The sequence below is a fragment of the Erythranthe guttata genome, chromosome 13 (assembly GCF_056151865.1).
Source record: "Erythranthe guttata isolate IM_541 chromosome 13, IM_541, whole genome shotgun sequence".
Lineage (NCBI taxonomy): Eukaryota > Viridiplantae > Streptophyta > Magnoliopsida > Lamiales > Phrymaceae > Erythranthe > Erythranthe guttata.
In genome coordinates, this window is record NC_142545.1 from 10,302,987 (window position 1) to 10,375,075 (window position 72,089).

The 72,089-nt window shown below is 36.2% G+C and overlaps 3 protein-coding genes across 3 annotated transcripts in view; all 3 read right to left on the reverse strand.

Moving 5' to 3' along the window:
* LOC148765855 (uncharacterized) overlaps positions 1 to 98 on the reverse strand; it is a 480-nt gene extending 382 nt beyond the window's left edge. The window contains exon 1 of the mRNA XM_088812384.1: positions 1 to 98. This exon is cut by the window's left edge and continues 382 nt beyond it. Coding sequence (XP_088668510.1) covers positions 1 to 98 — 98 coding nt within the window.
* An 8,656-nt stretch (positions 99 to 8,754) lies between these two features.
* On the reverse strand, positions 8,755 to 9,201 carry LOC148765856 (uncharacterized). The gene has a single exon (XM_088812385.1). The coding sequence runs from the start codon at positions 9,199 to 9,201 to the stop codon at positions 8,755 to 8,757; it is 447 nt and encodes a 148-aa protein (XP_088668511.1).
* Positions 9,202 to 39,120: 29,919 nt separating this feature from the next.
* Positions 39,121 to 42,452, reverse strand: LOC105961786 (ATP-dependent caseinolytic (Clp) protease/crotonase family protein). Its single transcript, XM_088811663.1, has 16 exons — positions 42,265 to 42,452; positions 41,847 to 41,929; positions 41,631 to 41,714; positions 41,446 to 41,514; positions 41,293 to 41,356; positions 41,125 to 41,198; positions 40,952 to 41,035; positions 40,778 to 40,862; positions 40,584 to 40,669; positions 40,296 to 40,417; positions 40,145 to 40,205; positions 39,962 to 40,060; positions 39,722 to 39,823; positions 39,590 to 39,631; positions 39,395 to 39,501; positions 39,121 to 39,311 (listed from the first exon to the last, which is right to left on the reverse strand). The coding sequence occupies exons 2-16, from the start codon at positions 41,877 to 41,879 to the stop codon at positions 39,266 to 39,268; spliced, it is 1,158 nt and encodes a 385-aa protein (XP_088667789.1). The 5' UTR covers positions 41,880 to 41,929; positions 42,265 to 42,452; the 3' UTR covers positions 39,121 to 39,265.
* Positions 42,453 to 72,089: the final 29,637 nt, after the last annotated feature.

Sequence of the window (72,089 nt, forward strand, 5' to 3'; positions counted from 1 at the left end):
TCCATCCCTATTTCGGTGGGGATGACGGCCTCTGTCCCATAGGTTAAGATAAACGACGTTTCTCCACTGGCTTCTTTGCCGAAATTCGGTAAGACCATAAAAAAGAGGGCAACTCGTGCACCCAACTTCCTCTTAGCTCGTCTAGCCTTTTCTTAAGCTTGTGACTTCAAGTTGCCCATTGTCTTGAAGGTGTGCCACTGTAAACAAAATTGTGTGGTCTTCATTTCTTTGCACCAAGCCTTGATCTTTTTCCCATTGAACTAGGTGCCGCTATCAGACACGATGTTTCGAGGTAGTCCAAAGCAGCAACAAATATTTTTCCATATGAAATGCATCACCTCGTCCTCTGTTATTGGCGATAAAGCCTTGGCCTTAACCCATTCAGTGAAGTTGTCAACAACCGCAATTAAGAATTTTTTTTGGTCCTGTCATTTGGGGGAAGGGTCCGACGAGCTCGATGCCCCATGCGAGAAAGGGCACGGGGCACTCATGATTATCATTTCCTCACTAGGTTGATGTATAAGAGGGGAAAAGCTTTGGCATTGCCCACAGGTTTTGACACATTGGTGTGCGTCATGTTTCATCCGGGGCCAATAATAACTAGCTAGGTGTAAATTTTGTATGAGTACTTTTGCTCCGGCGTGTTCTCCACATCCTCCCCTACGCACCTCTCTTAACACATATTCCACTTCCTCTTTCCCCAAGCAACGAGCGTCAACTGTTGTGAAGCCCCTCTGTAAAGTATCCCATCTTGGATGTAAAAATGTCTGGCCTTGCAAGCGATCCGGTCTCGTTTCCTCGAATTATTCATCCTTTCCTCGTTGAATTATCCAAATAACGGTGTCCGCCAATCTATTTCGTTTGTGATTTTCGTTACCTCGTGACCCGGGGTGGGTGCAACAGGATGGATATTTTTTGTTCGACACAATCGATCATGGAAGTGTTGGGAATCAGGCACGTGTACGCAGCGGAAAACAAAAAAATTATATGAAAAACAATTTCATTCATATAAACAGGTACTCGATAATAGCAATTAATAACGCACCTTAACGCTTCCAGCGAAATTTAAATAACAACATGCATATTAATTCGATAATTAATTCACATAGCATGCTCGCAGGAAATCATAATTCGTATACAAATGATTTCACGAAAACGTTCAAGCAAAATCATAAACAATTTCATGAAAACATTCAAGCAAAATCATACGGCGAATATCAATGTTTACTTTAATCTAATTAAATTAAAACCTAATACATAACAGATCCAAAAAGTTACCTCTTGAAGCGTAAGGCTAGTTCTCGGATTGAAGCAAACTGCCACGGAAACCAATCCGTGCAGTCGGGAGGCGCAACGGCGGTGCATGCGCGGATCGGTGGTGGCGCGTGAGATTCACGGGCTGTCTTCGGGCGGCGCGTGGGGAGCGTGCGACAGTGGTTCGGCGGCGGCGCCTCGGCAGATTGACTCCTTTGCCTTTCTCCTCTCGGATTAATCTAATTAAATTAATACCTAATAAAATCGGATGCGAAAATACCTCTCGAATCGTGAGGCAAGCACTCAGATCGAAGCAAACTGCCACGGAAACCAATCCGTGCAGTCAAGAGCAGCGGCGGCGACGGACGCACGGGCAGCGGCGGCGCGTGTGGATCATGCGCTGTCTTCGGGCGGCGCGTGAAGGCGCGTGCGGCATCTGTTCGGGGGATGCTTCTCGATGATTTGACACGCACAAGTAAGAATAAACGGAAGAAAAGGACAAAGGAAAGGTACTACCAATAGTAATCGGCGCGTGAGGCTGATTCCGGCGACGACGGCGACAACAGCGGCGATGGCGGCGACAACGAAGAGGGGGAGATAGGCCGAGGGTTGTGAGAGAGTGGTTAGGGTTTTCTCTAGTGTGTTGTATATTTTATGTATATTTTTGTGCAAGACCCATAAATCTTGTATTTATAGTGTCTTGTATAAAAGCCCTAACGGGCTTAAGTTGGACTGGGCCCAACAACTTAAGTTCGTTAGTCTTTACTCGCTCGTTTCTCACAACTTAATGATAAAAAATTTTAACGATTACATTTTTGGAATCATTGAAACGTTCTCGTCATTATGAGTGCCAATTCTCGTTTCAATTCAGTGGACCTTCTCAATTTGGAAACTTCGTTATTTAGAAAGTTCACAAAGATGTTCGCCTATTCTTTTTCCTTTTCTTATTCTCATTCATAATTCCAAATTACGAATGTTGGACTCAATCATATTGACTTCCAATCAAGCAAAGATTAAACATTTTTATCCTTGACATTTCATTTAAAGATCTCGAGTGCAGGAACAGTGTGACCCTCGATGGTTTAGGTGTAAGCTAGCCGCGGGTCCACAACCCTTTGTGATCTAAACTCGTCCTATAGAGTTCCGATTAAGATGAAACTCGTTTCAACTTCATCACCCAACGAATCAAGATTGGCGTCTAGCAACTACGTGTCATGATTCCCTAGATACAAATGAAGCCTGCAAGAAACTTTTGATATAGTTAATGTACAGTATGATCTCTTCGATTCATATGTCCCGATTGAACTAGAGGCATTGGTTCATCGAGACCTCCTTAGTAGTTCAATAACTGTGCGATCGTTCTAAGTGTTGTAATCGGTACGTGCATGACTTAGAAAATCAAATTCTCTAATCATCACTTAGTCAGCTCTGGCCAGAGACTTAGAGATTACAAACTATGAGAACACACAGGACATCCAAGACTATTCTAGCGATCGAATACCCGACTACAATGCACAGACCTACGACCAGATTTCGGACTGCACGAACACTGGCCCTTGGGGTAGTCCTCGGTGGAACTCAGGGACAGGTCACGATACAGCTGGTCCTCTAGTGAAGTCACGGTGATGTCTAGGTCATAAGGAATAATGGTGTACAACTATACCATAGATATCTCTACTCGATTATTGAGAACCACTTTGAGATTTCTAGGGTGAGGGAGTTCAGTGAACTCGTCAACTTACGAGCACCCACTTATGCATGCCGATATCACAATACTGTTTACTGATGAGATGCAGTGCACATACACTAAGTGCTAGTTCTCTTAATGAGAAAGGCCGATATCCTCATTGGTGGCGTAACCCTTCAACTAGGAACATGTTTAACAGTTATAATACTTAAGTAAATATCTCACGATCCTAAAAGATCAATTACTAGTACTTGTAATAACTGTAAGGACTATATATATGTTTGAAACAAGGGACAAAGATATAGAATGCCAAGGGGTTTTATCATTAATACGATAAATGATTATTTATTACAAGAATAAATGGAAAGACTACAACCATAAGTTGGTTTGTTGTTCACCTACGCTAACAAACCTAGCTCGATTATATTTGCCCAAAGGTAGATCACAATCAATCATATCGTTTATATGACCCTAAAGTAATTTTTCTCACACTTGATAATGATCTAAGTTAATCTCGCGAATTCAAAATCTTCGTTTGTCAAGTCTAACCTACCAATCAAAGATGCTCATAGAACTTAATTATACCAAACTAATGCAGTCCCTATCTAATCTAGCCAACCACGTTAATCTAGCATAACCTTTTGTATGGCTACCTTCATCGTTATGTCAATTGAATTACAACTTACCTTACTATAGTACTCCCTGCTAATCAACTTACCGCACTATTGCAAAGGGCTAAACATAATTCAACCGTTGGTAGAAGGAATTTTTTTTTTTAACAAATTGGTTTTTCTTTATAGCTTGAAATAATTCTTAATTAAATTAAGAATGAGGGAATTTTTGAAAAAGTTTTATCTCATCATAAGGTTTGGATGGTCGATGTGATTCCAACATCTATGTTCTGTAAAGGTATATGGAAACGCATATTGTCCTAAGAGGAACATACGACCTATCTATATAATTAATTACATTAATTAATTATCGGGTTTTTCAAAATAATTATAGGACCTCAACCTGCATAAATCAATCAAATAATGATGAGGTACCAATAAGTTGAAGTATAATCAATATTATATGTGTGTTATATTAATTAAAATCAATTTAACAATTTAAATTAATTAATTAATCTAACACCTATTTACTAAAATAGATGATTGTTGAATGAATTATCTAATTGGGTTTAATTGAAAATAATTTTCCAAAAATTAAAATCAATTTGTTTGAAGTTTAATTTTAGAAATCATAAATAATATTTATTTTATTTTATTTTATTTTATTTTCAGTGAACTTGTTCGGCCCGACCGGTCTGACCGGTTAGGACCGAAACGATCTAGTGCCGTCCGGCCTAGCTGGCCGAATGAGTGGGTCGGGTCAGTCAGAACGATAACCGGCCTGACCTATCCGAATCCACGTCGAGTCAATCAGTTAGATCGGAAAGAACCATCGAACCGACCGGTCCGACCGGTTGGATCCGGAAAAAATTAAAATCAGAAGTTTTAATTAAATTTCAGATCCGGTTTTCCAATTTAAAACAATTTTAAAGCTGGAAAAAATTCTAAACAATATTTAAAAAATATTTTAAACTTTCGAAAAGACCAAATTAAATAATACAAGAATCACAATTTTAATAAATTGAACATGCATTAAAATTAAGCAAAGTATATTAACGCAATTAATTGCGCAACGAGCTCTGATACCACTGTTGTGAATCAGGCACGTGTACGCAGCGGAAAACAAGCATTTTATATGAAAAACAATTTCATTCATATAAAAACGTACTCGATAATACCAATTAATTACGTACCTTAACGCTTCCAGCGAAAATAAAATAACAACATGCATATGAATTCGATAATTAATTCACATAGCATGCTTGCGGTAAATCATAGTTCGTATATAAATGATTTCACGAAAACGTTCAACCAAAATCATACATAAACAATTTCATGAAAACATTCAAGCAAAATTATACTCGAATATCAATGTTTAATTTAATCTAATTAAATTAAAACCTAATACATAATGGATCCGAAAAGTTACCTCTTGAAGCGTGAGGCGAGTTCCCGGATTTAAGCAAACTGCCACGAAAACAAATCCGTGCAGTCGGGAGGAGCAGCGGCGGCGCGTGAGATTCACGCGCTGTTTTCGGGCAGCGCGTGAGGGCGCGTGCGACGGTGCCTCGGGAGATTGACTCCTTTGTCTTCCTTCTCTCGAATTTCATCTCCTATACCAAGTTCTACTAAATACGTGGCACTAGACACGCAAAAGTTAGAATTAACGAAAGAATAAAGCAAAAAGGAATAGATCTACCAATGTCTATCGGCGCGTGGGGCACCGATTTCCGGCGACGGCGGAGGAGAGGCATCGGCCGTGTTTGAGGTGAGCAGCTAGGGTTTGTGGTGTGTGTTGCGTTTGTGCAAGACCTATAAATCTTGTATTTATAGTGTCTCACTGTCTTGTATAAAAGCCCTAACGGGCTTAAGTTGGACTGGGCCAACAACTTAAGTTCGTTAGTCTTTTGTCGCTCGTTTCACACAACTCAATGATTGGAAAATTATAACAATTATATTTTCGGAATCATTGAAAGGTCATTGTCATTACGAATGCCAGTTCTCGATTTCCAATTTATAAAAGTGGAAACCTTAATTTAGTGGACCTTCTAAATTTGGAAACTTCCCAATTTAGAATGTTCACTAAGATGTTGGCCTAGTTCTTTCCTTTTCTTATTCTCATTCACAATTCCAAATTACGAATGTTGGATTCAATCATATCGACTTCCAATTATGCAAAGATTAATTTTTTTTATCTTCGACCTTTTATTCAAAGAACTCGAGTGCACGAGCAGTGTGACCCTCGATGGTTTAGGTGTAAGCTAGCCGTGGGTCCACAACTCTTTGTGGTTTAAACTTGTCCCTAGAGTTACAATTAAGATGAAGCTCGTTTCAACTTAATCAACCAACGAATCAAGATTGGCATCTAGTAACTACCCGTCATGATTCCCTAGATACAAATGAAGTGCCTACAAGAACCGTGTGATATTGTTAATGTACTACGATCCCTTCGATTCATATTTCCCGATTGAATTAGAGGCATTGGTTCATCGAGACCTCTTTAGTAGTTCAATAACTGTGCGATTGTTCTAAGTGTTCTAATCGATACGTGCATGCCTTAGAGAATCGAATTCCCTAATCATCACTCAGTCAGCTCTGGACAGAAACTTTAGATTACAAACTATGAGAACACACAGGACATCCAAGACTATTCTAGTGATCGAATTCCCGACTACAATGCACATACCTCCCACTAGATTTTGGACTGCACGAACAAAGGCCCTTGGGGCGGTCCTCGGTGGAACTCAGCAACATGTCACGATACAACTGGTCCTCTAGTGAAGTCACGGTGATGTCTAGGTCTTAAGGACTAATGGTGTACAACTATACCATAGAGATCTCTACTCGATTATTGAGAACCACTTAGATATTTCTAGGATGAGGGAGTTCAGTGAACTCGTCAACTTACGAGCACCCACTTATGCATGCCGATATCACAATACCGTTTACTGCTGAGACGCAGTACACATACACTAAGTGTTAGTCTCTTAATGGGAAAGGCCGATATCCTCATTGGTGGCGTAACCCTCTGACTAGGAACACGGATTAACAGTTATAATACTTAAGTAAATATCTCAAGATCCTAAAATATCAAATACAAGTAATTGTAATAACTATAAGGACTATATCTATGGTTGAACAAGGGACAAAGATATAGAATGCCAAGGTGTTTTATCATTAATACGAAAAAATATATTTATTACAAGAACAAATGGAAAGACTACAACCACAAGTTGGATTGTTGGTCACCTACTATAACAGGAAGATCTTATCTTACCGAGGAAATGAACGCACTTGTTCTCATCTCAAGTGATCTGTCAAGTTGTACATACTTAGAACGCATCCATTGTTGCCTTGGCTTTTTCGACATAGTTGTGCAGCCTTCCATTTTTTTTATCACTTAACCTCCTCTCAATTAATGCATGACAAGTTGTGAGTCATAATTCACCTACAATATGTGTGCCCCTAGTTCTTGTGCAATTTCCATACCTCGGAAGAAAGCTTCACACTCAACTTCATTATTCACAATTCGCGGTTATTTGATGGCGAATTCTAGCTTAACACCGGTTGGGTCTATGACAAAAACTCCTGCCCCCGCTCCCGAAGATCTGGAGGACCCATCATCGTATATATTCCATTCTTTTTACGCTGGCACACGTTTATCTAACAAAATCGGCCAATGCCTAAACTTTTACAGGTGTACGAGGTTTCTATTGGACTTCATATTGTCCGAGCTCAATAACCCATCTGATAATTTTGCATGACGCCTCAGATTGTCCTAGCGCTTGACGTAATGGTAAGCTAGTGCGAACTATGGCGGTGTGCGAAATAAATTAAGGTCGGAGGCGCCTATCAGTGATGATGAGGACATAAGCAATTTTTTCCACTTTGGAGTACATGGATTCTGCTCCAGTGAGTATTTTGCTTACATAGTAGATGGGTGAGTGTCTTTCTTGGTTTGCTTTGAAGAGGACTCAGTGCTCTCTCCACTGAGAGGTAGACACAAAGTGCTTCACCTCGTTCCTGTGTAGCGAGCACTGGTAATTCTAATAGTGAATTTTTAAAGCTTGAAATGCGTGATGCCACTCGTTATTCCATTTGAATTGAGATTCTTGTCTCAAAAAAAGGGAAACTTTTATAAGCCATGCTAGATATGAACGAGTTAGAGTGACCACTTTTCTTGTTAAAGATTAGACCTCCTTTATGGACCTAGAAGGGGCCATGTCTACGACAAGATTTGACTTTATCATGATTAACTTCGATCCCCTACTTTGTGTCAACATAGTCCAAGAACTTTCATGACCGTACCCAGAAGGCACATTTTTTCGGGTTCAACTTTATACCAAAAGATTGAAGTGTGGCGAATGCCTCTTCTAGATCCTCGAGATGTGTTGCCCACTTTTTTTTTTTTTACCAGCATTTCATCCACATAGACCTCCATGTTTCGTCCGAGTTGTGTTAGGAACAATTTGTCCATAAGTCATTGATATGTAGCACATGCGTTATTTAGTTCAAAGGGCATGATGACGGAACAATAAGTTCCGGTTGTTGTGATGAAACTCACATTGGACTGATCTCGTGGGTCTAAGGGGATCTCATGTTACTCGTGTGAAGAATCCATCAACTTAGCAGTTCACACCCAGCTGTAGAATCTACGAGCTGATCGATCCGAGGTAAGGGGTAATCGTATTTTGGGCAGGCTTTGTTGAGGTCTCGAAAATGGATGCACATTCGCCATTTATTATTCGTTTTTTTGACCAAGACGGCATTAGATAACCACGTATGGAATTGAATTTCTCTGATGTGACCGATGTGCAGAAGGCGCTTTACCTCGGTGGCGATAATCTCGTCCTTCTTGACACCGAAATGGTGTCGCTTTTGCTTAACTAGCTTACACTCGGGTTTTAAAATCAGCATATGGACTGCGCTGTTAGGAACTATGCCAGTCAAGTCTTGTGGTTGCCATGCAGACACGTCCAAGTTCTTCCTTTATAAGGTGACCAACTCCTCGTGAAAATTTGGCTCCAGTTCCTTAACTACTCTTGCTATTTGCCTTCCCCGGGGACCAAGTTGATTGTCATTAGCTCTTCCATTGGTCGCACATGCGTAAATTTGTCTGCTGGGCCAACCTTAGGTCATTTTTCGTCCCCGAAGTCCTCCCGAATCAAGCTGTCACGTTTCTATTTTCACCATTTCAGTATATCAAGGCCGTGCTTGGACCTGATCACCCTTTACTTCGCCCATAACTCCATTGACACGGAATTTGAGCTTTTGATGAAGTATGGATAGAATGGCTTGAAAAGAATGTAGCATGGATCTCTCAATAATGATGTTATACGAGGTTGAGGACCCATCTATAATGACAAAATTGACTGTCTGTGTCCGAGTGTTGGGCTTGGTGCCGATAGTAACTGGTATTTTAACTTGCCCAATGGGTAGGAATGATCCGCCTGTGAATCCGTAGATCGGGGTGGTTACTGGAAAAATTGGAAGATCAAGCTCCATCTTCTGGAAGTATTCATAGGAAAGTACATCTACCGAGCTACGAGTATCAACAAAAGCCCGAGCTACATCATAGCCGCCCACATTGATTGTGATAATGAGGGGGTCATAATAGGGGTCAACAGTGTCTGATGTAACACCCCGCATCTCCGATAATTTAATTTTCAATTAATTAGCACATATTTAGTTAACATGATTTTATCTTTTATGTGCGTTTATTAGTTTAAGATTTTATTTATGTGATAACCGGTGAAATTTCTTATAGAATGCAATAGTCCGAAATATTTTTGGACGAATTTGAATTGATTATATTAGTTAGTTATTATATCAAGAGATTAATCATACTCCTTTAGTTTGCTAGGACTCATTTATTAGGAGAATTTTAAATCACATATTTGCTTAATTAAAAATCAATTTGTTTTTAGAATAAAATTATTTGTATGAAAAATAAAAAAAATTCTCCTTATTAGTCCCATATTTTTTGGCCACCATGGTACAACACAAGACCCAAAAAGAAATTTTTTGAGTACAACCCTTCTCTAGGTGAGCCCATGTTCATTAAGATTTTCTTTTTTGAATTTATTTTTAGGGATAGTTAAATGAAATTGCAAAGAAGTCCTCTAGATACTTCCTAAGTTTGCCTAAATAGCAAAAATGCCACTCCACCATTCTTAATCATTAAGCTTGCAAGACCCCCAAAACTCTATAAATAGAATCCAAGCCCTCATGTGTTTTCTCATCTTCTCTACATACATCCTAAAGATCAAAGATCAAAATCTCTTTCTCTTCCTCTCCCCTTTTAGAAATTAATCGTGTAGGAAAGCCCCAAAATATCACTTTCATGAGTAAAATTCTTGGTCAAAGGAGTAAGTCTTCTTCCTCTTCCTTCTTTACTTTATTTTTGAAAATTTCAACAAGCTAAGCTTCTTCTTCCTCTCTCTGTAAAATTTCTTCTTCTTCTCCTTGTATAAATGAAGGAACACCCTTCCAAAATATCTAAGAAGAACAAGGTGAGAATTTTTGAATTCTTGCTACAAGTGCTTCAACACCAACATTATTTTTCTTCTCCTTAATTTCTTGTTGATGTTCTTGTGATGACCGAAAACTAAAAGGAGGAAGAAAATAAAATTTTAAGTTGAATTTATGCTTTGATCATACATGCATATAATAATCTAAGATTTAAATGAATGATGATTGAATTGTATGTATGTAAGTATATACTAAACCTACATGATCTTAAGGAAACTTCGATCCATAGATTTCGCAAACCTACGTAGTCGAATAAAGTACTTGGTCCATGGTTTATTTATAATCTCTATATGCTATATATAAATATATGTTTCTATTTGTATATATATTGACCTACGTGGTTGTAAGTGTACTCCCTTCGGGACGACGAAGCTTACGATCCATGGTTTATGATCTATGAGTAATAAGATAATATATGAGGCGAAAAAAAAAACCGAAAACAAGATTAATAGAAGTGAAATTTCGTGTAATTAAATATTGTTGAGAAATGTTTAAATTCCTAATAAGAGTAGCTTCTTAGTCAAGCATGTAGTAAGAGCAAGAGTGAGTATTAAAAACTCTTAATATTACCTTGCATGTGAAGATGTAGAAAGAAAATGAACTAAATGGAAATTTGGTGCTACTTTGAATGAAAACTTCAAGTCTCTTGAGAAAGAGGGCTTGAACTTTAATTAACGAAACATGGAGGTCGTAACTATAGATCATCAAAAGCTTTGAGCTACTTTTGCTATATGTGTAAAATATCTGATCTATGCTCTTTGCTTGAGTTGTTATGTCTCTTACTTGATTTTGTGACTAAACTACGTGCCTTCGTGAAATATGTGAAAATATGTGTATAAATTTGCTTAAGTGAAAGCTAACCTTTGAATATGTGAAATTCACAGTAGACGCTAACCTCACTTGCACGTTTTTAAAGTTGGAAAATCTTGCAAAACTTAGATCGAATAAGCACGAGGAATTAGGGGCCGGTACCCAAAAAATGAAATGAAAAGTGTGTGGTTTGATTCCACTTATGAAACGGGCTCCAAATAAATGAAGTCTTATTGTCTAAAGTTTTGCTTGGTTTTTCAAAGGATATCCGAACAAAAATATTTTCTCACACACCTAATGAACTTACTTGAAATGAATGTATGTGTAAAAGAATGTCTCCCTTGTAAGGGATCTACTCTTATTCCTTTTGAAATAATGAAAAGAAGGTCTAAGAGGTAAAACGAGAAAGCAAAGGTAAATTGGTAAAGTTTCTTAATGAAATAACGATTGAGGTAAAATCGAAATGTTTATATTGTGTATATGTGTGATTTGAGACGGTATATATATATATGTTTGTTTGCCTATGTATATTCAATACTTCTTCGTAAAAATACAAAATACTCATATAGATGTTGAAATGCTTGTAGGTACTTTCAATCCTGCGGACGAGTCGTAAAGTTGGGTCGAGTTTAGGGATCGAGGGATGTGTTCATATGGAAGGCGGGTGGATCTTGTGTCCTCTTAATTTTGCCACGTGGCTTTACTTATATAGTTTAATTTTAAAGACTTTCGATACCGTCTTAGGTATCTATTACTGTACTCTTCCACCCCTCGAGGGCTCTTATTAGTAAGAACATTACATTTAATAACAATTAGGATTATCATTACCTCCATTTGTTACAAGTAAGGTAATCCATAAGTACTTATGTAGCTCCATGGACACCTTTTGCCAAAACTTCTATATAACTCTGCCTGTTGTTTGATAATACATGTTAAATATGCCTTCTGTTTAAAGTTGCATGTTATTTTACAGAATCATAGGTATTTCTATCATCGTCATTTTGGTAGGTATTTTTCATCATTTGGATAAGACATGAATTTATTATGAATTATTTTCCATAATTGTACACATGAAGAGTCATTTTAGGACATGCATCAATATGTGAAGTTTTTCTAACTCAAAAGAATCCATTTACTTTGGAACAAATTCCTTATTTACTTTTCTGATTTGGTATAAAATTTGGTAATGTTTAGAATAGTAGGGAATTTATAAAGAATTATCAAATCTCCCTCCCCTGTTTTGGTTTTTCAAACTTTATAGTTGCATGTCTTTAATTATTTCTCTCAAATGGTTAATGATATTTTAAAAACTGATTTAATGGCGTGGTGTAGACCCATATGAGAGTATGTGGTTAAAATTTCAAAGTCTTTTAACGATGGGTTTAATTGAAATAATTTTTGAAGTTGATCTATCTAATCTGTCCGAAATTCCTCTCTTGACTCTTGATAATTTAAATTACTAGTCATGCATGTCTCTTTTGTGATAGTTGGTTAAGTGTACATGGTAAGGTAGAATATGGGCACTCTTCCTCTGAATTTAAAACAAAAATTTTATGCGTAACTTTCTATTTATAGAAGGGGATTTTTAAAACAAGCATTGCACAATCATTATTTTCTAAAAGTTTTCTGCTAGCATATTCTAAATTACTAAGTAAGTGTAATTAGAAAAGGGGTGTCACATCCGAAGTGTCACTAGGTTTGAAAGAGATAACGGTGTGTGTTGCTATTCGGCACACATCGTGTCCATTTTTTATTTCGCCTAAATGACGCCTTCTGGCTCGATCTGTGTCACCTCCTGTTGTGCCACCCGAAATCATTTGGATATGTCCTCATTTAGAAGGTGGAGGTGGGGATGGAACCCTTCTTGGGTTACCAAACTGGGCTTCTCTCTTTAGTCCCTGCGGGGGATCAAGCTTGACGAAATTAGCTATCTTGTTATCCCTGACAAGCTGTTCCACCTCGTCCTTTAGATGAGAGCATTCATTAGTCATGTGCTCATATTTGTTGTGAAACCGGCAAAACGTTCCGAGTGCAGGGTTGCGACGCGGTTCTTCGAGCGAAATGGGGCCATTAGACGTCAGATCTTTTCATTATGGCCCATAAAATATTAGATAAGGGTGCACGAGAGAGGCTGGTACGAGTGATTGCGATGTCCTCTGCCCTCATCCCATCGTTTGGTAGGAATAACTCCATCGTTTCTGGGCGTGATGATCTCTCGCCCTTTTCGTCCTTCCCCTGGGCGAGGTAGAACTACATGATGAATTCTTCCAAATTTTGTTGTCTGCCTTCTTCAAGGTTAATGAATTTGGAAGCTCGATTCAATAAATCATCGAAGTAAGGAGATGGTTCTAGGGCTAGGGCGCGAAAAAATTCATCATCTTGCAACCTTTGAGATAATGCTGCCATTAACACCTCATCACTAGTCACTACAAGAAAAAATGGTTTTAGGGACGATTTGTTATGGTTGCTAAAAGCAAGATAATGGTCGCTGACACTTATAACGACCAAATTAGGCTTGGTCACTTGTGGTCACAACAGGGTGGCTACTAAAAGTATTAGTGACCAGCAAATCAGTTGGACACTAAAGACATAGAGATCTAGCGACCATTCAATAATGGTCATTAAAGATGTAATTATTAGCGACAAACTTTTTACTCGCTAATGTTAAAATTTATGGTCGCTATAATATTAATATGGTTGCTATAGATATATATACAGTAAACACATATTTTTGGTTGATAAATGATATTCTTTTAACAACCAGTACGTGGTTACAATAGATTTTATATGGTCACAAACCTAACGTATTTTAGTGACCATTCTGCGACCAATAAATTCGTTGCTCAATGTAATAATTCAACTACAAGAATAGTTGGTTGCAATAAGTTTTAATTTGTCACAAATATACCCCAATTGTATGCATATAATAACAATTAATAATTCTTATTTGCAAAACAATCAAATAATGAACGAAAAACAATTGTTTATTGCTACTAATAACAAAAAACAAATAATAATTGTAAGGAAAAAAAATTGAATTGATAGATGGTTACTACATATTAGTACCTAACTAATTAATTGTTGACAAGTGAATTAAATCAATGATCAATCTATATACAGTAGCAACCAAACACTGCCTCACAGATTAAATTGAACTTAAAACCGCTGACAACATTCATATCTGGAACTTGTTTGAAGTAATGTCATTAGCTTCAATTGCCTCTGCCTCTCTACGGGTGCCTGAAATTGGGTGTCTGGAATTGGATGCCTGCCACAAAGAATCAGAAGATATACATGCAATTGTTTTCCCAATGTAGTGATCATATAAGCAACAAAAGCAACATGGAAAATCTTATGCAGTGAATGGATTTACCTTATCAGTAGAGCCATCAACTAAACTTTAGCCTCAACTGCAAATTTGGCATTTATAAGTTATAACCTACATAAGAGATGAAAACAGGGATTCAAGTTTATGAGAAACCAAGTCCAATGAATTTATCATAAGGAAACATGAAATCAAATATGCATATGATGCACCAGTTTACCTTGTTTAAATGACCATTGAGAGAAGTCACCACATGACCTTGTGGAATGTCAAACAATACAACTTGTCAATCATATCCAGCAATGGCAGGCAATTACATATACTGATATAATTATAGAAGAGCAATACAATTATAGCATAAATGTAAACTTCGATTTTTCAGCTGTATGTAAGAAATAAACACATACCTTTTGTATGTCAATTTCGGTTATAGGGTGGAAAATAAACCAAAATCAACTATATATTACAAAAACAATATACAAATACTATAAATGATTTATACAATTGGAATCAATAAACAAAAAAAAACAATAATTGGATTCGATCAACCTTAATCGACTACCAGAGCATAGTCGATTAGATTAATCGATTTGTACATAGTCGATTAAGGTTTCACCCTGCGCGAAATTCTCTACACGCAGGTCCTCCTCCCGATCCACCGAAAAACACTAAATCTGTCTCCCCATCGTCACCACACCGCCGCTACAACACAATATTCAACCAATCCCTAACAAGAATAAAATAAATAATTCATACCAAAAAAACACAAATTAGCATTTCAATGTCCACAAAAAAAAAAAAAAAAAAAAAAACAGAAACGATTCAAAGGTATTTGTCAACCATTGTTGGTCACTCCATAAACAATTTTTGAGCACATGACAAAACAAACACTATAAAAATAATAAAAGTAAAAAAAATAATACTTTCATCAACAATTTCCGTTGATTCTCCACCTCCGACGAGTGTTTTTTCTTCTTTCTCAATAGCTTGTTCCTCTTCTTCTTCCTCCACACATTGACGGGGTGGAATATGCTGATGAGAAAGAAGCGTGTTTCTCCTCCACATGCCGACGACGAGTGATTCTTCTTATTTCTTTCTCCATCTTCCGGTGGCAGCGACGACAACGATGGGGAGAAGATTGCCGGAAGAAAAAAAGAAAAAAAAGGAAGAAAACAGAGAAGAGAGAAGAGAGAAACGCAGAGAAGAGAAGTGGCGGAATAAAATTAAAAATAAGATTAGGGTTTTGAAAGAGTATAATAGACGATTAAAGGTAGTTTTGGAATTATGAAAATATTACATGGGTGGAATATTAGCTAAGGGGGTTTTCCCTAATTATTTTTGGGAGGGGGTGTTTCCTTAACTATATTTCCTAGATTGGGGGGTTCCACCCCTTTGATTCCTTTATGTTTGGATGTCCGGATCTTGCTTCCGCGTAAGGTATTTGGGTCTCTTAACAAGTTCTACGAGATTCGTATCAGTTGGTATCAGTGCCAACATCGAAAACAGGTTTTGCCTATCTTTAATGTTATTGTTGTGTCTTCTAGTCTACCTCATCATGAGTCGTGTTGTCTAGAGTCTTCATCAAAAAAAAAAAAAAGAAAGAAAAATCATAATAATAATAATAATAAAATAATTCAAATTCGAATTACTGTTATTTGTTTTGAGCGTTTTTAGAGTCTAGGTTAGGTTTTCTTTAGAGTCTATTCTATATCTATACCTATACTATTTATAAAAATGTGAATAGGTAGGATGTTTCTTCAAATTTTTGTACTTCCAAAAATACCTCATTTATAGACAAGAATGAAAGGTCAAATAGGTAAATTGATTAACATTTTTTTTACTAATTTATAAATTGTTAATACATTATATAAGTTATTATAATCCAATATTAATTAAATTGATCAGTTACAATTCATTGAATAGCAACGTTAAATAAATCATACAAATACGTATTTTGCATTTGTTGATACAAAAATGCAAAGTATACAAACCATTTCACATTTAGTCTTTACACCTTCTTGATTTTCTTGATTTTTCTTATTTTTGGCTTGAGTCTTAGATTTATGCATCTTTTTAATCATGTTTTCTTCACTACAAATTTGCTAAATTACTTTTGGCATTCACAAAAGTTGCCAAACCATGGTTGGATCTTCTAGATCTACTTATTATTATTATTTTCTTCGTGGCATAAATTAGATTCTTCCATTTGCAGGCAACTCCAATTCAAATCATTGTTCTCAATGAAGGTGAGTGGATTTTGGCAGTTGGGAATTTGTGTAGTCTTAAGTTTTTAATTTACGTTCCTAATACCCCAAACAATTTCTGTTTAACTCTTCCAACATAAAAGACAAAATAAATATGGTTTCCTAATCTATTTTATGTTGGACAAATTTTCTAGACACCATAATTCACCACGACACCACCACCTGGCCACGACCATACAAATGAGGAGAATCGGACAAGAACCACTTGTGGCTACAGAGCATCTTACGTCGATTTTTTAAGAGGTAGCTCTTCGCATTTTGGGGTTTACATAATGGCCAGCAATGGCGATATGCACCGTGACCGGAAGAAATTTTATATTTATTGTAAAGAATACATGTAAAACTTATTTAGTAACTATTCGTTAATTTTACTTTTTTATGTTGACCTGTATTTGTTATATATTCTTTTATTGGGTGGCTGATTTTGGCTTCAAATTTTCTAGATCACATAAGTATTTGTTGACAACAACAAATATAATACACCTGAGGTTGGATTGCAAATTTCGAGCCAAGTTTTCAAAATTTCAGTACTTACAATTTTAATAGATAAATTTGATAAGTTTCCGTTATATTGTTTCTTCAATTGTTGAGGATTGTTTTATTACTTTCGGAAGGTTTAATTCCAGTTTGCACCCTCGAGAATGCATCGCCAAAAAGAAATTAATATCACGTTCACCCCAACATAAGTTTTAAAGGTTAGTGAAGATAATTTGATCTATTAGTAGCATTTATAAATGAATTTTTTTTTTATGTGATAAATATAATTCAAATAATAGAATTCTATAAAAACAAAAATCAAAATTATTGGATGTGTACCTCCCTTATTAGAATTGGTAAAAAATTGATGATTTTTTTTGTATGAAATGATATTATTTAAGTAATTTGGTGAAAAAAAATACTTGAAGGGTGGAAAAGTTAAAAATTTAATAATTTCGCTCCAAGAAAATAAATATTTATTGTATGGGTGTATTTACGGATGGTATTTTCATCTTTAGTGTCAAATTGAATTGTTTGGTTCTCCCCACAATTCAACCATTTTCTCACAATTTTACTAGAAATTTCCGCAAATTATACTCTTTTTGCCGAAGATCTACCAAACAAATAATTTACTTTGAGAATTTTGCTAAAATATCAATTATGCTGCAATGTGAATGATTATTTACCTTTCGAGAGTGAAAAGTGATATTATTTTTTTCTGGGGGTGCAAAGTGTCTAATGCTATATTTTGAGAATAGTGCAGAGAAAAAATGAAATTAAGTTGTAAAATCTTCTCAAAATTTCAATAATTTTGGGTGACATATTAGGATTTAGGGTTAACATTTACCGTTCTGCAAATATTGTAAATTTACTCATTTTCTTGATTTACAATTTCATACTTGTCTTTTGGGGTTTTTGTGCATAAGAGCCTGTTTGGCTAAGCTTATAAGCTCTTAAAAACACCTTATAAGATGTTTATGAGCTTATAAGCTGTTAAAAAGTGTTTGGTAAAAAAAAATAGAAAAGATCTTATTTTTTCCAAAAATAAGGTGTTAGGGAGCTTATAAGATGTTTTTTAAAAAAATACCTCCACCCCACCTTTTTTTCTTTAAGATCGTATTTGCTTCTTTACTAAGAGGGTGTTTGACTAAGCTTATAAGATGTTAAAAGGAGCTTATAAGATGTTTTAGACCTTATAAGCTCTTCCAAAGTGTTTGGTAATTTAAAAAAAAAAAAGATCTTATTTTTTTCAAATAAACTGTTGGAGAGCAAATAAGATCTTTTAAAAAAAATACCTCTACCCCACCTTTTTATTTAAGATCTTATAATGAGTAAAAATATGAAATAAGCTCATTATCCAAACACTTTAAAAATTAATCCTAAAAATAAGATGTAACAGCTTATCAACTCTAAAAACATCTTATGAGATGTAAGAGCTTATCAGCTGTTTAAAATAAGATTAGCCAAACACCCTCTAAAACACTCAAAATACGAAATTACCGTCAAATACTTTATTATATTACAAAAATACTAATAACATTTACATTTTATCAAAACAACGTATTCTTGTAAGGAAGATTAATAATTAGTTAAAATATAATTATCATAATTATCATAATAATTGTAAAAAAAATATTCTCGATTTATATTTTATATGTATATAAAAATACCCGAATATTATTATTATCACAATAATTATATTTCTTTTATCTATAAAAAGAATTATGTTTCTTTTACAACCTTAAGTTTATATTGATATATTAATGGGACAAAAAAATAAAACTTTCACAAATATGTTTCATTAAAATATTTTATTACACTTCATTTTATTTTAAAAAATTGTCAAATGTCATATCAACTTACATAAAAAAATTATTTAGCTTATTTAATATATAATTTTATATTATTATTTTTATTTGAAAAATTAATTTGTCAATACTAATAATATTTTAGGAACAAAAGTATTTGAGTCGAATTAGTTTGACAGTTATAATGTCGTCATATATTTTTTTGTCTTTATAGCTATAAACAGAACTTTTATTTCCAAACACCTGAACAACTTATAAAAACTAAAAGTAACTTATAAGCTACATATACAAACACCCTCAAAAATAATTTTTAAAATAAGATCCAACAGCTTATCAGCTCTTAAAACATCTTATCATATGTAGGAGCTTATAAGATGTTTTAAATAAGCTTAGCCAAACGGGCTCTAAGTCCCTGACCAACCATCTTTATTATTCTAGGTTCAGGAGCTATACATCTTTCGCCAATAAACTCATCCCTTTAATATGTATTATAAATAAAGGAAAAATTAATGTATATGACAAAATTCCCCCCTACCCTTACGCCAAATTCTTAATTGCAACCCCAATTTCATCAATTTTGACCACAAAAATCCAATTTTGACTTTTTGTTTTTCAAAACTCTTTTTTTTTTGAAATTATATTTTTGCCGCGGGTTTCCGGCGTTGACTTTTCAACTTTTTGTTTCCTGGTCTGTTTTTTCCGCTGCCGGTTTCCGGCGTTGACCGCCGTCTCTGGCGTTGACTTTTTTCGATTTTTTTTTTCCTAAAATTTTTATCCATTTTTTTACGCTCGCTGCTAAACGTTGGCCGTAATTGTACTGTCATTAACAATAATTATACTGTCACTGATAGTACATTAACGTAATTATACTGCCGTTGATGGCACATTAACGTAATTGTACTGTGAGCGACAATATTATTATTTTTTGGCTTTTTTTTTGTGTTTGATTTGTTGACAAGTCAACGTAATTACATTATTGTCGCTGACAGTAAAATAACTGTTAACACAATAATATTACTGTCGACCACAGTAATATTATTATTTTTTTGGGTTTTTTGTTTTGTTTGAGTTGTTGACGGAGTAATGTTATACTAATGTCTATTATTGTAATATAACTGTAAACACAATAATATTACTGTGGTTGACGGTAATATTACTGCCAACCACATCATTATTAACTCTTTTGGTTATTATATTTACCTTTGTTGAACGGTCAACATATTAATATTACTATATTACACAATAATAATGACTTTTGGTGTGTTAATATTACTGTGCTACATATTAATATAACAATAATATTGTGTAAAATTGTAGTATAGTTAATATTAGTATGTTCAATAGTAATATAATTAATATTACTGTCAATTACAACAATATTGCCGTTTAAATGGGGGCAAAAAAATGTTAAAGAAAAAAAATTAAAATAATATCAGAAAAGTCAATGTCGGAGACCGGCGGAAAAATAAGGAAGGAAAAAAATTTAGAAAAAGTCAAAGCCGCAGACCGGCGGAAAAATTAGGAAGAAAAAAAAAGGCCAACACCAAAGACCGGCTGCGACGGACAAAATTATACTCAAAATTGTGATTTGGGTCAAAATTGAATAATTTGTGAAATTTGGAGTGAAATTGAGGTTAAATTAAATTAAAGAATGACATTGATATCCATTAATGAGCTTATTTGTAAAGTGCCCCTGTCTTTTTGGGTTATGAATAGAGTTAAATGCGAAAAACCCCCCTGTGTAGTTCCTAAAGGCCAAAAAACCCCCTGGGAAAAAATAAGTCACCAAAACCCCCCTAACAAGTGTTTAATGAAGCACACTCGACCCTTTTTTGTTTTTGTCTGTTGTCCGCTCGCGAAAAGACAAAAATGCCCTTCAGATAAATATATCCAACCTCTAGAATTTTATGACTCAAATGAAATTTTCAAAATTTTCAATTCAGTCCCTAGTACTTTCAATTTAGCCCTCTTCTCCAATTGAAAAAAAAAAACAACGCACACTTCAATTTCAATTTCTCAGCTCATAGCTCAACGGCGGCTGCAACGGCAGCTGTGTTTGAGAGGATTTTGCGATGGGCTTTGCTATTCGTCGGAGAATTCGGCGAAGTGTAGCTCGCCGGACCTCGATTGGCGACGACTTTAGAGAAGATCTGAACTCGCGGCGGCGGCGGCAGCGGCAGCAGCGGCGGCGGCGGTTGCTGGGCAACGTCGGACAAGATGGCGATGTCGGACAACAAAATGGGCGAAGAAGATGAACTTAGGGGTTGGTCTTCAGTTTGACGGGAGGAAAAAAGATTTTTCTTTTTTATAAAAATCAGAAAAGATATTTCTTTTTTATAAAATTTTTTTTTATAAAAGCACACTACTTTCTCCCACAATCAACCTTAAAGATTACACCCCCACCCCCATAAAAGAAAAAAAAAAGAACAAAAAAGAAGATCACATATATATATATATCCCATAGTTCTTGAAAACGAAAAAAAAATCAGTATTCTTCTTCTGCACAAAATATATATAATTTTCGGGAAAAAACGAAAAAAATGGGATTGAGAGATATAGGAGAGACGCTGCCACCGGGTTTCAGGTTTTATCCGAGCGACGAAGAATTGGTTTGCCATTATCTTTACAAGAAAGTTTGTAATGAACAAATTCTCCGAGGTACCCTCGTCGAAATCGACCTCCATGTTTGCGAGCCATGGCAGCTCCCCGGTACCCTCGTCGAATTGTGTTTTGTTCTTTTTTAATTAATTCATTTATATTTAGTGATGTTTTTCTTTTGTTTTTGTTTAAAATGGTACAAGAAAAACTAAGAGAGATTTAGAGGGGCACTTGCGTCTTTTCACACAAAAAATCGCACCAGCACTCGCGTTGGTAGCGCGTGCATGACACGAATGAGATAGATGGGGGTTTATGACTTTGACTACTAATCACAGTGGGGTTTTAGTCACTTAATTTTACCTAGGGGGTTTTTTGGTGTTTAGGAAAATCACAGGGGGTGTTTTTGCATTTAACTCGTTATGAATATGATCACAAGTGGATAGTAACATTTGATTACTTGTTTTACATTATATTACAAAGTTTGTATAAAAATTAATTATGCATGCCAGTGAAAGCATTACTACAATCATATTTACCCAAAAAATATATATTTTCACGCACTCAAATTTAATTGACCCAAATTTAACAAGAAAAAAATAGAAAATAGAAAAGGACTTCTCCGACCGTACAACTGGTGATAAACACCGGGTGGATCTTCTGCTGCCACGTGTCATTTTTTGTATTTTATAATATATTCTCCTGCTTGGGTTTACCTTTAGGGATTTTAGAAAGAAAAAAAGGCACAAGGCAACAGAAGACCCACCCGGTGTTTTTCACTGGGTGTAGGGTTGAAGGAGCCATAGAAAAGAAGGGTCAGGGAAATGGATCAATGAAATCCCTATTAATGCAAACTTGTGAGAAGTTTTCTTACTTACTATGTGAATGGGAAGTCTTGACCTATAAATTAGGAAAAAACAATGTATTTGACTTTGTTTCTATTCCAAGTCCACACTGTTTCAGTGGAGCAGTTGAACAACCAACTTTGTTTCATACATTTAAAAAAAAAATCAACTTAGTCCCCAAATTCTAAGGTTATTATTAAAATAAGGAGATATTTTCATAACTTACACTTTCACCCCTCAATTGGAATTTTCTTCATTGTTTCACCATTTTGCAATTTTAAAGGTATTTTAGGTATTGTTGCAACATTATTGTGATATAATATTTGGAGTTCACTTCAAGATTTGAAAACAAAAATCAAGATAACGAAAATAAAAAAATGGTTAATGGAATCATGAACGCAAATATAAGTAGAAATTATATGAATCTAAACATGTTATATTGTAATATTATACAAAGTTGGACTATAAATACCTTAGCTTGATACATTCAATGAATTCTATTTTCAAAAAGAAAAATAATGACAATAATAATCTGTCTATCCAAGAAAATATGATAGTATTCCAAGAAGAAGCTACAAGCAAAAACTAATACATATGAGAAGAAACGGATAAATAACATTTTCAAATGATCTTCCTCCTTATATACAGAAGCTACTCTTTCTGGATCGCATTGGAATTCCTAATTTCCGTGGACTTTTAGGATGATTTTCTACCAAGCTGTTGTGAAGAGAAGAGCCTATATGTATTTTTTTCCCTTTCATCCCCACCAGAGGTCATAATGCCATTTTCGTAAGTTGGAATGGTCATACGCTTGGAAGATACGCTTGGAAGATGCTTATTTCATTTTGCCACCCTGACCCCTTTTGCGAATAATCTTAGTAGTTTTATTTTTTCTTTTTTGGCCCACTTTTGGGACTTATTTGTAATAGATTGTAATAGGTTTTTCCCTTCTCTATTTTTATTCCGTATTTTTTTAGGGGTACTCTTTTCCTCGGGTAGGCCCACAAAATTTTTAACGAGGCCCCTGTGTACTTATCCTTTCAAGTATTTAATGAAGTAAAGAACTTTTTGGCAAAAAAAAAACATTCTCCAATAATGATCGATGTGAAAAAAAAATCAAGATGAAATAAAATAAAAAATAATTAAATGGAATCCCGAATACAAATATAAGTAGACATAATCAATCTAAATATATTGTAATATTACCCAAAGTTTGACTAATGAATAATATCACTATCCTCCAAATAAATTTAATATTTTAATATATATTATAATTTGGATTGAATAATATGCCAAAACAAACCAAAAAGAGGCAGAATAAATTTACCCAAGATGTGCAACGCACATCCACCTTCCTAGTAAAAAAAATCATCAAAATTCGAATTTTGTTGTAAAATGGCATATTGATCTAGCTCTTTGGTTTGTTTTTGTGGAAATACATAAGAATGTAAATAACAAGACAAAGAGAGAAAGAGAGAATGCAAAGAACAACAATCCGTAGAGAGAAAATTGTGGGTGTTTAGGGGAGGGGAGATTCTCGTTTATATAGGTGTAATCCACCGGAAGTTACAAAGGAGTTACATAGGAGTTACAACCACTACAATGGGTGGGGATAATGGTGTAGTGGGAAGTTGAGAATCTATAGTGGAATATGGAGGTTACAACCTCTCATGTGTTAGGATAGGAAGACCCATTTTTCCATATTATTTACAACACTCCCCCTTGGGGATTCCTATCAAAATACTCCTGTGTTTTTCATGTTGCCTTGTTAAAACCTTCTGAGTAATAAAAACACAGTGGGAAAAAAACAACCTCGGTTAGGAAAAAGAGTACGCACAATCTTTCCAATCAGCATGTGTTGCCTCGTTAAAACCTTGGCGAGTAACGAAAACCCCATAGGAAAAATAAACCTCGCACAAAGGAAAAAGAGTACAACAGGGCACCCGGGTATCTTATGGATACTAAGTACCTATACGGTACTCCCCCTCAAGTTAAACCCCATGATATGTACAAGGGAGTGAGCTCGAATAATCTACTCAAGTCAATAGACTTAACATGTTTTCATAAGTTGACTTTAGGCAAAACTTATTCTTAAAGTTGGAGCAGTTATCTCAAATTTTGATTTGCGGAATCATTATTTGTATGAGCTATTATTGTTGCTGATTGAAGAAAACTTCAAAACTATGTACATGGAGTTGTCACTTTAATGAAGCCCATCTTCATTTTCTCAATGCATACTGTATTACAGTAAAATACAATCCCCTAGGATCTTCTGCGTTAGTCAATTCCCAGGAAACTTCAGGCCATATGCATTCACTCACTATCTCACATGGCCTTCACTCACTATCTCGTGAAGCTAACATCATGCATGATTTGATCTAGTGACAACTAAAGTACATTTCATAGAACCCCAAGACATAGCTATTTTCCCAATACTAAACCATGGATTGGGAACGAGCTTTCTATGGATATGACTTCTAGTCAGTGCCAATATAAACCACAAGTTTCGCCTCATTCATTGATGCATAGGGCGTGTCGGTAAGGTGAGATAAGTCTATCTAATAAATTTACCAAAAACGCTAAATCATATCGAGTACATGGAGTTAAGCATAATGATGCATATATTGCATTTATGTATGGCATTTCTGGTGCTAACACTTCCTCGTCCTTCTCCATGGGACAAAATAAATCATTGAACCTATTCCACTGTGAAACTCCCATAGGTGTTAATCGATCATTTCTCTTTATCCATAACATCTTCTCAATGTAATTTGATTGACGGACAAAAATATAATTGACATGATAAATCTTAAGTTGGTTGAGACAACAAATTAGTCTCATTTAGATCTTTGATCTTGAACTCAAATTTTCAACAATTGAGTTTTTCTTACTTGATTTCTTCAGGACTCCAAATCAAGTTCATGTCCTTAACATAGATTGTAGTAATGGGAACAATCAAAGCCAATTATTGTTCGCATATTATCATCCGGAGCAATTACTCACTTAGGATATTATCATATTCTTTCGGAATATTTCAAGCCTCAATTTTAGTAAACGTCTCAGCCCAACTGACTTTATGTTCCGTGGTTTGGAACTAATTGTTTCGGGGAAACATAGTCCTTCAGGGACTTTCATATAAATATTTGTATCTGGATCCCCGTAAGATACTTTGTGACCACGAATTTAATAACATTCACCATGAAAGAGTATACCTCTTTAAACTCAACTTCAGGTTGCTGAGGAAATCTTTGAACTATGAGATGAGTCTTGGAGCTCCCAATCTCATTTGCCCATAAATCATTGTACTATGAGATGAGTCTTATGGCTCCAAATCTCGTTCGAGCTATGAGATGAGTCTTCTGGCTCCTAATCTTGTTTAAGCTATGAGATGAATATTCTGGTTCCCAATCTCATTTGAGCTATGAGATGAATCTTCTTGTTCTCAATCTCATTTCATTGATTGAGCTATGAGATGAGTCTCCTGGCTCCCAATCTCGTTTGAGCTATGAGATGAGTCTTCTGGTTCCCAATCTCGTTTCATTCCTTAAGCTATGAGATGACTCTCCTGGCTCCCAATCTCATTTGAGCTATGAGGTGAATCTTCTGGTTCCCTATCTCATTTCATTCCTTGAGATATGAGATGAGTCTCCTGGCTCCCAATCTCGTTTGAGCTATGAGATGAATCTTCTGGTTCCCAATCTGATTTCATTCCTTGAGCTATGAGATGAGTCTCCTGGCTCCCAATCTCGTTTGAGCTATGAGATGAATCTTCTGGTTCCCAATCTCATTTCGTTCCTTAGGCTTGAGATGAGTCTTCTAGCTCCCAGTCTCATTTTTTTTCTTTCTTTTGTGAGTACTCACTTATACCCCTTGGGTGAAATTGAAGGAGGTGTAGGAACTAATGGTCTCTACACTCTTCATTTTATCAAGAAATCAAATTCAACTCGTATTGTTTTTTTTTTTTCATTTCGGCCCATCATCCCTTTGTTTACACTTATCTGATCGAGGTTATATATCATCACTCAATAAAAAGTTCAGTAGCTACTGTGTAAGGAAATTTGTTATCGATGATCATTTCAACCTGATACAACATCTCATTTGCATGAATAACTAACCGAGATTTTCCTATTCTCAGGAATGGATATTGATGTCGAGGCGTCCCTCGACTTCGTCTCCTAGACGAATCCATAGTCTAGAATTATTTTAGGAGATGGATCAGGTGGGATCCTATTGGTACTTGTGCTAACCGGATTCGATTGTTGGGCATTATTCTCTTATGGAGATGAGAATCCTTTGATCCCATTGCTCTCCCCCTCTTCTAGCAAGGGAGGCAAGATTGGTTAGCAGGGATGAATGGCCTACCCATATTTTATCCTTCTAGGACTTCTGTCATTGCTGGTTTATTTGAGATCTCGTCTCTTTTTTAAATCAGAGAAGGAGTCTGACATTATTCGTTCTACACGACTTCATATTGTTCGTTAGGAACATTAGTACGCACGTTCTTTGCAGATTTCTAAGTCGTCCCATACGGCTTCACGCCGTTCTTCGTGAACGTTACTATGGACATTACTTGCAAATCTATATTGCCATCCCACACGACTTCATGTCGTTCTTCAGGAACGTTAGTATGGATGATCTATTAATCTTTGTATCAATTCTATGATGTAGGGGATCGATGAGACACGGTGGGGTCGTCCCACACGACTCCAAGCCGTTTTTCAGGAACTTTAGTGTGGACGTTCTTTCCTCCCCTAACGGCGGGAAGACAGTCTCATCAAAGTAACAGTCCGCAATTTGAGCGAGTAAGAGATCGTCTGTCTAAGGTTATAAATTTTAGTTAAAGATGGTGATACATATTTCACATATATCTTCTTGGATTACCTCCAAGAAAGGAATTAAATCATTACATGTATGTGTGTATGCTGACATATAATCAAATTACTTGATTTCGAGCAATCAACAACTTATGCTTCTGGCATTCAAATTGTGGTTCTACATAACCGTGTCGAAAATTCCTCTAATTTTCCCAATATAAGACGAGAGGTTCTCATAAACAAAAAAGAGACTTGCATATTTTAATAACATACCTCAGGGCATTTTGACTTTGACATACTATGTACCAGGCAATCATCCTGTCAAAGTAATGACATAATAATTTCACAAAGTGAAACTATGTCCAATTATAAAGAATAAATAATTTATGGAAGAACTTTAGATATTGTCCATATGTATGCATACAATGATATCTTTGATATGTTACAAAGATTGAAAGATATATCCCAAGTGAACTTGTATCTCAAGGGTAGTCAAATGTGCCTTCTTTATTCTAGAGCACTGAGTAGATTTTCTATTTGAATGCATTCTAAAAGAGCGTATCAAGAGCATAATCTTGACCTGTATACAGTAAAACCTGCTACAATTCTAAATAAAACAATGAAATATATTAATGAAACTAAAACAGTTTGTCTTCAGCCATTGGTATGTCATGAAATATCAAAACAAAGAACGGACTACATGTACAACCATTTCTTCACTTAGCTTCCTTAAACTAACTATTTAGTAAAACCATTCGAGAAGAAAAGATTGAGCTGAAATTTCTGCCTATGAATTTTGGATGGATTTATTTTTTCCTTCAGCTATTAGTTTCATCATCATGTGACTACACCATGGATCAGAGAATCCATTTGTTGTTGACTTCACCTGTACCGTTGTACCTCCCATGCCTGTTATGTTCAAGAAATATGATGTATATCCAACATCCTTATCTTGTAGTTTTGATGGATCACATCGACTTGCTATAAAGGGGAAAAAAAACCAAATATAGCTTTTGAATGACCACCTTAACCAAAAACTTAAGCTATTATTATTTAATACTAATATTTCCAATTCGCCCCCTAAATTTTAAGCAAATTATATTTGAAGCCTTGCACTTGAAATATTTGAAATGGATGGCGGTGGGATTCGAACTCATGACCTTTCATTTGGTCTAACTCTGATACCATGTTGAATGACTACCTCAACCGAAAGTTTAAGCTATTAGTGAAGTGTATCATTTGCCACTAATATCTCCAATAATAACACTGATAAAGCATATAAAGTCTACTAGCATAATTCACTCTAGTATCCTCTTGAATGGCTCGTAGATTTTCTATAATAATATCTCCCTAAAACTCACCTGAATAGTAACGGGAACCAGATCAAAGATTTGTGTTAAAGGAATTTAATATCTAATAACATTAATTTTTTTTATGAGAGCACGACAGCGAATACAAGTGTTGTACATAAGGTGGGAGGTATTGTCTGCAGGAAGGAGAAGGAGACTGATGATTCAATCAGAGCCTAAAACTTAACTCATGATTTTTAATTTGTAGTAAACACAAAACTTACTAAATTGAAAAGGAAACTATCTATAGCCATTGGACCCTAATATTTAGAGGGAAAAAATATGAATTGAAAAATATAAGAAGTTCATGAACAAATAAAATCACTGAAAATTCAAATAATATTGAAGATAAAACAAACAAGGGGTATTAAAATTTTCGCCATCAAAATAAAAATCATGGAAAAAAGTTTATATAAATAAATTACATGAGAAATAACTTTTAATTCCATGTTATATTTGTCTACCATTAGACAACGTAAAACCATCAGTCAAGTGCATAAAATTTAGGGTAAATTACACTCTCTCCCTTGTACTTTGGCTGAATATGACTTTACTTGAAAAATTGTCTCAATATGGCCATCGACGTTAATTTTCAGACCTTTGACCTTAACACCGTTTGATCTAAGTTTGGAAATTACAAAAAAACCACTCCTCCTAGCTTAAATAATTATTAAAAAATCAAAAAATAAAAAATAAATAAATGGTGGCAGACGTTGTTGACTATGTTTTCTCGTTTCTTGATTTGTTTTTATTATTTTATTTTATTATTATTATTTTTTTAATTAATTATTTAAATTGGGAGGGGTGACAGTTTTGTAATTTAAGAGCTTAGATCAAACGGCGTTAAGGTCAAATGTCAGACAACTAACAACGAGGACCACGTTGAGACAATTTTTCAAGTATAGGGGGGAAAATGAATAGAATGAGGTAAAGTAATACCGAGCCAAAGTAAAAGGGGGGAAAGTGAAATTTCCCCTAAAATTTATATCACTAACCAATAGAGATAGTCAAGCCACCAAAAGTGAAGTCTCCGAGTAACTAAAACATGACAATCCATTATAATCATCTAATGACGACCAATAGGAATATAAAGCCCATTTAACAGATTATTTCCTATTTATCAACTCACAATTCATAACATTAACAAAGATTAATAACATGGCAGTTCAATTCCTATTTTCATAAACGGGATGTGGAATACCAAGAGCCACGTAAATAAAAAATTAAATTATGGTTTCCAGAAAATGTATAGCTTAGTCTTGTTGGAGAAAGACTAACAACTTTGATGAGATTGGATCACTGGCTAAACCCAAAGTCATGCAACATCACCATTGGATTAAGCAAATAAAGCAGTTGCAGGATCAATACATTTTCTTTCTTTTGTTACGAGTCCCTGATAATGTACATACGTGAATTTGAGATGACAAGAAGAAGCCAATTCAAATAGAAAGTCCTTACAAACTTCACGTATAACATTATTAGTCACAAACTATATGACAATGAATTTTACATGCCAATACATACATAAAGAATTGAACGAAAAAATAAAATGTAATTGCAAGTAAATTTAGTAGATAAAAGTTAAATCAATAATCCCCATGCATAGACCATTAATTTTATGAAACTGAAACACGTGTTTTGAATTACCTGAGTAAAAATAATTTTAAATCAATAATCCCCATGCATATAACCCATACATGTTTCATTAGGTCAATTAATTCAAATGAATAAAAAACATTAACTTAGTACATAGAAGTGGGAAAAATATGCAAAATAACTAACCAACTTTATTAACAGAGGCTCAATCCGATCTTGATATGGAGGATTTATTCCTTCATTAATCTAGAAAACTTTATCAATTTCTCAAAATTTAGAACTGAAAAAAAAAAAGAAAAAAAAAGAAGAAGACGAAAAAGAAATCGAGAAGAGAAAGAAAAGATGAATGAGAACTTGAAACTGGAAGTTACGATCATTTATTTCTTACTTTGGTGTAACTGATGCAAAATTGAAATTCATATTGAATTATCGAGACCATTGAGTTTCTTTGAATTTCTTATATGACTAACACTTCATAGATACATGAGTTCATCTTTTCAGATGCCTTTGTACATTGAACTCTAAAAAATATCAATTATTTTCATAAACATACATTAAAAGACTAATTATAAATTAATATTAATTATTTTGATTTTGATAGGGGCATTTTGGTCATCATAAAAAAGGGAAGAAACCTCCCCTAACATTCCCACTTTTATAGAGTAAACTGCAAATACTACCCCTGTGTTATCTCGAAATAGCAAAAACCCCCCTGTGATAAATAAACTAGCAAAAACCCCCCTGTGAAATTTAGTCAAAGGCAGAATCCCCCCTAGCTGAGTTTTGAGACTTGAAATGACAAAATTGTCCCTCAAAATGTATTTATATATATACATATTATATGTATATTTATTCTTTTTAATTTATTTGTTTAGAAATAAAAAAAAAATATTAAACAACTAAATTGATTATTTTTTAAATAAAATAATTAAAATATTTATAAAATATAAGAATTTATTAATTGCAAGACTCCAGGGGTATTTGTGTCTTTTTATATCAAGTCAACCCTCAAATAGTTCCATAGGGGGGTTTTTGCTATTTAAATAATTTCACAGGGGAGGTTTTTGCTAGTTTATTTATCACAGGGGGGTTTTTGCTATTTCGAGATTACACAAGGATAGTTTTTGCAGTTTACTCCACTTTTATAAGTAGTATAGATATAGATATAGAGTATAGATTTTTGGTCCTTTCAATATTTTTTTTTTTGTACATAATGAGTTTTGCTCAAATTGCTACTGCCCAACATATGGCTAATAATAGCAGTTGACAAACAAAAGACAATAGCTAACTAACAAAACGTTAAGAATACGGGCAAACACAGGTGGCCCAAATAATAAAAGGGACGGGTAGGGAATGATCATAGAAGGTCGTGGAAGACCAAGGTAGACCGTTCGCCTCACCACAACAGCCGAGGCCACTTACACTTTCGCCAAAAATGGGCGAAACTGGTATAACGGCTGCGAAATGTGTGGCACCATTCGGCAAACAGTCTAGTCTCGATAGACCCAAACAATCCATAATAACCCCAACCCTTCCTAACATGTAAAGTTTACGAAAATTCCTAAATTGCCAATAATATAAAAAAGTGGAATGCATGGCACCTATGTGCGAGAATGTCGTCGAAAGGATGGATATCCAAGCTGGTCCATCCGAATCATCTGCTGAATAGGTCGGGGAAGCTCCGCTGTTGTGAAGGTACGAGCCAACTCGGTCTGACACCCCAAGTTAGCTAATGCATCAGCTACTGTATTGCCCTCCCGGTAGATATGTGTAATCCTGTACTCCAAAGTAGAAAGAGAGTTCCGGATCGCCGTGAGAGAACTCTGAAGACTCCAATGACCTTGGTCCGTGTGCGAAAGAAGTCGAACAGCGACTTCTGCGTCAAGCTCGATCCAAACTCTAGTGAATTGCCTCTGAATAACAAATCGCAGCCCCGAGGCAAGGGCAGCAAGCTCGGCTGCAATACTGCTCGGGGCAGAGATCCTCTCGTGAAATGCAAGTATGGCCTCAGCGTCCGAACCTCTGATAATCCCGCCAATAGCTGCAATCTGGGTGGATGCTCTACGGGCTCCGTCTGTGTTTAGCTTCACCCAACCCGGATCCGGTGGAAGCCAAACAACTCGATGAGGTGTGAGAGTTGGTGTTCTGACTCGGTAATATAGGCCAAGAGACTCAGCCACGTGGGGAATGCCAGTCCAGCTGTCCGCCGAAAGTAATTTGGTTTGGTGAAGAATCCTGATGTGCTGGATGACCCTGTAAATGATGGAAGAAGCGCGAACCGTGATATCCTTGTGCTTGCTATCATTTCTTGCAATCCATAAGTACCACAAGATCAAGCAAGGCACAATGGTTGTGATGTGTGTGTGGTGTGTGAGTGTGTGCGAAGTGAAGTGCTGCCAATAAAGTAAAATCTGGGGTATGTGCGTAGTGTGTGCAGGTGTATAGCCAAAAAGATAGAAAAAATGATGCCATACCCTCTTAGCCGTCGGGCTCTCCACGAAGATATGATCAATCGACTCAATAGAAGGAGACTCGACAGACAGAGATACAAGACTCGACACAGGGATAGATGGATCTGGACAACAATAGCACCTCGAGGCAAGAGAGGTGCCTCGAGACTGAAGTTTGGTATCCACTGGAAGACGCTGAAGAAGAAGACGCCAAAGAAAGATAGAAATTGTAGGAGTAAGACAAGATCCCCAAAATATACGAAGAAGAGGGGTAGGGGTATGGTGTTGTCGTATCAAGGCCCAAGCCGAGGTCAAGGAAAACTTGCCATCCGAAGAAGCTCTCCAAATGGGCAAATCACCCGAAGCACCAGAGATTGGGACCGAGAAAATCCTATCGATCCACTCAAAAGGAATATCCTCAGCTAGCTTGTTTCGATCCCACTGACCGTTGACCAAATAATACTCCACACGAACTGATGTTAGCCGACCACCATCAATAATGCCCGAAAGGGGACCATCGCCAAACCAGTGGTCGTGCCAGAAATAAACATGACCTGGACCAATCCGCCAAAATATTTGAGCTTGAACACGCTCTCGGACACGGCACATGCGCTTCCACACCGTGCTATAGAGTGAAGACACAACGGATGAACCTGGGAACCGATTCCGACAATACTTGTTTCGGAGAAAACGGGCCCAAAGAGAATCCTGAGCACGGAATCGAAACCAGAGCTTGTAAGTGAAGGCGTCAATCACATCCGTCAAACGCCTCAACCCCAAGCCACCCTCACTAATTGGCCGACAAATCGTCTCCCAAGCAACCCAATGAGGCCGGCGCTGATTACCATAAGATCCCCAGAGAAATCGGGCCATGCACTGCTCAATCTGCTGAATAATGTACTGCGGAGGTTGAATAACCTGAACAAGATGCAAAGCCATAGTCGAAAGCGTACTCCGGATCAAGGCAAGACGGCCCCCGAAAGCCAAAGCGGTCCGAGCCCAACCCGAAATCCTGGCTTGCATGCGATCAATCAAAGTGTGAAACAAACTGCCCCGGTCCCTCCCTTTGTATAGTGGAGCTCCAAGATAAATGATAGGAAGATCCTTTCTCGGATAACTGAGAATCCGAGAAATAGTGCGAAGATGACCATCAGAACATGCCCTATCAACTGTGAAAGTGCTCTTGTGCACACTAATCAACTGACCCGAAGTCCGACAGTAATGATCGAGAAAATCCCGCAGCTTCTTCAGGCCAAAATTATGGCACGAGGTAAATATCATCACATCATCCGCATAGGCCAAATGGGATATAGGGATGCCTCCCCTTGTAGAATAAAACATGCTTGGGCAACGGCTGTATAGTGCATCGAGACCTCTCGAAAAATACTCAGCCGCAAGTACAAAAAGAGTCGGCGAGAGCGGATCTCCCTGCCTTAGACCACGAGACGAAGTGAAATACCCCGTCAGCTCCCCGTTGATTAGTAAAGAGAACTGGCACGAGGAAACACATCGCCGAATAATATCAACCAAGTTCGCCGAGAAACCAATCAGCTCGAGTACACGAAATAAGAACCGCCACTGAACCCTATCATAAGCCTTTGCCATATCCAGCTTCAAAATAAGATTTGGATTTCGACAACGAACTGATATCGAGTGGACCATCTCTTGTGCTAATAAAATATTATCACTAATGAGACGACCCTGAACAAACCCACTCTGAGAAGGAGAAATAATGTGGGGCAAATGAGGTGCCAGTCTGTTCGTAAGTACCTTGGTGATAATTTTATTGGTCACGTTGCACAAGCTAATCGGGCGGAAATCTGTCCAAGCCGTCGGAAAGTCCACCTTTGGAATAAGAACCAAGGTGGTAGCGGTGAAGCTCGCAGGCATAGATCCACCCTCGAAGAAATCCCAAACCGCTTCACAAACATCACACTGAATCAAGTCCCAACAATGCTGATAAAATAGCGAAGAATACCCATCAGGACCCGAAGCACTATCTTGACAAATCCCAAACACCGCATCTTTGATCTCCTCAACCGACGCACGAGTAGAGACTGAAGAAAAGTCCCTTTGAGGAGCGGAAAATAGGGACTCATCAACCGGAAGCAAACTAGGCATATCATCGGTAAGAAGCTTGCTAAAGAAATCAACGCCCGAATCCTTGATCTCTTGAGCTGATGTGAGAACCGAATCACCATGAGAGATAGAGTGGATTCGATTGACACATCGCTTTTTCTTGACTAATGAGTGGAAAAACTTAGAGTTTCTCTCTCCATCAGTCGCCCATCTACAAGCTGCCTTTTGCTTCCAAAAGTCCTCCTCAATATTGAGCATGAGAGTAAGTTCAGCAGTGGCCTTTTTCAAATTTGCACGATTCTCGGGGGATCGATCCAAGTCATATATGTGCTCGGCCTCTAGAACAGCTGCCTCGGCCCTCTCTTTATTCTTGAACACGTCCCCGAAAACATTCCAATTCCACCACTGAAGCTTCTGTTTCAATCGTCTCAACTTCGTATGAAATTGATGCATCCCCGTCTGAGCACACGGAAAGTCCCAAACCTGTTCCACAATCTGACGAAACGTAGCGTGGCGGATCCACATATGTTGAAACCGGAAAGAAGCAGGAGGCCTAGACGAAGAAGCAGCCGATGAAACCAAAAGAGGAGCATGATCCGACCAGGTCCGTGAGAGGTGGGTAACCTGCGTAATAGGCAGTAAATCTAGCCAAGCAGAGTTATATAGAATCCTGTCCAAACGCTCCAAAAGACCTGAAGGGCTCTCCCAAGTATAGCAAGAACTAGCCCCAGAGAACCCGGCATCCGAAAGTTCACAATCCGAAACCATAGCACCAAACTCAGCCATATCTAGTCTCCTATCCGAAACCGATCTATTCCGTTCTGACTCAAGTAAGATTGAGTTGAAGTCACCCCCAGAAATCCAAGGAGTGTCACCAATCGTCTCAAAAATGTCGCGGAACGAATTCCACAAAACACGGCGCTCGGAACGAGAGCATCTAGCATAGACTGCAGTAAATACAAAAGGAGCACCAAATAAACCAGATATGCATCTAACATGCAATAATTGTACCTCATCCCTAAGCAACTCCACTCGAAAATTGTGATCCCAAAAAATCCAAATCTTCCCCGCACAATTAGACAAACCAGCAACGAAACCCAAACGACGGCAATAGTAATCATGTACAAACTCAGTCATAGGTTCAGAAATAACCAATAAATTAACTCTATGTTGGCGACAAATATAGCGCAAGTGGGATTGGGTCGCCTTATTTTTTACCCCCCTTGCATTCCACACCAAGAATTTACCCGACATCAAGAAGAGGGTGAATGCGACCCATCTGAAGATTTCCGAGATGTGATAAAGAATGAGTTACCAATAAGGTGGGCCTCTTCCGCATGCCAACGTTCGGCATTCTGCAAACGCCAACGCTCAGCATCAATTAGGCTCGATCGCCACGAGGCCGAAGGTTCATCAGTGATAGAGCCGGGAGTAGCGTGATCAGCTGGGCGTATGCTCGTGGCTGGGCTCACGGGCTCATAAGGGATCATGGCAAGGTGATTGAAAGGAGGCGTGCCGGCCAAATTTTCCTCGGCCGTGGGCCGGACCTTGGTCACATAGTGTTCGCAAAATAAGCCAGCCGATGTAGGTGTAATCGGATCCGTACCCGCCGAAAGTCCTGACCCCTCTCGTCCGTGTACCCCATGATTAAGGGGAACATCCTTGGCCACCGAAGTGGCTGAAGGTGATAGAGAGGGGGTTGAGAGGGGTACCCCCTTTGCGGTTTGGGAGCTAGAAGCTTGATTTCTGTTCTTTTTGGAGGGAGACACATGCTGATATTTTTTGGACATGGATAAGGCCTCACTATCATCCAAATCAGCTGCTTGATCATCGGCAATAGCATCTATAGGGTCTGGACTCATCGGTTGTTTGGTGTTAGAAGTATTTTTTCGGCCCTTTTTCGAAGATTTTGGAACATGTTTGGAGGCAGCATCCGGTTGAATATGAGCAGCCTCTATATCCTCTTGAACCCCACTCTCCAACAATTCAAAGGGGTTGTAATGCTCAAAATCTCCTTCACTAATATTATCGGCAGTAGTCCGCACAATAGCTTGAGAAAAACTAGGATTTTCAGTTGATTTTGTCCCCGATGTTTTAGGAATATCCATGTTTTCAACAACAACATTTTTCCTCTTTTCAACTCGTCGCCAAACTTGTTTTTCCTTTGGTGGGGCTGTGGGTTTGGGAATCCGTTGTGGCGGTGGTGGAAAATCCGGTTTTTTAGCATTTCCATTCATGTAACAATTTTCAATGGAGTGACCCAGGTGAGAACAAAACGTGCAGAATTTTGGGACGTTCTCGTAGTTTACCGGCAAGGAAATCATCTCAATATCATCATAGCCAGTCATCACCGGAATTTGTTCAACCCTCGGTTTCAAGAGATCAATTTCGACACAAAATCGAGCAACAGATAGCTTCTTTCGATCGGCTGTAAAATCATCAAACTCAAGTGGATTTCCAATAGAAGAAGCAAGGAAGAATATAGCTTCCCGGTTGTACATATAAGGAGGAACTCCCGGCACATTAACCCAGACCGGCGCTATAGAAGTTTCGTTTTTCAAATTAAAGCCCGGAGTGTATTTAAAAACACGCATGGGCAGCCCATCAATATAGCATATCGATCTTCTCAAAAGCAAAGAATAATCATCTAATACCGAGAATTGAATCAACACATGCCGATAATTCAATTTATGCAACTCAAAGGAACCGCGGGGCTTTAAATCGTAAATAAACTTCTCCATAACTTTGTAGTGAGGTATCCCATGAGAAAACTTACCAATCAAGGTGTACTTTAACGGCTCAAGCATCTTATCAACCTCCTCTTTCGAGAAATAGAGCACATTCTTGCCATCTATCACTTTAATTGTCCCAATTGGAGCGATATCTTCTCGGTGGAGCAAGTGACGACGACGATCAACCTTAGAAGGAGCAATTGGAGGTCCGAGATCACCGTGTACAGCAGCAGCAAAGGATTTGGTTGGGAATTGGAATTTTGGGGTTTGAATTTCGGGATTAGGGGTTTCAATTTCGGGATTGGGGTTTTTTAATTGGGGATTTTGGGTTTGGAATTGGGAATTCGGATTATGATTGTCCAATTTAGAAATAGGGGTAGAAATATCATTTTCAGTGTTTGAATTGGACTTAAAACCAGCTTGGGCCATAAGATTGGGGTTTAGGTGGTCCGTTTTAGGGTTTTGGGCTCGGATTTGAGTAATATTATCGTGAGCTGGTTTTAGAGTGGAAGATAGGCCTTTCTTAGGAGAGTTAGGGGCTGAGATGGGCTTAGGGACCGGTAGTTTGAGGCTTGAAAAATCCACATAGGATGGTGATTTGGCAAGTGGTGTAAACTTGGCGAATTGTGGTTGGCTGAGGTGAGGAGTTCTAGCCAAGTCAAGGGGTGAGGTGGAATGGGCGGGAAAAGTGGTTGGTGAAATTTGAATTGTGGAGACCTTGCCTTGTGTAGAAGATTCAGCTTCCACAATCAAGGAAGATTGATTGGTGAAATCTTCCATAATTACCACGTCCGAAAAGGAAGGTCCTGATTTGGAATGATCTTGATTTGCTACACTCATTAAAGGAGGAACCAAGACAAGATGAGAGTCTAGATTCATGCGGGGGCACAAGCAGCAGCTACCCACTCGAAGATCTCCACCGAGAGAAGGCGGAGATACGACGGAGACACGAAAAACCGATGACAAGACACGAAACAAAGTGAGGACGAAACAAACCTCCACTAAAACTGAAATTAAAGAAGCACAACGAGCAAAAAACGCCCAAGAATGGATGCAAAAAAACGAGGCTGAGATCACAAGGAATGAAAGCAGCCCTAAAACCGAATGAAATGAAGGAGAAACAACCAAAAAACGACACAAAAACACAAGAATACAGCTGACCCAAACACAAACACGAAAAAAACAAAGAACACTACCAAATTTTGAGAAAATTATATGCAAAGAGCACGAAAACCTCAAAACCAATGGATAACTGAACTAAAATGACAATAAGAAACGATGATCAACTAACCAGAAATGAATGAAACGAGAAACGAACATATGAATGGCTAAAATCGATCAAAATCTTCGTAGGAAAGACACAACTTTCTAGAGAGAAGGCAGAGCGTTTTTTCTAGAGAGAGAAACATTTGGAGTCCGTATGAAAAAGTTATTGGTCCTTTCAATATTTCTTTCTTTAAACATGTCATGTTGTATCACTTAGTCTTCTTCAAATTTTCATGTAGAATCTTCACAATTACATCTCCGTGTAAGGATACACTTATGAGCTATGTATATCATGTTGTGCATATTTAATTCAAATGAAAAAAAAATTGGTTTATGTAGTTATTACAATAGCACCAACTATTCACACAGTTTCAATTCGAAAATATATTCGATAACAACTATTGCTCTTTTGTATTTGAATCGCAACAGCTATGCATATAAATTTATTTTCTTTCTTTTCATGTCTACAATTTTACAACACGTGCACGCACGTGCACCTACCTAGTTTCTCAAAAAGTACCAATCTTACCCTTAAGAGACTCAGGCTTTTTTTCTTTTTCTTTTTTTTTTTTTTTTTTTTTTTTCTTATTTACCCATTTTATCATCTTTAAAAAATGAAGCAAATTGTTTGGCAAGGAGTAAGAAGAGATTTTATTAGTAGTGAGCTCGTGAAATAATTCATCGCAACTTATTGGTAATACAAGAATCATGTAAATAATTATTGATACAATGCTTGACCTCAGCTCTCATCTTTGGCCTTACTGCTGTTCACTCACATAGAAATTGCATATGTCGAATCTTCGTATTTCCCTTCCCACCTATAATAAAACAGCATTTTGGCTAAAATAATCGAAAACCGCTGTAAAAAAACCATCAACTGATCAGGTTCAAGAAAACTAACCTAAAACAATCTCGTGTTGGAATATTGAGTTCCAAATCTTGTTCAAATGGCTCGAACACCTGCTTTATCTTTTCAGCATCCACGCCTTCGAGCGTCGGGGGTTCCCACTGCATTCGTTCCAAAGAATAATTTTTTTTTTTTTTTGGAAAAGTGAAAGCGTTGTTTGCTACTTGTTAGAAAGATGGATAGACTTACTTTAGTCGCATTATCCTTGTCGATTGTAACAGCTCTGATACCCTTATCACAAGAAAAAAGAAAATTACGACGACGGGAAGAATCATATATAGAGGATAACAAAGTCGAATTGTGTGTATAGTATAGTAGTACCTCATAAACATCACCAGATATTACGGAGCGAAGAATATTTATCGTGATCCTGAACTCTTTCTTCAGGCATTCAGACAGAGTTTGCTTTCTTCCCTCGCGAATCTGAAGTTAATTAAAAACCGACAATCAGTAAACTAAACAAAGCGCTATATATATTTTATATATATATATATATATATATATATATATATATATATATATATATATATATATAAAAAATATATATAAGATATATTATACCGAGTGCAGTGTTATCTTTAATGCTGTTGGCGATGACCTCTTTAGTCCTTTAAGGAATGGAACTATCCAACCATTTCCTTCTTTGCTCGCCTCAGATTCCTGCAAAGAAAAAAAAAATGAGTGTCAACTTACATAATGCATACCGCATACTACAAAAACGAGGTTCCGAAATCAACCACTCACAAAGGATTGTAAGATCTCCTCGACAGAATCCTTGGAGAAGCACTCATCAATGATTGATTTCCTGCATGTAAACTAGACGTGTAAAAACAAATTCTTGAAGATTTAAATATTCTACCTGTCTTTAGTTACTACGAAAATTAAGCAACATTACTTGTTCAGGACACTGTTTTCATCGATCGGGACGTGTGTAGAGAACTCTTCGATGGTGAATTTAACAGATTTCTCTTCGCCGCTATTTAAACTTATCAGACGATTTTCCAGCTCCGCCAATTTCTAATCAACGAAAAAAATTTCATTCGAAAAATACCGGAACGCCTCGTTCAGTTGCCAAGATAAAGATAAGATTAAATAATCTAATTACGAAAAACCATAATACTCGACATTCTATTTTACATTGCAAATTATATGATCCCGAAAACTTGGTGGAATTTAATCGAACCTCAGAAGGAACAAAATGAGTGGCTAGCCCCGCCGAAACCAATTCTGCACCGTTCAGCCTTGCCCCCGTTAAGCCCAAAAATTCGCCTACACGAAGCATACACTTGTATGAAATCATCCATACTTAAAAGACATAAAGCAGAGAATAGTATACATTCTTGATTTTTAGTTTTTATTTTTTGCAACGTAAATTACCTAGATGCCCGGGGAGGTGGGAAAGTATGTACGAAAAACTGCAGTCAGTGTGAAACCCAATGCTTGCCTCTGGAGTTGAAAAAACCTAAATCAAAATTGATTTATAATATAAGTCATACACAATGGTCCGATAAACCAAAAAAAAAAAAAAACAACAGGGATATCGGTACGGACTGTCTTTTCGGTGACTACGGAGAATTTCATGGGGACCATTAAGGATGCACCTCCACCCATGGAAATTCCATGAACTAGAGCAACCTGACAAGGTCAAAGAGTAGTCAACTTTAGCATAAATCATCGACTGATGTTAGTTAGTTAGTTAGTTAGTTAGTTATGGTGATACATACCTGTGTTTTCTTATATGTATGGATGTGGTAACAAAGCCAATACATTTTGTATGCTACTTCAAGACAAGAATCCTCTGAAACAAAATAAAACAAAAAAATATTTTGAAGTGAAGTTCAAGTAGTAGTACAACAAAGATTCTTTTACGATCTGATCCACTTAATTATTACTTGAGTTCCTTCCGTCGTAAAACATTTTCAAATCCCCACCGGCAGAGAAAGCACGCCCGGACCCCTAAAAGAACACGATATAAACTTTAAAAGATAAATTATTTAAAAAAAAACGCATAGGGTACGTATAAGCGTTTTAGCTGCGGTATGGACCTTGATTAGTATAAGTTCGGCTTCGTCATCTTTTTCCCACTTCTCCAGAAGCTTTGCTAGCAATGCAACCTAGTTTAGAGTTTTGAGGCGTTTCTTAATATTACATTCCAAAAAAAAAAAAAAACGATAAATAATCTATAAATGAAATAAATTGTGGGATTGTTTTCTTGGAAAAATATATATACCACATTAAACGAAATAACATTCAGTCGCCGAGGCTGGTTCAAGGTAATAACTCTAACGTGTCCAAATTCCTCACCAAGAACAACCTAGAAAAGGATTTCAAATAATCGTCAAATATCCGATGCAAAATAATGTAGGTGATAAACGAAACAAGGGCAACTAACATGTAAAATATATGAAGTGCAAGTACATAAACTTAGTTTCCTCCATTAAATTACCTCTTCATCTGGATTCACAGCCACTTGTGCCATTGGAGTATGTCAATTAGCTTAATCGAAAAAGACGAAACCACACAAAATTCCTATTAGAAAGCCAGCAAAAAAAGGAAGATTTAAGTACTCAAAGTAGCTATCAAAAAATTCAGATGAAATTGAAGGAATAATAAATAATATTCTTGCTTAATATACAGAAATACTCTAACACATTATGTTTCAATAACAAATTAACAATGTGTCCTAGTTACAGACAATCTAAGTTGAAAACAGACAATCTATAAGTTGAAAACTAAGAAGAAAACTAAAAATCAAAAATCAAAAAAATAGGATTGAAGTTTGCAGAAAACAAATTGGGCATCTCTTAATTATTTAAAAGAACAAGAATAAAACAAAGGAAGTCGAAAATGTGAAAGATCGTCACTTACTTGGTCTTCCGGTAGAGAATAGAGAGAGAAGCAGTGTTAATGGTAAGTGGGAGTGGGTATATTAATATTATGCTAAGATCGATTGAAGGAAAAAAGGTTGGTGGGTGTTTTACGGCTTATTACAATGATTGGTAAGAATAGTAATTCCAGCGACTCTTTCAGCTTACCTACCACGGCTACCACCACGTGGCTGAGTCCTGGAAAATGATGCAGGGTGGACTTAAATTTTCGAAATATGGGGTCCCTAAAAAAAATGTAGGATTTTTTTTGTAACAAAATAAAAAATTGGAAAAAAGAAAAGAGAAGAAAATAAAGGGCTTTTTTTGCATGATTTTGAATTTTGGATGGACTAATTAATAATAATTAAGGTTTTTTTGCATTAATTTAGATTTTGCGTGGACTAATTAATGAATATTGAGCAAGGTTGTAAAAATCGGTAATCGGGTCTGAGTCGGTCAGGCCGACTCACGATTAATCGGTGCGGCGATGATTAATCGGTGATAAATCGGAAATAAATCGGTTTTTAAAATTTAATATAATATATTTCTAAATATTATTTATACATACTCCGAACATATATAAAAATATATTTAAACATAGTTATATCTCCATCATGTATATATCCTAATAACATAATAAAAGTTTAATAATCATAAGAGCATAATACATAAATATCCTTATTTTTTTTGAATTTACATTCATTCTAGAACATTTGTGGCATACATCATTAGTTATTTAACAATAATAATTAACATAAACAAAATAAGGCATAAACTCATATTTTCTTTTATTAAAATCCAACTTTTATTTTGAATTATAAAAAGAAAAAAAAGGAAAACCGATTTTTAACTAATTTTTGACCGATTTTTGCCACCGAGTTTGACCCGCCTTAAATGTCAGACCGCCTCGGACCGCCTCAGACCGCCTAAAACCGCCTCATAGGCAAAAAACCGATTTTTCAAACCTTTACACTAAAATCGTAAAGGTTTTGGACCGCCTCCGCCTCAGAGACGGATTAATCGGCCGCCTCGGCCGATTTTTAGAACACTGATATTGAGTGTGCTTAATAGATATATATGTATAATATCGGAAAACTTTTGTAATTTAAGGGTGGACTTGAGTCCACCCTCCCAAAGGGGTGGACTCGCCCCTGCTACCACCACCTTGGGATTTAATGTTGTGTATATTGCATTAAATACTTACAAATAGGGCTGGACATGGGTCGGGTCGAGTAATTATCGGTCAATTACCTACCTGACTCGACCACCCGATTTCGCTAAATAATGAAAACCATTACAGGCCTGACCATTATGTGTCGGGTAATGGTTGACAACCTATTTATTGTATTGGTTGACTTTGTCAGGTAAACCATGGGTGGTTGATATTATCGGTAATCTATATATTGTTTTTTTTTTTTACAATAATAATATATTTTTAAAGGTTTTTTTAAAAGATATTCAATATTTTTGGAAAACATGTGTTAGTAAAAATGTTAACTTTAAAATTAAGAGTTATTTTTATTAAACTTCTACAAAAAGTAAATATAATATATAATGAAGAATATGAAATAACAATTATAAAATAGAAATAGTAGGGAGAGGTTTATATATTTGTGTTTTGAGTTTTTACCTCTTTTATATATTACTTTAACATTAAAAAAATAAGAATTACAATTAAATATTTATAATAAAAAAAAATATATTATAAAAGTCGGTTGGCCGACATTACCCGACCAACCCACTTTTGAGTAAACTGAAAACCATCGACCGACCCATTTATATGGGTTGGTTAAAATTACCGACCCAACAACAAAATTATCGGCAAAAAAAATTATCGGCCGAAAGAAGCAGGTCGAAAGTGGATCGATTGACTGATAAAACTGATTCATGTCCAGCCGTACTTACAAGAGCGGCGCACAACCCATTATCTAATTAATTGAAAACTTAAAATTCAATGAGTGAACTCTAGAAGAGAGGGGGGGCTGAAAATTAGGAATAGGATGAATTAATTTTCTTAGTCATTTCCTTGTACGTTTCTATCACTAGTGTCGTATAAACAAGATTTGTTGAAGAGAGAAGATACTTTTGAAAACTTAGTAGTGGCTTATTTTTTGAGACAATTAGTTGCTCAGTATTCTCAATTATAGCCTTAAACTTTTTCTAGACATAAGCTTACATTTATAGAAAATATATTAATCCGAAAATATAATTGAAGATTGGAGGTCTTGTTGCATTGTGAACAATTTTTATGTGGAGGCAAGGAGGCTACGTTCGTGTTATTGCCTTTGTTGAATTAGAAGAATGCGTACGGGACCTAATATTAAAAAAATGTTTCAACTTTGATGTAATTTTACATGATACATTTTTAAACGCTATAAATATATTTTCGAACCAATTTAGCTTCCCAACATATGACCTAGCTATTTCTAGAATTGAAGAACGTATTTGACATATGTACCTATTGAGAACTAAAACTCTAACTATCATGGAAGTTGAGCTTGAGCTAAGAAAGATACGAAAATATCTGAAAAATATTTGTATTCACATTAACGGATAAAATGTGTACACGATGGAGGTATGTATACAACTGTAGAATGATATAACTAACTATTATACGTGTACAATACAACTATTAAATAAGCTGGAAAATGAGTATATTCCGTATATTCCAGTACCCGTCCCTCAAGTTGGACCATAGATGCCTTTAAGGGAGACCTTGGCCATAAGAGAGGTGAATAAACTGAATGCCAAAGCCTTGGTAAATGGATCGACCAATTGGTGAGCAGACTTGACATGCATGAGACGAATCAGACCACGAGCAACATGATCACGAACAAAGTGAAGATCAACTTCAATATGTTTGGTACGTTCATGATAGATCGTATTAGAGACAGTGTGAACAGCGGCTTTATCTATACTATCTATAAAAGTGTGAATCTTGGGTGAGGTTTCTTCCCTTTTTTGTGCTTACAAATATGCCCCTTCAATTAGGTTTATTTGAAGGGTAATTTCGTAATATTGCTTAATTAGCTAAATAACTATACCATCTGATTTAAAATAAATAATTATATTCAAGTTATTTGTTTGCCAAATTATTTCTTTGCAACTATTTGTATTCCCTCACTTTACTTCCAAGGCTTCGTAACTGCAAAACTCAATTTTTTTTATGTTATTTAACATATAGTGACTTATTTCTAACACAATTAATGACAATAAATATCATTAACAACTCATTAGTTAATAGGAATACATGAACATTCTATCGGATTATCTTTGGGAATGTCAAAATACTGCAAAATACTCCATGTGTTATGGAAAACATGCACCAAATCTCTCTATGTTAATTTTATTGCGTGGGATCTCCTTATGTTTGATGCGATCTCTCGAGTATCATAAATATTTCCTACGAAACGTAAGATCTATTCTTTAATATTTTTTCTCTTCATAATAAAACCCTAGCACAATACGACTATTTAAAGAGAATAAAACCCTAGAATCTTAATCTAACTAGGAAAGTGATGATGCTAATTAGTTAGATCACCTGATGTAGTGTAAAAAACGAGCTGGGAGAGCAAAACAGATCAGTAGCTCGACAACTTAATGATCCTGAGGTCCCTGCAAAATGAGCACACATGAACTAAGCCGGGGGTTGATCCGGCGGAAACCCCTCCGACGCTCAAGTCACACGTGCTGATCATAGAAATAGTCCAGAGAATACAATTAATAGTATTGCTCAGTTAATAGGACGTACCTTAAAGAATGAGTTCAAACCTTTATTTATAGCTTAGTTGAGATTGTCGGGCCCAAACCTTACTTGAAGGTGATTGGGTCTCGGTGATAGTGGTCTTCGATATTGGGCTCGTGGCCCAATAGGTAAATAATTTGTAGGCCCATTGGGTTGGGCCAATTAATGATATGCCTAATTGGCACTTTATCATTTGTTGGGTAGTTATTCTCGAATTGTATTTATCTACCTATTTATGAAAAAATAATTATTTGCCTATTATTTGAAGAAATCTACGATGCAACGTAAGCCTAACAATTAAGTTCCTTCATTTTTATATTCTTATAAGTTATAATGTTGTATGTGTATTTCTTAAATATATTTATATAATCGTTTGGTTTTTTTTTTCGTTGGGAGGCATAATCTATTTTCTTACTAATTGCTTTATTTTTATTTTTATTTTTCTTAGTATTATGTCTTAAGAGGTCACAATATTTGTTCCAGTAAATGTGACAACAAACTCCAGGTTGAAGAAAAATTGGCCAGAGTTCTGTGAGGATGGTCGTCCAAGCAATTGTTCCTAATAGATCGTTTCCAAAAGAGTGCAACATATTTTTTTGAAAATTTCGATCAATTAAGATGATCTTGATGTTGAATGTACATATTGTTTTAGGTGGTTGTGATAGTGAATAGTGATTTGAAACTGAAAACTCCATAATAAAGTGAGATATCAAGAGATTAGTATAAAATATGGGAGGTGCTAAATATTTTTTCAATATTTTCCTGGTACTGTTTCGATTTCAAATATTATTTACAAAAATTCAAACTGGATTTGGCAAACCTCAAAACAATAAAAAAATGGGAGGTTATATAAATAAATATTATAGCTTGTAGGTGTGAATTACATATAAAATAATGTAATTTGATTTACTTTAGTTTATTTATTTGGATGTAAATTATAATAACATAGAAATGAAAATATCACTCCACGTGATACAGTGGGATCTATTTATATTTTCTAGCTATGGGTCAAAGAGAATAACAAAAGTAATATTGTAAAAGGATATTAAAAGAATAGTCATATCAAAAATTACTTTTGATGCATATAATTTACGAAAAAATATGCAAGGAAAAAAATTGTTGAAAGAGTAGTTAATATTGCGACGATATTTAAATTAAGTAAAAACGAAAAAATAACACGTGTGAAAATTTTAAGAACGAGAAGTCTACGACTTAAGATAAAGAAAAATAAAATATTTTAATGAATCTACATTAAAAAATATCACTTAGATTTACATTAATTATTAATTAACTATAAAATACTGTGGAATAAGTTTTGTGTTCATAGTTTTTTATTAACTTTTTTCAAGAAGAAATTGGTTCTAATAGTGATCAATATTGGCATATATTAAAGCAATTCTACCTGAAGAGTAATTAATAGAAAATATGCAAAAGAAACATAAAAGATAGAATTGTGCATTTTGGAGTAGGAATTAAACCCTCTCGATGTTGTTAATGATTAGTGTTGTTAATAGTTAGTGATAGTGATTAATTAATGATTTTACCATAGCTCAAGTCGTTAATTGTAAAGACTATAAATATTAAAAGTCTTCATTGTCGGTCTTCATTTTCTATCAATTATTATGTTAATAAAATATGACAAAATTATCCTTAAAAATTTACAAGTGCAAAGGATAGTTTCGTTCATATAAAAAAGGGAGGAAATATTTAGAAATATTGGTTCTAATAGTGATCAATATTGGCAAATATCACCGAGATAGTGATCAACAATGGCAAATATTGATTCTATTAGTGATCAATATTAGAAAAAAACATACTAATATCACCGAAAGATATGGTTTTGGGTGCATCATCTTTCCACGAGTTGGCTCGCTATGGACTTGAAATTATTTACAAATCATTAAAAATATCATTTAGATTGATATTAGCTATTAATTAACTATAAAGTACTTGGAATAAGTTTTAGCGTTTATATTTTTTTATTAATTTTTTCCCTATATCATTTTGTAATATTATATTAATGGAATAGATCTTATATATTAATATTATGAAAAATCATAAACCACGTGCAACGCACGTGTCACTTACTAGTTATCACAAAATAACAAAGCCTCGGAGAGAGGTTGATGCAAATCCAAAAATAATTGTTTCAACCATATAATTTCACTGAGGCAAGAGCACGATACTCAGCCTCCGCAGATGAACGGAACACTGTAACTTGTTTCTTGACCACCAAAGATATGAGGGAGGAACCGAGGAAGGCACAAACTGGAGCCTGTGGCGAGTCCAAGAATTTGGTACAGGGTGAGCTTAAGTTTTCGGGGGTTTGGGGGCAGCACCCCGAAAAAAAATTCGGATTTTTTAAGAATTTTTTCGAAAATAGGAAAAGAAGAAACGGAAAAAAAAGAAAGAAAAAAAAACAAATTTCGAGCTTTTGTTTTGCATTAATTTGGATTTTGGGCGTGCTAATTAATAAAATATGGGACTTTTTTTAATTAATTTGGATTTTTTTTTGATAAATAATTAATTTGAACTTTGAGTGGGCTAATTAATAGAAAAAGATAGGGCTTCTTTTGCATTAATTAAAATTTTGAGCGGGCTAATTAATAAAAATTGGGTGGACTAAATAAATATTTAATATAATATAGAGGAGAAATTGTAAATTGAGGGTGGGCTTAAGCCCACCCTTACCTAGGGGTGGACTAGCCCCTGGGTGGAGCGATGGGTGTCACGACAAGAAGCTCAATCTAAGTTTGAAAAGGCATTGAGAAAAAGAGATGATTGAGTGGGACAAAATAAACCAAGGCCGAGCAACTTTGAGGTACTTTAAGATATGCTGAGCATCTTGGAGGTGAGACAACCGAGGATTATAGACAAATTGGCTTAATTTGTGGACAACAAAATTAATATCTGGTCATATTCAAATAAAAAAGCCTACCAATGAGTGGCCTATAAAGAGAAGGATCAGGCAAGAAATGTCCATCAAAGAGGGAATTTGGTACTCCAAACCATTGGATTAGAAACAAGTTGACAATCAAGAAAACTAATGTCTTCAAGGAGCTTTAAGGTGTATTGTGTGTGGGAGGCAACAATACCAGAGAAGGAACGAGCTATTTCAAGACCAAGAAAGTATTTGAGACCAAAAAGATCCTTCATTTTATTGGATGTGAAGGAACACTTTAACTTGATCAATGGCAGCAAGATCAAGGCCAACTAGAATAAGATCATCCACGTAAACAAGGATGATAACCAAAGAAGCATAAGAACCTTTGGTAAACAAAAGTACTATGACTTGGATTGAATGAAGCTAAAATGAAGTAGGACATCAGTAAGTTTGCAACTCTATTGCCTGGAAGCTTGTTTAAGACCATAGACACTTTTATTCAATCTGCAAACCAGTGAGTCATCTAAAGATAAAGGAGGAGAATAACCACGTGGAAGCTCACCGTGACCATTTTACCAACAAGCGAAAAGATCTCAATATAATCAATGCCTTCTTGTTGATTAAACTCCTTGGCCACAAGTCTGGCCTAATATCTATTTATACTGCAATTTGAGTGTTTTTTTAATTATGTACCACTTGCAATGAATGAGTGGGAAGATGATAAATAATTATAATTAAGAATACAAGAGATACAGTAAAGTAGACACGGCCACGGACCGGGTTAGACCCGGACCCGACCCGAAGATTGACCCGGAACCGGACCCGCCAATGTACACCCACTTGCAACCAATGAGTGAGAAGATGATAAATAATCATAATTAAGAACAAAAGAGATACAATAAAAGTAGACAAGGCCACAAGCCGGTTTAGACCCAAACCCGACCCGAAGACTGACTCGGGACGATTGGAATAAATGGACAACAATTACAACTGGGCCAAACAAGATGTTTGATATAAGTCTGGCAATAAATATATATAATATAATAATCTAGTGTAAAATTATTTAATTGGTATATAAATATGTTAAATAAATGATTTATTTTCATATTAATTATTATTAAAAAAATTTAATTACATTAAAACAAATGCAATATAAGAAACTTTAAAAAAATATATAGAATCATGGTTCAATACTTCCAAACATCTATTATGAATTATTAGATTCAATAGAATCTTCACTATTTAAAAATATAAAGTATTTAATCAATTCAATAGATAAACAAATGCGTTGAATTAATACAAAATCACTTATTTTATTAAAATTGATCGTGTGAAAAATTCGAATGAAAAATAAAATAAGATGTTTATTTCAAAAAATAGATTATAACTCATTTCATTTAATTTAAATTGATTAAGCTCAATTATTGACAATAACTTATTAAAATTATTGATTATTTTATCATAAGACAATTATTAAGAAGAACATATTTATAACGAAAACATAGATGATGTTCATTTTAACAAAATAGATTACAACTCATCCCAATTTATTTTCCTACGTTAAAAATAAAACTATATATGATGAGTAGAATCAAAATATTAGGATGGAATTTTTTTAATAACTGGTTTAATTTTTAAAATTCCTAAGAATTAAATCGTAAACCATATTATTTAATTATTGTTTTACATTTATATTGTTATTGAAATATTTGAATCGAACCATAAGATTTAAATGGATTAAGCTGAAGTTCTATCAATTTATTTTTTTCTTTATTTTTTTTATTATATTATATTTGTTAATAATTTAATTAAAATTATTTTATAATAATGATTATGAAAATTTGATAATCAATTTAACATTATTTATTATAATCATTTACACGTTTAATTTATGTTATATATAGTTCTTGCATGTTATGTATCAATTATTCACCGTGTCCCATTAGGAATGCGACTTAGTCTCAAGGAACCTGAGTTCAAAACCCAACTAAAGCATTTGAACAAAAATTGAAAAACCCGGTTCGGATCCGGACCCAGCCCGGAACTAACCCGAACCAGGCATGACCCGAGTGACTCGACCTGAACGCGCCTCCCTACGGGTCGGTTTCGGGTCCCAAAAAAGTCAGACCCGGACCCGACCCAACTCGTGGTCGTGTCTACAATAAAGGGTGGAAGAATATCAATCATAATATTGGAGATGAGAAAGAAGTGCATTAATGAGATATGCAGAAGTGAGGATACAATCAGACTTATAAGAAAAAAGGGACATGTAGACTAGAAATATGAAGCTCTAGCAATATTGAGTAAATATGAATGGGCCCCATAGGTCACATTGAGTGAGATTAAATACACGTGGAGCAAAATTATTATGGGATACAAAAGGTCATTTTATTTACTTTGATAAATGACAAATGTAACAATTAGAACATTGGTTGAAATCAATATGCAACCTATTCTTAGGAATAAACAAACATTTGGAAGGAAATGACCTAATATTTGATGCCAAATATCGACAAAAACTACATTACAAAGGAAAACAATAGGAGATGTAGCTGAAGAGGATGATGTGTCCAGAAGAAAGAGTCCATGAAATTTGTTACCCTTGCCAATCTTGTGATGGTTGGAACCCTGAATGAAAAATCTAGAGTGAGAAAAGCTCACAATGATATTGGAACCATGCACAAGAGAACTGACATAGAGTAAATTGAAGTGAAATTGAGGAGCATCGAAAATATTTGTGAGAGTTAGAGTAAAAGATAGTTGAACATCACCCGTGTAAAGTACATGGATTGTACTTTGATTAGGGAGAAGGACAAAAGTGTGGGAAACATGAGAATAATAAATGAATAAAGAAAGATCATTACAAATGTGTTTGGTGGTAGCAGAATCAACAATCCATTGATTGACAAAGAAAGATTAAAGGGCCGTGAAAATACCTGTGACACAAGAGACTTGTGCAAAATGAGAAGAATTAACATGCGTGGAAGAACTAGAAAGCTCATAAGAAAGCAATTGGATCAACTATTGACATTGAGCTGGACTGAGGGAGTGAAGTGTGTGTAAAAGAGACATGGGCAGAGATTCTGAGCCAGTGGCAGTAGGAGATTAAGAAACACAGTGAGCATTGGCAACACAAGGCTTGGTGCGATATCCAGGTGGACAACCATGTTATTTTTATCACCGTTCAACCGTATGGACAGAGAGTCCACAATGAGTGCATTGAGGACGATCACGATGCTTAGGCGTGGAGGTCGACGACTAGAGGTGGCAAATGTCATCAGGAAAAGGTGAAGTTGCATAAGGCATAATATCATTAGAAGTAGTTGCAATGAAACGATGACGTATGATGAGTCAATGAGAAGACTTTGCCAATTGGAGGAAGAAAATTTAACCTCGAGAATGTTGGGAATCAATCACGTGAACGCAGCGGAAAACAAAAATTTTATGCGATTTAAACAAATTTAAAACACATAAACACATGCCCGATAATTGAAAACAATTAATTGCATATCTTTGCGCTTCCAGCGAAATTTAAAAAACAACATACATGCTTAATTACTTAATCGAAATTAAATCAATTAGCATGCTCGCGTTTAAATCAAAGAAGATGCTCGTAGGAAATAAACAATTTCATGTAGTCACATAAAATCATACAATTAACTTACTAATACGAACATGCATATATTAATTTAAACGTAACCGAATCTAACGACGATGGGTTTGAAAGTTTACCTCTTGAAGCGTGAGGTAGGCGCACTAAGCAAGCTAGATTGCCACGAAAACCAATCCGTGCAATCCGGGGCAGCAGCGGCGAAACAGCAGCAGCGGCTAGGCGAGCTACGGCGACGCGTGTGGCTCACGCGCTGTCTTCGGACGGCGCGTGGGATTGCGTGCGCCGTCGGATTTCACCTCGTATACTTTGATCTACTAGAACGTGGCACTAGACACGTAATAGTTAGAAAAACGGAAGAATAGAAAAGAGGAAAGAATTACTAAAAGGATCGGCCAAGGGGTGGCCGATTCCGGCGAGTTGGCGGCGGCGACGACGATGGTGGCCGCGGGAGAAGATGGCCGAGCGAGAGAGGGAGCGGCTAGGGTCTAGTTCGTGTGTTATATCTTGTGCAAGACCTATAAATCAAGTATTTATAGTGTCTTGCATAAAACCCTAACGGGCTTAAGTTGGACCGGGCCCAACAGCTTAAGTTCGTTAGTTCTTTTACTTGCTCGTTTCTCTCAATTGGACGATCGAAAAATTGTAACAATTACATTTTCGGAATCATTATAATGTCCTCGTCATTACAAGTGCCAACTCTCGATTTCCAACTTTCCAAAAGTGGAAACCCTAATTCAGTGCACTTTCTAAATTTGGAAACTTCCCGATTTAGAAAGTCCACTAAGATGTTCGCCTATTCTTTTCCTTTTCTTATTCTCATTCATAATTCCAAATTACGAATGTTGGACCCAATCATATTGACTTCCAATCATGGAAAGATAAATCATTTTTACCTTTGACCGTTCATTCAAAGATCTCATGTGCACGAGCAGTGTGACCCTCGATGGTTCAGGTGTAAGCTAGCCGTGGGGCCACAACCCTTTGTGGTCAAAACTCGTCCCTTAGAGTTACGATTAAGATGAAACCCGTTTCACCTTAATCACCCAACGAATCAAGATTGGCGTCTAGCAACTACGCGTCATGATTCCCTAGATACAAATGAAGTGCCTGCAAGAACCTTCAGATGGAGTTAGCCTACAGTACGATCCCTTCGATTCATATGTCCCGATTGAACTAGAGGCATTGGTTCATCGAGACCTCTTTATTTGTTCAATGACCGCGCGATCGTTCTAAGTGTTGTAATCGTTACGTGCATGACTTAGAGAATCAAATTCTCTAATCATCACTTAGTCAGCTCTGGCGAGAGACTTAGAGAGATTACAAACTTTAAGAACACACAAGACATCCAAGACTATTCTAGCGATCGAATCCTCGACTACAAGGCACAGACCTCCTACTAGATTTCGTACTGCACGAACACTGGCCCTTGGGGTGGTCCTCGGTGGAACTTAGGGACATGTCACGATACAGCTGGTCCTCTAGTGATGTCTAGGTCATAAGGACTAATGGTGTACAACTATACGACAGATAACTCTACTCGATTATTGGGAACCACTTAGAGATTTCTAGGGTGAGGGAGTTCAGTGAACTCATCAACTTACGAGCACCCACTTATGCATGCCGATATCACAATACCGTTTACTGATGAGATGTAGTACACATACACTAAGTGCTAGTCTCTTAATGGGAAATGCCGATATCCTCATTGGTGGCGTAACCCTTCGACTAGGAACACGTTTAACAGTTATAATACTTAAGTAAATATCTCACGATCCTAACGATCAATTACTAGTACTTGTAATAACTGTAAGGACTATATCTATGCTTGTGGCAAATGGACAAAGATATAGAATGCCAAGGTGTTTTATCATTAATACGAAAAAATGTTCGTTTATTACCATAATAAATACGAAAGACCACATCCACATGTTGGCTTGTTGGTCACCTACTCAAACAATCTCCCACTTGACCTAAAGCCAACTACCCATGAATCACAATCCCATCGACTCTCGATGTTTGTCATGGACCGGTCTCAGTAAAGGCTTCGTGAAGGGGATTGCAACGTTCTCTTCCGAGGTGACTCGTTCTACTTTAACTTCACCTCTATCAATGATCTCTCGGATGACATGATACTTCCTCAGAATATGCTTCGACTTCTGATGAGATCTCGGCTCCTTAGCTTGCGCCACGGCTCCGGTGTTATCACAGTACAACGGTACTGGATCACTAGCATTAGGAATGACACCCAAATCTTGGATGAACTTCCTTATCCAATTCCCTTCTTTTGCAGCTTCGGACGTTGCAATGTATTCCGCTTCAGTAGTGGAATCGGCCGTCGTGCTTTGCTTGGAACTCTTCCAACACACGGCACCACCATTAAGCGTGAATATAAATCCCGAATTCGACTTTGAGTCGTCCACATCCGACTGAAAAATAAAGTCCGTGAAGCCCTATAATTTCAACTCGGCACCCCCATAAACCAAAAATATATCCTTAGTCCTTCGTAAGTACTTAAGGATATCTTTCACGGCCTTCCTGTGAGCCGGGCCGGGGTTAGACTGATATCGGCTTGTGACGCTCACAGCATACGCAATATCGGGTCTCGTACATAACATGCCATACATTATGCTTCCTATGGCAGAAGCATAAGGTGTCCTTTTCATCACCTCGATTTCACTAGGTGTTTGCGGACATATAGATTTCGAGAGACGAACCCCATGGGACATTGCCAAGAATCCTTTCTTCGATTCTTCCATGCTAAACCGTTTCATAATGGTGTCTATGTACAAGCTTTGGGATAAGCCAATCATCTTTCTTGCTCTATCTCTATAGATGCGTATTCCTAATACATAAGATGTTTCTCCCAAATCCTTCATTGAGAAACGTGTGGACAACCATGCTTTCGTTTGTTGCAACATTCCTACGTCATTCCCAATGAGTAGAATGTCATCAACGTAAAGCACTAAAAATATCATTGCCCTCCCACTAACCATCTTGTATACACAAGGTTCCTCCGGATTCTTCTCAAAATCTAATTCTTTGATAGTTGAGTCGAACCTAATGTTCCAACTACGGGGTGCTTGTTTAAATCCATAAATGGATCGCTGGAGCTTGCAAACCTTTTGCTCATTTCCAGAAGATATTAAGCCTTCCGGCTGCGCCATGTAAATTTCTTCCTCAATATCTCCATTAAGGAAGGCGGTCTTCACATCCATTTGCCATATCTCGTAGTGGTACCACGCAGCTATGGCCAGCAAAATCCTAATGGACTTCAGCATCAGGACTGGTGAAAAGGTTTCCTCATAGTCAACACCTTGCCTTTGAGTATATCCTTTCGCTACCAGTCTAGCTTTATGGGTCGTTACCTTTCCATCCACTCCAATTTTGTTCTTATAGATCCACTTGCAGCCTCTGGGAACAATTCCTTTAGGTGGATCTACCAAGGTCCACATCTTTTTGGAGTACATGGAGTCCATTTTGGATTTCATGGCAGTTAGCCAATGTCCCATGTCCGCATCCGATACAGCCTCATTGTATGTTCTTGGATCTTGTCCATGATCAACATGATCTTCATCATTTTCGAGGAGGAATAACCTATCTGGCATTTTCCGAACTCTTTCGGATCTACATACTATAGGTTCAGAAGGTATATTAGTGGATTGTTGTATTGGTTCGATTACTTGTTCTTGCGTTTGAACTTCACTTAGTGGTTCTTGAACTACTTGAAGTTCTATCATGCTGCATTTTCTGTCGGATAGAAACTCCCTTTCCAAAAAGGTGGCATTTCTCGAAACAAACGTCTTTGCTTCCTTGACATAATAGAATTCGTATCATATTGAGTCTTCGGGATACCCCAAAAAGTAGCACAAGTCGGATTTACTATCCAACTTATCTCCCACTAATTGCTTCACATAAGCGGGACAACCCCATATCCTAATATGTTTGTAGTTGGGTTTCCGGGAATGCCAAAGTTCATAAGGTGTGGATTTAACTGCTTTGGTCTTAACTCTATTCAGCAAATACGCGGCAGTGCAAAGTGCATGACCCCACAAGTATGCCGGTAAGTTCGTAAACCCCATCATTGGTCGAACCATATCTAATAGAGTTCTATTCCGACGTTCGGAAACTCCATTGAGTTGAGGAGTTCCAGTTGGAGTCCATTGAGATTTTATTCCATTCTCTTTTAGATAGTCAATGATCTCGATGCTCAAGTATTCTCCACCACGATCGGATCGTAGCTTCTTGATACTTCGTCCGAGTTGCTTCTCTACTTCGTGTCTAAAATCTTTGAACTTTTCAAATATTTCGGACTTGTACTTCATCAAGTACACATACCCATGTCTAGAATAATAGTCGGTAAACGTAGCGAAATAGTTGTATCCACCCTTCGCACTAACACTTAGTGGACCACATACAAAAGACCCTCGGCTCGTTCCATTTTCCCTTTGTAGGGTGACTTGATCATTTTCCCTTTAAGGCAAGATTCACAAGTTTGTAGTGATTTCACGTCTTCCAAAGAGAACAATCATTCACTAACAAAATCGTTCATCCTTCTTAAAGACACATGACGTAATCTAGCGTGCCAAAGTTGTGCGGGGTTTTGATCTATCTCCTTACGCTTTGCTGATATAACATTAATAGGTATTTCATTTGGATTTAGTTCATACAAGTTGTTTATAATCGTCATCCCTTGCAAATCAAATTTTCATTCTTTTGTATAATGCAAATCGAATTTCCAAAAACAAAAGTAAAACCTTCAACATCTAATACAAGAATAAAAATAAGGTTTCTAACGGAACAAATAAACAATCCTTCAAAACATTAGGAAAACTAGAATCCAAAACATTTAAGTAAATAGTGCCAATGGCTTCAGCAACAACTCTTGCTCCATTCCCCATCCTTAGGCAGGTCTCACCCGCTCTAAGCTTTCTACTTCTTCTCATTAGCTGAAAATCATTGCACAAATGTGAGCCACAACCCGTATCAAATACCCCAGAAGAAGAATTGACAGATAAATTTACGTCAATGAAATACGTACCCTTTTCAGAACTTTTCTCCTTCAGTTAAGCCTTGCAGTTGCGGTGCCGGTGTCCTTTCTTTCCACAATGATGGCAAACATCATCAACTTGCTTGTTGACATTTGCGTTGGGGCCCCCACTACCTTCACCTACATCGAACTTGCTGTTTGGGAAGGGAACTCTTTCCTTTCTCTTCTTTTGGGAAGAACTCTTTTTTCCAGAAGTAGTAGCAATGAGAACAGACTTCTCTTTCTTAATGGTGGACTCGAAACTGACCAACATGTTGATTAACTCATCCAAGGGAGGATCTATTTTGTTCAGGTTGAAGTTCACTATGAACGATTCATAGGAACAACGAAGAGACAACAGGATCAAATCCAACGAGAGCTCGACCGGAAGGGTGACATCGAGATTCACTAGCTTTTCAAGGAGATTGATCATTTTGAGACAGTGCTCGGGCACCGAAGTCCCTTTGCGCAGTCTCGCCGTGATCAACTCCTGTGTAGAAGCGTACATCGATGCCCTATTATTCTCACTATACATGCTATCGAGATGAGCCTTTATATCAAAAGCATGCAAGTGAGACTCATATTTCCTCGCAAGCGCGGGCTCCATGGCGGCTATCATATAACACCTAGCATGAGTGTCATATTTCTTCCAAGCTTCATAAGCTTCCTTTTCAGCATCAGTCGCTGTGGCAGGAAGTCTCTCGTTTAGAACATAGAGACGCCCCTCAACGGTTAGCACAAGTTCAAGACTACGCAACCAATCTAGGTAATTAGGGCCATTGAGTTTATTGTCGAGGATTGACATTATGGGATTCTTAGACATGATTATCTGAGAGGTATAGAGAAGAGGATTATTAGAGATTCGCGTTAAATGATTGTTTACAATTAAATGTTTGGCCTTATGTTATTTAATTGTTCTCCCACTAATTTTATCGAGTTCCACTTCCCTCTAGTAGACAAACGAGAAAACTGATTTTTCTTAATGGGCTTTAGGTCCAATAGACAAATATAACCCGTAGTTAATCTAGCCAAATTATATTTGCCCAAAGGTAGATCACAATCAATCATATCCACAATATGAACCTAAATTAATTTGCCTCACACATGATAATGATCTAAGTTAATCTCGCGAATTCAAAATCGTCGTGTGTCAAGTCTAACCTACCAATCAAAGATGCTCATAGAACTTGATTATGCCAAACTAATGCAGTCCCTAGTTAATCTAGCCGACCACATTAATCTAGCATAACCCTTTTCTACGGCTACCTTCATCGCTATGTCAACTGAATTACAGCTTACTTCACCATAGCACTCCCCGCTAACACGGCTTACTGCACTATAGTAAGGGCTACCCATAACTCAACCGTTGGCCAAAGGAAAGAAAAAAATCAACAAATTGGTTTTTCTTTATAGCTTGAAATGATTCTTAATTAGATTAAGAATGAGGGATTTTATTAAAAAGTTTTATCTCATCAGAAGGTTTGGATTGGTCTATGCGATTCCTACATCTATGTTCTCTAAAGGTATATGGAAACGCATATTGTCCTAAGAGGAACATACGACCTAACTACATAATTAATTACATTAATTAATTATCGGGTTTTTTAAAATAATTATAGAACCTCAAGTAGCATAAATCATTCAAATAATGTTGAGGTACTATTAATTAAGTTGAACTATAATCAATATTATATCTGTATTCTATTAATTGAAATCAATTTAACAATTTAAATTCATTAATTAATCTAACACCTATTTACTAAAATAGATGATTGTTGACTCGATTATCTAATTGGGATCAATTGAAAATAATTTTCAGAAAATTAAAATCAATTTTTTTTTAAGTTTAATTTTATAAATCTGAAATAATATTTTCTTTTTTTTTTCTGCGAACCGGTTTGGCCGACCGGTCTGACCGGTTCGGACCGAAACGGTCCGGTTCTGCCCGGTCCAGTTGACCCAAATCAGTGGGCCTGGTCAGTTGTACCGAGAACCGGTCTGACCGACCCGAAGCCACGTAGATTCGGTCAATTGGATCGCACACAACCATCGAACCAACCGGTTTGACCGGTTCGATCCGAACAATTAAAAACCGATGTATTAAAAATAATTTCAGATCCGATTTTCCAATTTTAAACAATTTTAAAGCTGAAAAAATTCTAAACAATATTTCAAAAATATTTTAAACTCTCGAAAAACTCCCAGTTACATAATACAACAATCGCTAATTTAATAAATCGAACATGCATAAAATCATAGCACATTAAAAACGCAATTAATTGCGCAACGAGCTCTGATACCACTGTTGGGTATCGGACACGTGTACGCAGCGGAAAAAAAATATTTTATGCGATTTAAACAAATTTAAAACACATAAGCACATGCCCGATAATTTAAAACAATTAATTGCGTACCTTTGCGCTTCCAGCGAAATTTAAAAAAACTACATACATGCTTAATTACTTAATCGAAATTAAATCAATTAGCATGCTCGCGTTTAAATCAAATAACATGCTCGTAGAGAATAAACAAATTCATGTAGTCACATAAAATCATACAATTATCTTACTAATACGAACATGCATATAATAATTTAAACGTAACCGAATCTAACGACGATGGATTCGAAAGTTTACCTCTTGAAGCATAAGGTAGGCGCACTAAGCAAGCTAGATTGCCACGTAAACCAATCTGTGCAATCCGGGGCAGCAGCGGCCAAACGGCAGCAGCGGCTAGGCGAGCTACAGTGGCGCGTGTGGCTCACGCGCTGTCTTCGGGCGGCGCGTGGGATTGCGTGCGGCAACGACTAGTTTGCTGCTTCTCGATTCTTCGATATTCGATCTTCCTCCTCTCGGATTTCACCTCGTATACTTTGATCTACTAGAACGTGTCACTAGACACGTAATAGTTAGAAAAACGGGAAAATAAAAAAGAGGAAATAATTACTAAAAGGATCGCACAAGGGGTGGCCGATTCAGGCGAGTTGGCGGCGGCGACGACGATGGCCGAGCGAGAGAGGGAGCGGCTAGGGTTTAGTTCGTGTGTTATATCTTGTGCATGACCTATAAATCAAGTATTTATAGTGTCTTGCATAAAACACTAACGGGCTTAAGTTGGACCGGGCCCAACAACTTATGTTCGTTAGTTCTTTTACTTGCTCGTTTCTGTCAATTCGATGATCGGAAAATTGTAACAATTACATTTTCGGAATCATTATAATGTCCTCGTCATTACTAGTGCCAACTCTCGATTTCCAACTTTCCAAAAGTGGAAACCCTAATTTAGTGCACTTTCTAAATTTGGAAACTTCCCGATTTTGAAAGTCCACTAAGATGTTCGCATATTCTTTTCCCTTTCTTATTCTCATTCATAATTCCAAATGACGAATGTTGGACCCAATCATATTGACTTCCAATCATGCAAAGATAAACCATTTTTACCTTTGACCGTTCATTCAAAGATCTCATGTGCACGAGCAGTGTGACCCTCGATGGTTCAGGTGTAAGCTAGCCGTGGGGCCACAACCCTTTATGGTCAAAACTCGTCCCTTAGAGTTACGATTAAGATGAAACTCGTTTCACCTTAATCACCCAACGAATCAAGATTGGCGTCTAGCAACTACGCGTTATGATTCCCTAGATTCAAATGAAGTGCCTGCAAGAACCTTCAGATATAGTTAGCGTACAGTACGATCCCTTCGATTCATATATCCCGATTGAACTAGAGGCATTGGTTCATCGAGACCTATTTATTTGTTCAATGACCGTGCGATCGTTCTAAGTGTTGTAATCGTTACATGCATGACTTAGATAATCGAATTCTCTAATCATCACTTAGTCAGCTCTGGCCAGAGACTTAGAGAGATTACAAACTTTAAGAACACACAAGACATCCAAGACTATTCTAGCGATCGAATCCCCGACTACAATGCACAGACCTCCCACTAGATTTCGGACTGCACGAACACTGGCCCTTGGGGTGGTCCTCGGTGGAACTTAGGGACATGTCACGATACAGCTGGTCCTCTAGTGATGTCTAGGTCATAAGGAGTAATGGTGTACAACTATACGACAGATAACTCTACTCGATTATTGGGAACCACTTAGAGATTTCTAGGGTGAGGGAGTTCAGTGAACTCGTCAACTTACGAGCACCCACTTATGCATGCCGATATCACAATACCGTTTACTGATGAGATGTATTACACATACACTAAGTGCTAGTCTCTTAATGGGAAAGGCCGATATCCTCATTGGTGGCGTAACCCTTCGACTAGGAGCACGTTTAACAGTTATAATACTTAAGTAAATATCTCACTATCCTAACGATCAATTACTAGTACTTGTAATAACTGTAAGGACTATATCTATGCTTGTGACAAATGGACAAAGATATAGAATGCCAATGTGTTTTATCATTAGTACAAAAAAAGGTTCGTTTATTACCATAATAAATACGAAAGACCACAGCCACATGTTGGCTTGTTGGTCACCTACTCTCACAGAGAAGACCGGTAAGAGTCATGTAAGCCCATAAAGAAGGTCTTGATATACTCAATTTCATAATTAAGTTTTCAATCGAGCAACATCGCCACAAGTACAAGCACCGCATATGCAACGAGGAAGAAAAGAGGAAACCTTATCCCATAAGTCTTTCAGACGAGTAAAATAAGTGTTGAAAGAGTAAGAGTGTTGCCGAGACAAGCAATTTCACAGCGCAACTCGAAAATCCAAGGACCATTCGTGTGACGAAATCGACAATATAATTTATCCTAAATTGCCTTGGCATTATAAGAATAGAGAATGCTGGAATGAATTTCCTTGGAGACCGCATTCAAATCCACGAAATGACGACCTTATTACTACGTGACCAAGCGTTGAATAAAATTAGGTTGTCGCGAGGGGGGGGGGGGGGGAATGTGAATAGATCCATCAACAAAATCGATTTTGTTCTTCACTTGAGAGCGAGAAGCATAGCACGACACCAGGTAGAGTATTTTTTTTATTCTGAAGCGGCTGAGAAACGAGTACCACTCTACGTCCACCGAAGCGAGGGATGAAGAAAGAAATATCTGGATCTTCGATCGGAGATCGGAGAAAATCAGAGAGCGAAGCATAGAAGCATGAGAAAGTCTTCTAAGACTATATTGAGAACTAAATACCTAGTTGTCATGGAAATTGAGCTTGGGCTAAGAAAGATAAGAAACTATCTGGAAAATATTTGTATTTTCACATGAACTTATAAAATGTACGTACTTGTGGAGGTATTTTTACAACTATTTAGTGAATTATTACAAATGCCAACTAACCCTAAATTACATGTGTACAATACAAGTATAAAATGCGCTGAAAAATGAGTATAATCCGTATATTCCAATTGTACCAGTACAGGTGATACCTGAGACAGTGTTGGGTTAAACAAGCTATTGTGATGCTTCTCAAGATGGTCTGTCTTTTTTTTTATATATATATATTTTTTTTTCTGAAAAAATTAAATTGAAATCCTGTTAAAAATTGAGGAAGTAGGGGATGAATATGATTTGAACCCTCGACCTCTAAACTAGTAATAGATGCTAGGTGCCAATGCCTCGAGATTGTTTGGGTTGTAGATGCTAGAAGTTTTATGATATTTTCATGTATTTATGTTAGGAAAGTATGAGCCCAACCCAACAAGCATTCTTGTTTGGGTTGATTTGAGAATGGAGGAAGACGTTTCTTATGAGGAAAACTATTCCTTTGGACAAAGTTAATGGATGGAGACCATCAGATGGGTAAATGTAATTGTTTCCAATTCCAAATTAAAAGAATTGAATATGTAAGAAGTGGAATTTTTAATTGTAAAGCCAAAGGATCGGATATGTTCACTTTACACGTGCACCACATTATGTAGAGATGCCATAAATTTTTAATCATTATAAGTACTTCTAATTCTATTCAAATTATATTTATTTTCGGAATCTAGATCTATCTGTGACAAAGACAAAGCACCCTCAACTATAAGAACCATCTATATCAAACGATAATGTGAATATTGGACGACCAACTAATGATATCGTCCAAGAAGAACTAACTCAAGGTATTCACGCTCAATCCGAGTAGAAGTTAATGTGAATATTATTGAGGCCGTCCTGGGATTAAGATTCCCCATTAGTGTTCTTGCTAAGACTTTAAAAGAGCTTGAAACTATCTAGAGAGCTTACCTACAAAAAAGTTATTGTCAACGTAGATTTAGTGCAGATTCATACAATTAATTTGGTAGTTGGTTGGGATATAGTGAAAGTAAAGACAAGGTATATTTTTTATGTTGCTACCTTTGTAAGGTTGGCGAAGGTGCAAAAGAGGGTGGTGATAAATTTGTTGGTGAAGGTTAGAAGATTTTACAAAAAAAAAAAAAAACAGAGTTTGAGAACATAGGAGAAAAATCATAATAGTGTACATCAACATTGCTACATGGCTTGTCAAAATTTAATGAATAACAAAGGTCAGATGTTCCTGCTGCAAACAAAAAAGAATAAAAAAAATGTGACTACTACATTTGGTGGGGTACAACAACTATGGCCATTACATATCTCTTAAGGCAATGATTTGGATTGCGGGGGCATGATGAATCAAAAGAGACGCTAAATAAAGGTAATTTTGTTGAGCTTATCAAGGTGATGGTGAAAGATAACGATGACGAAAGCACCAAGTATTCAACAAACAATTATCAGTTAATTTGTCAATTTTGTCTCGGAGGCTATTATTCAATTTGATTTCTTTGATTTGTTAGTTGACAAGACACGTGATGTCTCCATTAAAGAACAAATGACCGTTGGTTTACGTTATGTGACCGGTGAACGGAAAATCATTTAACGGTGTATTAGCGTTGTTCTTGTTCCAAACACTACTGCCCCATGTCTGAAATTTTCTTTTCAATATCTTCTTACAAATTTTGGCTTGATCTTGTCACGTGTGTGTGGCCAAGTTTATAATGGAGCTAGTAACATGCAAGGGGAGTTTAATAGTTTGAAGTAATTTAATATTGAAAGAAAACAAGTCTAGTTTTTATATCCATTGTTTTGCTCATCAACTTTAGTTGGCTCTTGTGCAAATCACTAAGAAGAATAAGAAGTTATGTGAGTTTTTTGGTTCTCTTGCATTGTTAGCAAATATTACTGGAGGTTCTTGTAAACGTAAAGAGTTTCTTCGAGAGAAACAATGCGAGCAAAAATTCTTTTGATATATAATTGTGTAACTGGTAGGGGTTTGAATCATGAAGCCACTTTTTAAAGGCACGAAGATGTACGTTGAAATTCATATTAGTTCACAATCTTGAGTCGGTGGTCGATGTAGTAGAGTATTTAGCAAATAATGCTGATGATGTTGCTCATTGTGGACAAGCCACAATTCTTTTAAGAAATATTGAGTGCTTTGGTTTTGCCTTTACTTCGCACTTAATCAGATCGGTCATGGAATCACAAATGATTTCTCGCAAGCACTACAGAAAAAAATACAAAGACCTTGCAAATGTAATGAAACTTGTTATTTTTGCTAAAGATCGATTACTAGAATTGGGTGAAGATGGGTGGGGCAAATTGTTGAAAGAAGATTCTGACTTTTCTGTGGAGCATGACATCCTTGTCCCAAACATGGAGGATACTTTTCTACTTTACTCAAGAGATGACAGAGTAATCCGGAGAGGTATGCAAATTACAAACTTGAATCATTACCAGATTGAGGTGCTTTACGGAATGATAGATCTTCAACTTTCAGAGTTGAACGATTATTTTGATAATACCAATACGGAGTTAATTAGTTTGATATTGTGTTTTGATAGTAATTCATTCTCTTCAATTGATATAAAGGCCTTGGTGAAATTAGTAGAATTTTATCCAGACCAGTTTGATGATCGTTGTCTTAACATGAAAATCAACTGGAAAATGTTATTAGAGATATTAGAAGTGATCAAGATTTTTCAAATATGGTGGGGGCTAGGAGGACTGCTGAGAAGTTGGTTGCAAAGAGAAAGAATATTACTTACCCATCGGTGTACATGCTATTGTAATTGTCATTAATTTTGCCGGATGCAACCGCATAAGTGGAAAGGGTATTGTCCGCAATGAAGATTGTCAAGTGAGAACTACGCAATCGTATGGGGGGTCAAAAGTTGAATGATATTTTGGTGTCATACGTTAAAAAATATACATTAGACAATGTTAGTATCAACAAATTGAATTTCTTTCAATAAATGGGACCACATCGAAAGATATTTTAGAACTTTTTATTTGTATATCAAAAAAGCAGTACTTTATTGTTTTTTTTTCCCGTCTTTATTGTTTATATATTTGTTTTGCATTAAATTTCGAACACCCTTGGCTAAAATCTTGAATTCGCTGCCCCGTAATTATGTTCGATAAGCAAGGATTATTTGTCGAGCTGGATTAGTATACTAATACATAAGCGCGAGCTTATAATGTACTTATATATAAAATAAAAGTGGCCTACTATCCCTAATTTTGGTCGAGAGGCCAAGAAGTGTTTGTCGAGCTGAACTAGTATGATGATACCTAAGTGTGAAATTGTAATGAGCTGAAAAATCAAATGGAGCCTACTTCTCCTAGTTTTAGTCGAGAAGCAACGAGTGTTTGTCAAGCTGAACTAGTGATCGGGTCTGTTGGCGCCAGATTTTTACCGAGAAAGAAATCCGCCTCACTTGGGAAGTAAAGATTGGCGAAAGATTTGTTCCCATGTTTACTTTGGAAATTTAGAGTCCTACCTTTGTAATTCTTTAGGACTTAGATTTATTTCCTTGTACTTTACTCTTGTTAGGAATCATTTATAGTTATCTAGATTAGAACTAGATATTGACTAGGATTTTGTTTCCTAGTTATTCGGTTCCTTTAGAAGACAGGTCTTTTGAGGCCGATCACAAGCCTATATAAGGCTCCTCACCTCACAAAGACCGTGACACTTTTATTGGGAGAAAAATCACTGCATAGCTTTGAAGAATCGCTGAAACGTTCTGTTGAACACATTTGTGCCATCTTTGGATGTGTCAACATATACAGATTTGTTGTATAGATCTCTTGAGAGATCAACCGCGTCACAAGGGAGTTCAGGCCAGAAAGGAGTTCTAGGCACGCGGTGTGGAGCTGCTGTTGGAAGAAAACACGAAGTTCGAGTTGTGTGCAAGAACGGCATATTACATAAAGAGGGAGTCTTTAGTGTTTTTATTAAGTCCTATTAATGTACACTATAAAACTGAACTAGTGAAATCGTGTTTGCAGGTCTACGTGGATGTAGGGCACAATTGTGTCTGAACCACATCAATTCTTGTGTTCTGTCTATTTACTTTAAGTAGAGTATAACTGTGTCAACACAAGATTTACAGTTGTAACTGAATACTGTTTCCACAACTTAACTGTTACAACTTAGGTTAATTGATTTCTATAGGCATATAAATCAACAGGGTCCATAAGAGCGATCTTAATTCTTATGATGAGGTGAAAATTTTCATTTCGTTATATGATCGAAATGCTTAACATACTTGCAAAATCACATTTTTTTTACGTAATCAAATACTATGAAATATGGTGTTTTATATGACATAAATTTATTTTACAAAACATTAAAAAAAAACCCAAAAAAGAAACTAAAAAAATAAAAGAAAAGCAAAGTTGAAGTTTTTACATAGATATGAAGCCACGATACATCACCCGATCACCATATCATCACTCAATAATTTAAGAAGGCGACTAGATACGGGGAAGTCCTACTTTTTTTGTTATTTTGTGGGAAAAATTGTAGTAATTTGATAGTTTCACGGAAGTATTGTGTGGTTGGAAATGCCAAAATGTTTTTTTAGCAACTCTGAGTTTAATCTAAAATAGTGGTATCTTGCGTCAAAGTTGATTCCAAAATTTTACATTTCTTTCCAGGTCTTTCATGTTCTATCTGGTCCCAAAATTATCTTTTCACTATCTTCATCCAACTACTCTCATCCCCAATTTTTTAATTTTCATTCTTATTTTTAAAATTAATTTTTTTTTTAATAATTTTTTTCTTCGTTTTTTTTTAAAATATTTTCGCTGTCAGGTTTAGTAATCGACTATCAACTAAAGCATTGTCGATTAAGAAACTAACTACTAAAATTGTTGTCCTATAATGAAATTGACTAATAAATATGACAAACACAACACTAATACCGTCAATGAAACCCAACACGATTCAACAAAAAAGAATCAATACACGAAATAGAGAATCAATATCCAAAAATCCGAACTTGAATTAAAAAACGTAGTGATTAAACTTAATTGACTACTGAACGTAGTCGATTAAACCTTAATTGACTCTTCATCGACTACTAAACATAGTCGATTTACAGGTCCAACTTGCGGAAATTTTCTCCGCCATCACCTTCATCCGTTCAATATACCCAAAAAATCCTAGATTTGCTCCCCATTGTCACCACACCGTCGCCACACCACACCACACCATCCCGTCCGTACTCAATCTCCGGCACCACCGCCTTCGCGTTCTCCCCCGCCATCGTACAACCACGGTCTCGCCGCCAACAATCAATTCGCGAGCCAAATCTTGCCACCACAAAATTCTCCGCCGCGTCGTCACCATTTCCTCCACCGCGGACATCTGGACGTTTCTCATGATTTAGGCCATGATGGTGGCGAAGTGGAGGAGAGAGAGTGATAAGAAACGTCAGATCCAAAGAAGAGAAAAGAGGAAGAGAGAACAACGCGACATGGAGAGAAAAAAAAGCTGGAGAAGTGAGAAGTGATTAGGGTTAAGAGAGTTACAATTAAATAAGGGTACTATTGGAATTTAATGTCTAAAAATTAACTAGAGTATAAACTATGGGGTTTTCCCAAATTATTAATTTCAGAGGATTGTACCCCATAGAGTTTTTCGAAATGAGGAGGTCTTACGAATTTTCCCTTCAAAATTCAATTAAAATCATACCTTAACATACGGAAAAAATGTATAAAATGGGTGGAGAAATATAGCTAGAAATGGATAATTTAATAGCCATTTTGATGGTAAGAGACTATGATCAACCTACTTGATACAACAATCGATTAGTTTGTGTCCTTGGAAATCGTAATGCCCGTACAAGGGAAATGAAATAAAAATTCATGTAGATCCTCCCCCCCTTTTTTAATTTTTTTAACTCCACAATTTTTTTTTATTACTAATGCAACGTTCATTTTGCTCATTCATGGAGTTGCGTTTAGTACCTCCAAGAAATATGCCCGGACCTCTAGTAAGGAGATCAATCTTCAAAAATCTATGATGAGTTTTTGTCCTTCGACTAGTCAAGAGAGGAAAGATGTAGTTCATTAGATTCTTGGTTTCTAGAATTTTGATCGCCTGGAAAAATATCTGGGAATGCCGGTGACAATGGGGACTGCGAAGAAGGAAAAGTTGCAGCTTTCGACGGGATCGTATATGGAACAACATCAAAGGGTGGAGTGCTAAGCAAATATCTAAGGCGGGGAAGAAGGTGTTGATAGCGGTGCTCCAAGTCATCCCATCATACACCATGAGTTTTTTCATGCTTCCAAAGGGCATTATTTATGAGATGGAGGATTTCGATTCGGGAATATGCAATGTTTCAATACACTTTTACTTGCGAAGCAAGCTTTGGCTTATTTACTGTTCTAACAGTTATTTTGGTATGCATAATATTCTTATGTTTTTTAAGTGTGTATGAGTTGAAGAAATATATGACAAAGTGGGACATTATTAGAATCCTATTGGATTTCTAGTAATTAAAATTTGACCTGACTTGGTTCACAGGTCTTGAAATCGTGCTAGAAAGAAGAAATATTTTATTATAGGTTTTTTAATATTATTGTCATAAATATTGCTTGAGTTTAAGGAAATATTTGAAATATTAATTGATAAGGATATCGGAGATTACCTATATCTCTAGATATATTCTCCTACATAATTTTGAAGTGGTTTGAAAATAATGGACTTTGTTTTTACTTTCAACAGGAAACACACATCGTAGGGATATAAAAAGGAGAGTGGCTTCAGCGTATTACGTGTGCCTTTCTATCGAGAGAAGAGTTTAGAGAAAATATTTGTTTTCCTCTCATTTTTATTGCTCCATCGTGACGTGATTTTCATAGAATATATCTCTGCTTCAAGTCTTTGTGGTTAACACACCAAGATTCAAGGATTATCAAAAGTTTGGATCTTTTATACAAAAAAACGATCGGTTCCTTGAGAGAGGGGCTTAAACAGATCTCAGGAGGAGATCGATCCGCCGACTGATGGGATTTAGGGTTGAAGGGATTTCAATCGAGCGGAGAGGAGGCTGGCATAATCGGACTCACTAGTTTTAAGTATTACACAAGGACGACGTCAAGATAAAGAGGGAGACTTTAGTTTATTGTTAAAAGTCCTAATATTATGCTTGTAAAACTACAATAGTGAATATTCGTTTTTGGAGATTCTTGTGGATGTAGATTACAATTGTATCCGAAGCACATTAAATTGTGTCTCGTTTATTTCTATTTTTACAAACTATTACAGCACTTTACGTAACAGTAATAAAAAACTGAATTTGACACAAATAATTTATATTTGCACAAAATAATTCTAAATAATTATATTTTGTGAGCAATTTTGCTTAGATGATATATGTGGATCCTCTTGTGACATTTATATGTTATTGGGTTTAACTTCCTCCATTGTCCATCTTCAAGACTTTCTTCTTATTTTAATTTGTGATTTTTTGTACTTTATATTTTTTCTTGTTCAACTTTTATCGGCTGATCTGCATGCTTTTGTGGTATCTCCATGTTGGCGGTTCCTCCACTCTACATCTTTAAGATTTCTTCCTTCTTTCAATTATATATATATATATATATATATATATATATATATATATATATATATATATATATATATATATATATATATATATATATATATATATATATATATATATATATATTCTGTATTTCACTGAGGATTATTGTCGTTGATATTTTTGTTGGTTGTGCCGAGAAACCATAAAATAAACTATTCTAAATGTCTTTCTTCGTGTGTGTTTACCAGACCTATTTGGTTTATATTTTCTTCTGCTCTTCCAGTGTTCACCTACCATTGAACCAACCATGGCTACAAAATTGTGAATTAAATAATAACTAAAAATTAATTACATGGTTTCTTATTCAAGATAAAATATTTATCGACATACATGTATCTCAACAAAAACAAAAATATATTTATATGTAAATGTAATTACTGAGAAATAGATATGCTAAAGGGATGAGAAACTTTTTTTAGCATCGCTATTAATATTATATTAACACTATGAACAATTCGAAAAAGCTAAACCAGTATCTCAGAAATCTATTTGAGCATGAATACTGAATTACGCTTATGAAGAAATCATATCGGCTTCACAAGACAAGCAGTTTGAAACAGTTTCAAACATGTGGTGATATTTATAACTTAAAAAGGAGTCAACTTAGGAACACTTCCGAGTTTTTTAATTCCTCTGATCAAATCCCAAATTTTGGAACACCATTTCTCGTCCTTGTCTTCAATATTCTAATTTCTTTTTTTGTTCTAAAAATGTTTGGTTTAGAAACAGTAATTATAAATAAGAATTCCAGAACTTCCAATTCTTTTCAAATTCCAAAAATACCTCATAATAGTCATTTTTTTCCCAAAAATAAATGTATTTAATGAATAATATTATGTATTACGTATTTCACGTTTATTCTAGATTTTCAATTCTTACTAATCAATTAATTGCCCAATTAGCTTTTAAGTCAATTAATAAGTTGTTTATAATATTTAGGCTAACTGTTTTTCGAAAAAATCTAATATTTACAAAACTAATTAAAAAATTTATAAGGGTGACGAGATATCCAAAATTCCAAAATTTATGAAGCTTCGGAAATCGGAAAATGTTTTTAGATTTCAATTTTTTTGAATTGCAATTTGAACTTATTTTTCATTTCCGAAAAAAATCAATATTTAATTATATATCCGTAACAAAATGAATTAAATTTTCACTTCAAAACATGTTAGTATTCAGAACAAAAGGAATAAAATCTATACAGGTCTATAATAAAATGGATGAAGTAATGATAAAAAGAAGTGCTATGATGCATATCTTTTGGTTTTACATTTTCAATTCCGTCACCACATCATAATCCTTCCAAGATAATAAAATAATGATACAACTCTATTAAAAAAATCTCTAAAAACAAAATGTAGAAGGACCGCTTATCATACATGAATTATAGTTATATTGGTAATTGACGCCAAAAACAAATAGTTGTGAAATCAGAAGGACCGCTTATCATTCATGAATTATAGTTGTATTGGTAATTGACGCCAAAAACAAATTAAGGTAATGCGTTTAATTGAAAATGAATGTGATGTCACAAAAAAGTCAAATTCATTGTAAAATAGATTGTATGGCATAAATAATTTACCAGATCATTCCTTGACAGGTCTCCAATGGGAAGGTTCCACTCAGTTGGTCCACAAAAAGATACAAGACAAAGTGATTGCTTAGGTTATAAGCTCAC

Excerpts from the sequence above, each read along its gene's own strand:
- LOC148765856 (XM_088812385.1), bottom strand. The coding sequence starts at position 9,201 with ATGCGGGGTGTTACATCAGACACTGTTGACCCCTATTATGACCCCCTC.
- LOC105961786 (XM_088811663.1), bottom strand. The coding sequence starts at position 41,879 with ATGGCACAAGTGGCTGTGAATCCAGATGAAGAG. Across the intron at positions 40,863-40,951 it reads CCGTAGTCACCGAAAAGACA|GTTTTTTCAACTCCAGAGGC; the intron begins GTCCGTACCGAT and ends ATTTTGATTTAG. Across the intron at positions 40,061-40,144 it reads AGGAGATCTTACAATCCTTT|GAATCTGAGGCGAGCAAAGA; the intron begins GTGAGTGGTTGA and ends TTTTCTTTGCAG.